Source organism: Equus quagga, chromosome 6 (genome assembly GCF_021613505.1).
Source record: "Equus quagga isolate Etosha38 chromosome 6, UCLA_HA_Equagga_1.0, whole genome shotgun sequence".
NCBI lineage: Eukaryota > Metazoa > Chordata > Mammalia > Perissodactyla > Equidae > Equus > Equus quagga.
Genome location: NC_060272.1, coordinates 71,603,747 through 71,659,838, shown reverse-complemented (window position 1 = coordinate 71,659,838; position 56,092 = coordinate 71,603,747). Strand labels below are relative to the sequence as shown.

Below are 56,092 nucleotides of genomic sequence, written 5' to 3'. Positions count from 1 at the left end.
GTGCCGTTTGTCAAGCCACACTGTAGCAGGTGTCCCACATAAAGTAGAGGCAGATGGGCACGGATGTTAGCTCAGGGCCAGTCTTCCTCAGCAAAAAGAGGAGGATTGGCAGCGGATGTTGGGTCAGGGCTAATCTTCCTCAAAAAAAAAAAAGCCTACGCAACACTGTAACACTTATACCCATACTGACACACACACCCCCACGCTTAGGAGGAACAGGCTTGAAGGATGTGCAACAAGAGTTAACGTTTCTTTCTGGTTGGGGGATTCTAAGTTATAGTCAACTTTATATTCAAAAAAATTTAAACGTAGTAACATATGCCACTTTTCTATCGGGAGAATGTCATTTTCACTTAGGAAAGTGCTAGCATATATAAGTAGAAGCAAAAAAGAAAAATTGGATTTTCACACAAAATAACTTCATTTTTGCTACAATAGTTTATATCATTCTCCCCCAATCTCTTTTTTAAGTTAGTGACAAAACCGTTTAGAAATGACACCATAACATGAACTTTATTTTAAAGCTCATAAAAGGCTTCACAATATCAGTTACAAACAGAATCAACATTTCTTCCATTTTACACCTTCACGTGACAATGTACTGTATAACGAGAGATATATTTTAATGTTTTTGTTCTGCATGCTGCTAACACATTTCACTAGCTTTTGCTTTACTCGTAGGATTTTTAATATCAAAGCAAAAAGTCCTATTTTACTGGACAGAATTAGTTTTAGAAAGCCATCATGAAGTCAGACTTAGTCTTGTTTACAAACATCCACACTCACACACATGCTGAAATGGAGAGCAAAATGCAAGAAAACTACCTTGGCAGGAACAAACACAATGATTTTAATCACAGTCCTCTTGAACAAGCAGTACTGTTTTTTTTCCCCCTCCAAAAGACAAAAGTCAATTTCATCCTCAGTGATACAAATGGTAAGACTGCACAGAAGCTTAGTATGAATTCACAATTCCACAGGAATCTGAAGTTACCAAGGCAAGTTTCCCTTTTAGGATCATAAAGACTACAGACTTAAGCTTTTTCTTTTTCCATATAATACACAAAATTTCTAAACATCCTTAAAAAAGAAAATATAAATAGTCTCAGTATGTTATGTAGAATCACATACTATGGCAAAAATATTTTATTAATTGAAGGACTAAGCCAATTTAGTGTTATCTAGTCCAAGTCCATATTAATGGAACTCTTCTCATTAGGGTAACATTCACCATTCTGATGTGGAGGTTCAGCACCAAAATTATTTTTGCCTTCTAAATCTTCTTCCTTTTTATCAGTATTTGGGCCATTTGGAGTTCTTTCCAGTTTGGGTGATTCAATTTTTGGTTTGGGTTGTGTTACGACAGGTTCACAAGTGTTATTCAACTCCTAAGAAGGAAAAACAAAACTAGTCATCAGATTAACTCAGATCCATCCAGTTCATTTTCAGTTGCTTTCCTACACAACTGAACCAATTATTTTTCCACCAGCTCCAATTACATATCTCAAAGAATTCCATTTACTCATCATATTTGCCCAAAACTACAGAATGAAGCTTGATCAAAAGAGAAGTGAATATTCTTTTATGATGTGTCAGGACTTGTTAGTATTCACATATTATTGCCTCACTTAATCCTCACGACAACATTAAAAGGTAGGAATTATGATCCCAACCTATGGAAGAGAAAATGGTTCAGAGAGGTTAAGTAACTTAACCTTAAGTTCAGAAAAACTAGCGAGCAAAGAGCTGGAATTCAAGCTTCTAGCCCACTGACTTCAAAGGCTCATGTTTCCCTAACCTTCACTGTGTTTGAATATCCTTCCAGACAGAAAGCAGTTCCTTGGTTTTCTTCCCAACTTCCCTTTAAGATTCACGCCCTCAGCCAGGCCTTCCCTGATCAAACACCAACCTGGGTCCTCTCCATTGCCCAGAATTTCCTAAGCCCTTTGGACTCGACTCTCTTTTTACGCTCAGCAGTTAACACCATCTGATATATTTCTGTACTCATTTACTGTCAAGTCTTCCTCACACTAGCAGGTGACCTCCACAGGGCTGGGGGCTTGCCGTGTACACCGAAAAGTTCAACCCCTAGAACAATGGCAGGCACATATTTGGGCCTCAACAAATCTATTTGTTAAAGTGAATGAATACATAGAAATTTAACAGAAACTTGTAAGGTCTTCTATTTTTGTGACATGAATCTGGTCTCAGTAAGGATAAGCTAAAGATCTGTAGGGAAAATGGTTATGGTTTAAGGTTGAAATGATTGCAACATGAGTCCCTAAGAAAGCACAGCAGTAACATTCGACAGGAACACTCACCTTTATTTTTGCTTTAATTTCCTGAGCACGTACAACTGGATCCTGATCAAGACTCTTTTTAGCCTGAGCATTCATGACATTATTCATCCACTCCATCACTTCATTAACAGACTTCTCAACCTTTTTCATTTCAGACTCATCAATATGGTTATATTTCTCATCCTGCATGGAAAAGGCATGGTCATTCTATAGAATTAAGTATTTAACAGTAAAATCTAATTTGACTCAATTTTCCATGAAGTCCAAATCTACCTCTGATCTCAAATATTAAAAACAAATTTTTCATTTAAGAACATTTGTTCACAATGAAGGTTCCTCAACTTAAACATTAGCTTATTAAAATCTCAGGTAATTTCCTCACTATGTACAAAAAGACTTACGTTATCCCTAAAGTCAGCAGCTATCTTGGCATAGTGCTGCAGCCTCTGTCCTAGTTCTTCAAACATTTTCGGCCGCTCCTCAGCTTCCTGAAACCGCATGTTAACTGGAGTGCCAATTTTCTAAAACAAAATGTAATAAATTAATATGTCATCATTACAGTTTAAAAGTCTATAGCCTAAAACACAGGTGCAGCTTCCTAGGTGGAGAGAAGGGCCTACCATTAATTCTTCCAACTTGTCCACATACGCTTGTTTAGCTTGGTCCTCTCCTTCTTCATAGAGCCAGTTTTCAGTCTCTGTGAGCAGTCTCAAAAAATTCTGATGATCCTATATATGAAACGTGAGGGTCAGCATCAGTGGCAATCTCACTTTACAAGTTTTCACAACAAACAGCCACCTTCCCAAGTGTTAAGCACTAAGCAGCTACTTTTATTTCTAGGAAGGCACCCTGATCAGCGGGATTCTCTTCACCGAAAAACATCAAGGAGCAATAAACAGGCTACCGTCAGCTCCGCACAGTGTTTTACACGAGGGACTGACAGTTATTCTTCTTCGGCTTCTCTGTTTTTCGCACAGAGACATTTCAGAGTTTTTTGCAAACTGCTCTTACTGACTTACAACGCTGTCTCTTAGAAGTCCAATACTGAACAATCTACACACTGAAGAGGGGTTATGGAAGAGCAATTATCTTCCTTCTCTCCAAAACAATTAGGTCTTGATTAGGAGCTTTCTACTCACTTCCACAGCTATCAAACACTGAAAAGGAAACTAGACAAGTTGACAAGGCAATCACTGAACAGCTGAGAAAATCACTCCTAACCAATTCATATAAAGTACGTATTTCTACTCTAGCCTCAGGAGGTCTAGCCTGTTTTGGGTCATCACTACTTCAGAATCTCAACCATACATAAGAAACCCAGGAAATGTCAGGTAGGGCCGAGAACTGAAATATATTACAAGGGAGCCCAAGGATCTTAGGACGAAAACAGACTGCTGGGTTTAAATTCTTTTAACTTCAGAATCTATCCCTAACACATCCTCAATTTCTACCTAGCCAATTTCTTTCCAAGCCCCAGCTTTCACAGTCGTGTGATGTGCTTCTGGGACTTACTCAGAGCCATACTGACTCTGGGAGTTTAGAAGCGGGGCTAAGGGGAATAACGGTGCCTCATAAACTTCGGAATGACTGGATGAACAAGACTTATGGCATAAAACAATGACAGACAGCAACAAAGGGACCAGAGTGATTAAAAAAAACAAAGTCTAAGGTCTCTGAAGGCAAGGATTTCCTCTCATTTAGCTTTCTAACTCCCATAACTATGATGTCGCAGACTCTGAATAAATGTGTGATAGGCTCTTTCTTCTGGAAAGTAAAAACTAAAAACTCATTGGGACAAACTAGAATAGAATAAAACTTTACACCACTAGTGAGCCTCTCTCTCCATGACTTTGCTTATACAATTTCTATGTCGTTTTCTGTTTTCAAAAAGCTCAATTTATATAATCTAATAGAGATTTAAATGTCAAACTTGATATTAAACACTTTATATAAGATTATCTGAATAAAAAAGAGCTCTGAACTTACCTGCTCACATATAAATTTTTCATATGGTCCACAAAGCTTGTCCCTGAACTCATACACATATTCCTCCACTGCATTTTTAGCATCGTTTCTTTCCTTTTCCAATTTATCCTGCATTATCATCTTACCCTGTGAGAAAACAGAAAAGGTTAATTCTAGTCTTCTGTTATCTGTAACTATATTTTAACTACTTAGACTCTGGTGTTAACAAAACCAACAACCGTACCAAAAAAATTAGTGTTAGCAGTTCTAATTTATACCTCATAAAACTCTTTCAACAAATCCTACAAAGTCCTTCATTTTCTAAGTACACATAACAGGTTGTTGTGGTTTTTTTAATATTATGTAATAAATTACATAGCTTTCACATTTCAGATTTAACGCTAGGGAAAAAAATCTAATGTTTTTATAGAATTTTGTTTTCTTTTATGTAGATATATGGTTGTCTCATATCAGGATTAATAATGGCCAATGTATAATGGTCATACCACTTTACCACCACATTTTTAAACCAAGGATAAATAAATTTACTTATAGTTCACTTATCTGTCACATACAAATAAAAGGAGTATAATTTATTGGTAAATACATTTCTAAACACAATGTTCCCATCTCAGTAAAGAAAAACTGAATCTCAAGGCTGACCCGGTGGCATAGTGGTTAAGTTCACGCACTCTGCTTCAGTGGCCTGCAGTTCACAGGTTTGGATCCCAGGTGCAGGCCTACACACCACTCATTAAGCCATGCTGTGGCAGCATCCCACATACAAATAGAGGAAGATTGGCACAGATGTTAGCTTAGAGCCAATCTTCCTCACAAAACAAACCACAAAAACCAACAACTCAATCTCAATTATTTTACATATTCTAGACTACCAAGAAGCATAAGGCATTTTCACAGAAATATTTAGTGTGCCCAGAGACAGTGCTTTGTGCAAAGACATACTGGCATTGAACTTCTTCACAAGAACGTGGGCAATCAATTTTATACCAAGCAGAACTATCTAAATGATATAAGAGCACTTTAATAAGGATGCAAAAATATAAAAAAAACTGATTTAAAAAAATTAAACTGTAAAAACCATTAGTTTTGCTTTCATCTTATCCTTAAAATTGCATAAAAATTGGTATGGGAAAGAATTATAGCCATTTATCTATTGGAAATATGAGTAATAGGGCCAGACAAATTAACATATTCTAAAACAAAAATATTTACTTCAAGTCTTACCTCTGTTTCAATATACATGTTAAGAAGGTCTTTCCCTAACTGCCAGACCAAATTGGCTTCAATCGGCAGTTCAACATTCACCACCTTTATTTTGGGTTTTTTAGCTTCTGGAGGCTGGTCAACTTTCTTTTCATTTGCCTTGGGAAGGGGGGGAAAAAAAGGAGAAAATTCTTAATCCTTGAAAAACAAAAAAAAATCTCCCTATCATACCGATGACTTAGGCAAAAATAAAATCCCTAAAATTATAAAGTTTGGAGAGTGTTTAAGATCATCTAATTCCCACCTGCTCATTTTAAATCTGGGCTGCAGTTATACTCAAACATGCAACGCTTTCCTTTGAGAGTCCAACAGGATATTTTTCTCTTTTCATACTAAACTTAAATTTAACCTCTCCTGCTAAAGCCCTTCTTCATAGGTGTTTACTTTCTAATCCCGTTAAGCAGTGTTTGTGACTGAAAAGTCAAAATATTATTATTAAAGTACCACATCTTTATAGTCTAGAATCTAATAATAACCTAAGATAGACTTTGACCAACTCTAAACATCGTTAGCGTCAACTCTATTCCTAGAATATATGAGTCTCTATGTCCCAGTATTATACTTGATTTCATTACAATTAGCAGTACATTGTTGAGTGCCTTTTAAAATGTCCTACCGAATTTGGAGATCATACATATATATATATATATAATCTCTCTCCTTATTCCTACTATCTGCCTTTGAGTCATACCATCTCTCATAAGCAACTCGGCAAGGTAAAAAGAGATGAGAATCTTAAAATAGCAAATGGAATGATGCAGCAAATGCTAACAGCTTACCACAGGTTTTTCAAAATATGTAAATACAGGGCTAAAGAAGTAAGTATCTCCTAGGGCCTTTAATTTTCTAAGCCTTCTCCATGTATTTCCATTTCTGCAGGTGTGTACTAGCACAAATGACAAAGAATACAATTTAGGAAACTCAGCTATATGACAGATTAAAAGATAACCGAGAGGTGTGTCACATGTACCGATTGGCTGGGATGGTTAAACGGGAAGAGACTAGCCCATGAGGCACAACCAGCACTGTCACTGGATAATCCGGGAAGCTATAAGGGATGTTAAAATTGTAGGCACTTTACAGAAGACACAGGGACTGAAAGAGGTTCAGTGGATTGCCTAAAATTACAAAGACAGAGATGGGACAAGAATGCGTGTTTCCCAGACTTCTATTTCAGTGTTCCTTAGAAATCACATGTCTGTGAAGGGCTGTAAGCTGTATCACTAGCAATGATCTAGTCAATCAGCCTGCAGTCCCTATTCCTTCCCTCCAGTGCACATGAGAATCCTCCAATATATTGTGCTTGCTCTGGGGACGTAAACCACAAGAAAAAAAATGAATCAGATGACACCTACACCTAGAAAAACACAGGAGTATAACATATATTTGGAAACAAATGGATGACAGTACATATGTGGCAGTTAAGTCGAGCTAAGACTATCTGGAAGTACATTAAACCACCTACTGACAAAACCGATAGACCACAAAATGGCATTTGACACGTCATGGATGAGAAACCCTCCAAGGGGGTGTGTGATAATGTTCCGAAGGGCTTGACACTAGTGGTCTCACCCACAACTGAGAACATGAGATGGTACCCAATGTCACGTTCTAGACAGGTACTGAGACTAACAGCATGAGTCAATTAGTGCTCAACACTAAATGGAGTGACACTGAAATTAAGGAGCTATTACTGCAAATAAAGCAATACTGCTACACCATCATCATATAAGTCTTTAACAGGAGAAAAAGAAGGCAGCTTTCAGAATTCAGAATCAGGACCTATAGCTCATATTAGGACATCCAGTGGATCAAACAGGGCATGGAGATTAAAAACTGGAAACTCTTACAAAGTGTGAAGTGTATTTTGATCCCAATGAACAATTCCGTAATTCGTCTGAAGGTAAAGAATTCTATCAGAATGCAAGAGAAAGCCAAAAACCGCTACTGAAAGGTTAATAATTTACATGCAACTTGCACAAAGAATGAAGTTCTGCAAAACACAGAGTGACCTGGAGTAACAACGGAAATTTCTCAGTATCCATCTGATCATCAATTTTGAGCTTGATTCAAGCAGTCATTTTTCAAGGGACACAACACAAGCATTTAATTTAGCTTCCAATACATACTGTGGAATCAGGGCAGAAGAATAATTACTTTGAAGTGAGATCTGGTTATTACAAGATCATCATAATTAAGTTATGTAAATGTGACAGGTGATTTGAGAGGAGAAAAAGGTTTACTAGACTCCTATAGCCCATGTATTTATCATCAGACCAATTCAAGTGAAAACTAACCACACAGCACTGGGATGTATCTATGTCTGCTCCTCACATTAGCAGATACCTCTGCCTCTAGAGAAGACGACAAATGCTACGCATTCGCCTCTTACTGCTTGGAGTGGCAGTTAATCAAGAGAAGCTCTCAGGTCTAAAGCAGGATATTCAATTCCCTTAGTTGAGATTGAGTACCTCTAACTGGTTTTAGTTGAAAAACACACAGAAAATTAACAGAAAAAAGTCCTACATAAAATCAGGTAACTTGGTGCTTGCTCTTGAAACTGCAGATTTAATGATATCATTAATGATCACATGATGCAACATTGTCTAATGGAATGAACTAGAAGAGTCACTCACTTTGTCAGCATCTGGGATTTTGTTTTCTTCTGAGGTAAGTTCAGGTGAAGGGGGAGACTGTGAGGTTTGTTGACCATCAGTTTGTACCTGGGGCTGTGTTCCAGCTTCACTGTTGTCTTGCTGGATATTTTTCTGAAATGAAAGCCCAGGCACAAAGGATGTAGAAAGCAGGTGTACTTGTATAAATTTAAAAGGTTATAGGGCACCAAAGACAGTACACTCAATTTCTGAAATCTTAATAGGTGAGGGGAAAAGATACTGGATACAAGCAAAATGAACACCAAATACTTGAAAACTTCTCAGAAATTTTAAACCTGTAAGAAATTCTTTGAATGACAGTTAATATAGTTAAATAAAACAAGTAGTAGCCATTTTGACTGATGCGATGACCATCAAGAACTCTCCTTTAAGAAACTTTCACCTAGCCTTGAACAGAAATTAACTCTCAAAAGTATAGGAAATAGGTTTACTCCAGGCCTTTCTCTCAGAAACAAGCTTCCAAACCTAAATTCACCAGCAGCCGTCACGCATCTTGATATTTCTCCATTTCAGTGAACTGAACAGTTATATAAAATAGCCAACGATCAGTTATTTGGAGGTTCATCATTTTAGCTAATAGATACACAAGACCCTCTCTGCCCCTACTTTCTCTTTGTGATCCAGCTATTTACAGCTCAGAAGATCTCAGGATAAAGAATATATGCTACATGTTAGTAGACCTCAACCGCCAATAAAGCAGTGCTTGCTATGATCTTTTCTCATCTTTGGGAGAAGCCTGAAACATTCTAATTAACTGTTTTCTGCCCACCCTGAAGTCTCTCGTATTTTTCTTTTAGAGCTTCAAGATTCTAAGGCAGACACTGAAGTATTTAGAAGCAAGGCACTCCTGATACACATATTCAAAAGGTACAAAGAGAGTGATATAACAGGCATTGGAAAAATGATATCTGTAGCCAAATAAGAAAGTAGATGGCACTGGTCATTTAACTCATTACATTGAAGTTTTCCTAGATGAGAACAAAAGTAAGGCTCAGATGTTAATGTTCCTTAAATGTTCTAGGAATGGTAACAGTGATAACAGAGTTCTCTGACCACAGGATACCACACTTTCTCACATCTTAACTAAAATACTATACTGCCTGCTTCATTTTAGCTATTTGTGATTTTTACCCAGAAGCAAACTATAATAACTGATCTATTTTTAAAAGTTTCTTAAAATTCTTCTCTTGACCATGTAAACTAACACACGTTAATTGAAGTCTAAATTAAAAACATGAATATACAACTTCCTATACTCTACAACTTTCTATACTCTTCCTTCCTCCCACAATATAACAAAGTATGTAAATAAAAGCAATTAAGTTCTGTAATACCAAAGCCAATTTTGCCATACAATTAAACAAAAAAAATCGGCTTTAATGTTTGGTATATATTTCACCAAATAGTTTTTGTAATACTTTTTTCTTAATCATCAGTCAACATTTGACTTCTCGATATGTGGTCTGTCTTTAAAAAAACAATGCAGAGAAACTTTACCTACTCTAATTAAATTATTTGTCAGTTCAAATAAAGGCACACAGAATTTAATCAGAATTCACCAAATTCCAGGGTGCATATTACCATCATCTAACAATTACTATTATTACCATTACCCAAAATACTAACCAAATTAAGAAAAACATATTTTAACTTTTCCTGACCCTTCCCTATAGCTTAGAATTCAGTCAACTATATACTCAAACTCCAAGGCTTATCCACAAACTTACATCAGTGTCTGGGTCTTCTGGTGGTCTCTGATTCTGACACTCCATGTCTGCTTCAACAGAAGATGCTTCATTCTCCTCCGCTGGGACTTTCTCCACCATAGATGCCGTAGAGATGGTGAAAATGCCATGGGTATTGACTCGCACTTTGACTTTCACTCTGGATTTTTCTCCATCTTTCTGTGCAGAAACATTCTGAACGACAAAGCGGCCTAGAACAAAAAGAAACTGACAATTTTAGAATTGAATCTAAATCTCTGAAAGGAAGACAAAGGCTAAGAAATACAGCTTGAAAGTACTGCTATTCAAAAATCTCCCCATTTTCTCTACCAACCGAATTAAATTTAAGTCCTTTAATGTATACTATAAACATAACCTCCTAAAATAGACTTATAAGTATATATGCTTATAATACTGGGGATTAGTCTTAATTTGCCATAAAAACCTTCAAAAGCGAGGGTACTCTTGTGACTGTTTTTATTTAACACTTATGACACAGATACTGTGTGCAAGATACTGATGACAAGTAGTCCCTGCCTCCTCCTACCCTATTTCTCCAGATGGGTGAGCACAAACTAGACATGAACATCTGTTAGCAAGTGTAAGGCAGATGTGATCAACTACATGATGCATTTTAATCCTACAGGCTCTTTCAGGGAACAGTGTTTTTCTGATTGAGTAATCAAAACATTTTTCTATGCTTAAAAAGGAGGTAAGCTAAAACCTGTATCAAAGCCTGAAATCATTATGCGTAACAGAGTAGTTCCAGAGCATTACTGAGTAGTAGTCAAGATAACTGACCCTGACCCAGAGTATCTAGGCTTGAATCCTGGCTGTGACCTGCTCCAAGTTACCTAACCTAGCTACCCTTCTGTGGATTGAGTTAATAAGTGTTTACAACGAGCACTTAAAACTATGGAGCCAAGTACTAGGTGTCAGTATTATCTCCACCAATAGTATTGTTATTCCAGAGACCACTAGAGCAAAATTAAGTTATTTTGAACCTATTATGTGAAAAGCACCATATAGGATTTAACAGCCTTATTTAAGGAGCTGTCTACACAAACACATAATAAGTTACAAATTTAATTACCAGCTTAGTGAAAGGTGTCGACCTTCAACAATTATCAAATCACTAGTTCAGGAAATAATTGCCATAAGACCCACTTAAAGAAACAGCATTTACTCTGTCTGGAACATCCAAGAAGACTCACAGGAGAGAGAGATGTAAGATGGTTCTTTAAGTACCTGCAAGCTTTTCAGTTTTGCTGATAACATGAAAAATTCAATGCCATGCTAAAGGGCTTGGCTTGGATTTTACTCTCTGCACAATGGGGACATAACGCATAGAATCCAACCTGTCAAAATTTTAAACTATATTAAACGATTTCTTAAACTAATTTCCTAATAAATTTATAAAAAATGTTAAAAAAAAAAAAGAACTCTTGCGTCAGAACATTTTTAGTTTTAAGTACTAAGCAAGCAAGCACAACCGGCCAGGTTTGACTCCTTCAAACCATTTCATTATGGAAAAGCTATGGGGCAAGGGCGAGTCCTGAAAAGATGGAGCAGTGTAGGCAAATTCCACCCACAGCCTGGGAAAGAGACGTGGCCGCTCAAGAAGAGACCTGCAGCTCTCCCAGATTTCCAGAGCCACTATGGATCAAGAGAGATGGAGTGTTAAGCCTCTCAAAGAAAAATGCACCAAAAAAGATGTACTTTCGAAAAGATAACAATACAAAGGTGCACTTGAGAAGCAGTTTCAACAGTTTCTGAGCCAGTTTTTTTTTTTTTTTTAAAGATTTTTTTTTTTCCCTTTTTTCTCCCCAAAGCCCTCCCCCGGTACATAGTTGTATATTCTTTGTTGTGGGTCCTTCTAGTTGTGGCATGTGGGACGCTGCCTCAGTGTGGTTTGATGAGCAGTGCCATGTCCGCGCCCAGGATTCGAACCAACGAAACACTGGGCCGCCTGCAGCGGAGCGCACAAACTTAACCACTCGGCCATGGGGCCAGCCCCTCTGAGCCAGCTTTTAAATTGGAAGTAACATTCTGCAAGTAACATTTCACTTTAACTAAAGTGAAGGTTAATATTAAAAGTAGATGATAATCTTTTAAGTAGCAACTACATTAGAACAGAAAAAATACTAAAGTGTTCCTAGATATAAATGCTTGGATGTAACAGCAGCACCAGCAGGTCATTTCATTTCTACAGGCCAGTTTATTCATCCATAACATGAAGAGATTTCTCCATCACCATTATTCTAAATCAAAAATGTCTTCATATGGAATTATGTTCCACTCAACATTGCTACAAACAAGAAAATGTCTACGTTTGTACACTAAGTCTTTAAAAGAGTAAATCTGCATAATTCATTGCTTACCTATTTTTGCTTCTGGATATGGGACTCCTTGAGGATCAGAATAGAAAGCTTCCAGCTCAAAAGGTCCCCTCCTCAAGAAGGTGAGAACTTTGGAGAAAGGAGCCGCGTGGTTCCGACTAAACACTTCGTGAACACTAGAGGCAAGGAAAAGGCATTCAATATTTCAAGTATGTAAGCTTGCTGTGCTACATAAAGAGAACACGAACATTCTACAATCTCGATCAATTCTATCTCACCATTTATAATACCAAAATGAGACATGTTTTGATAGGTTTGACTGTTGGAAGATCCCCGTTAATCAGATACTCTACTATAAGTCATTTGTTAATTTCTCCTCTTTATATTAAAACACAACATCTGAAAGTTATTTTCTGCCACATACCCTTCAGTATCTTCTGAATCGTTGTTCCAGATCAGAGATATTGGAAAAGGAACTGCATCTGTGACGGAAAATTCTCTAACTTTAAATGCTGGTGAGAGGATTGCACACTTTAAAAAAGAAAAAAAAAAAAAAAGAAATGATTATCCTGAGCACATGAATAATTTCACTTACTTTTTAATAGAAGACTGAATTCAAATGTGATGGGTAGGTTTAAATTCAAATTCAAAAACTGCTAACACTATACATCACCTTAAGCATAAATGATTTGTCATCTAAATACTATGCCAATCACTAGATAAAAAGACAAGTAATGGGGCCAGCCTGGTGGTGCAGCAGTTAAGTGCACATGTTCCCATTCAGCAGCCCAGGGTTCACCAGTTGGGATCCTGGGCGTGGACCTACGGACCGCTTGTCAAGCCATGCTGTGGCAGGCACCTCACGTAAAACAGAGGAAGATGGGTATCGATGTTAGCTCAGGGCCAGTCTTCCTCAGCAAAAAGAGGCAGATTGGCGGCAGACGTTAGCTCAGGGCTAATTTTCAAAAAAAGGAAAAAAAAAAAAAGACAAGTAACAATGAATCTTAGACTAGCAATTGTTAATTAAGTTTCACAGGGGCTTAGGAAAAAGTACTGGTCTTTCCAGAAATGCCTTGCTGACAGCAATTCCAATTACAAGCTGTATCACTCCTGAATGTATACAGTCGGCGCTCCACATCCCCGGGTTTCCCATCAATGGATTCAACCAACTGCAGATCAAAATTTTGAGGATATGGAAGAAGTGAATGGAACCCGTGGATACAATGGCCAACCATGTTCATTGTACTAAGCCATTTTGTATAAGGGACTTGAGTGTCCACAGATTTTGGTATCAGAGGGGTGTCCTGAAACCAATCCCCTGTGGATACCAAGGCAAGACTCAAGACTGTATACACACCCACAAACAGCTCTGTCCACACCATCTTTCAAATGTCTAAGGAGCTGGAAAAAAGTAAATCCCAAAATGCTCATATTTTCAAGTAATTTTATAAATAAAATAAGCAACAGTAAATTCAAATTTAGTGTAGATAACACCCAAATCCAGGTGCCCAAATCCCCAATCCCAATCCACCAACACACAGGTGGATTTAGACCACTCATCAAAACGACAAAATAGACCGAAAGTCAACCTCTGATTAGCAGAGGACTTGTCAAAAGAAAGGCCAAAATCAGCTCTTCTTCTAAAGAATCCATAAACTTCTACCATTTGGGGAATTAGAGTTAGTTAAGGAGGCATATTGCACTACCAAGGAAAAAGCAAAACCAAAAACCCCAAGAAACATGGTGGCTCTTGATGATAGAAAGGATTACCATCAACAATCAGTATCTACACATTCTTCCTCTTCTAAGTTTTAAAGTGTAGTCAGTCTAAATACCTTTGTCTACAGAATCTCACTTTAGATTAAAAAACTGCTAACTAGATCAAAATTCAAACATGTTAACTGGAAACTTTAGTTAAAAATACTTGGATTTATTTTACTATAATATCCTAAATACAAACTAACATTAATTTTCTTTTCTCAGTAACTTCTAGGTTTGGTGCTTTTGCTTTGCCAAACAAACTTCACACCTCTGTGCTGCGTTCTTACTTGATAAGCACGTTAAAATCAGTTGGGAGGGGTGAGTAGCTATTTTCTAAAACCTCCTGTTAACCAATGTTCTTAACCCTTCAAACATCCCCCAAATCAATTTCTTATCACACCAGTTTTGCCACTCTAATTCCCTCCTATGTGCCTTGCAACAAGTGTCACCATCACACAGCGAATTAATGCTTTAAGAGCTGTGTTTTTTTGTGATCCCCCTTAGAATCATGCCTGTTCCTAATCTCCAGTTTGAGAAACACTAGCTTGATAGTTCTTTTAACCTTCAATTTCCTGGATCTTGCAGATTTGAAGATCTTTGTCTCCCCACAGCCTCACTGATTTATTTAAAAGTTAACCCCCTTGTGATTCTAATCGGGCACAGGGCTCTGCCTGCTCTCCGACCCCACCACAATGAAGCAGAGGAGAAACAGGTGAAGGAACGAGCACCACGAGAAAGAAGGGCTGAGGAAGCAGTACCTGCAGCGCGCAGCCTCTGGCCACTGCTTCATCTGCATTGAGCGTTGTGCTAACGTCTTTTCCAAAGAATTTGGCAATTTTTTCTTTCACGGCTGGAATTCGTGTAGTGCCTCCAACTATCTCAACAGCACTCACATCATCTACTTTGAGCTGAGTTTGTTCCATCAATGAATAAAGGGGAAGCTCGATCTTCTGCAGAAGTTCAGCACAGAGTTCTTCAAATTGTGCCCTTGGCAAATAAGAGAAACACTTTACAAATCTTCGGAAAAATTATCTTAAGGCCAAAATCTTATCTTATTTCTTTCTTTAACAGAAAGTCTCATCAACCCAATGCATTTCATTTTTTTTCACACCCCCTGGATTTCACATGGGCCAAGTTTAACTGTACTATAATTTATAACGTTTTTCTTTAATAAATATACAAAACAGACGCAGAAAGGGAACAGAGAAAAAAGTCAGTATTACTGGTATTACTAAAAGAAATAATTTTTATACTAAGATTGTCATTTTACTCCTTAACGTTTTATGTGATCTCATTCTCATTACTCTAAATATTTATTTCCACTCCAAAATATTTCTGTAAAATATTTTGTGAAACCGTTATTCAATTACTAACCAAGAAAGACTAAAAACTGAAAAATACTAAAAAGACTTCATCACGAAGGCTCTCAGCAAAGCTTTTTCTAACACCCTCTTTGCAGAAGTGGCCTAGTTCTAACAGTGCTAACAGCCTTTCCAGCATGTACCACAGGATCTTGAAACGTGGGCCAAGACTCACGCCACCACAGCTAGAACTGACACCTGGGCTGTCAGCTTCAGCAAGAAGTTCCTTCCATTTAATCTGGAAGAATTCAAGACATACCTGTTCATCTTTCCCGAAACGTCTTTGTCATTCATAAAGCACTCGATGTTGAGCGGTAGGTCCGTGCTGTTGGAGCTCATTAGCTTTTTCAATTTTTCACACTCCTGATACAGACGGAGGAGCGCTCGAATTTTGGATTTTGCATCCAACTTGTACTTAGTTTTAAATTCTGCACAAAAATGTTCCACTAACTTTTCATCAAAGTTTTTTCCTCCTAAGAAAGGATCAAAAGCTGTTCCCAGTACCTAATTTAGTTAAAACAACAAATAATCTGGTTATTTTCAATCATATTTGTACCAAGAATCTTAAATATTGCTATTCAAACAACTGAAGACTAACAGACTCAAGACTTCTATTTAAATTACAACATAGAATCCAAATCAGTTAGGAGAAACGTCACTACAAAATTCAAATGCAATGCAAAATCTCTAAGGTATTTTTGCCTTTTAATGATTACACAGAAGATAATCTTAGAAAGCTTTTCTTTCCTAAGCAAGAATACTAAGAGCATGCTAAGACAATTACATCATCTTTATGGAGATCAATCTCAGGGAACAAGTCCCTGTTATTATCACTACCCAAACTCTTCATTCCAAAAAGAACACAGTCAAGCAGCTCAGTGACTTAAAGTAATGATAAATATAACACATTTAATATGTTTTGGTAACTTAGTTCCAGCTTATGATTTTACCTTCAATTTTCCCTTGTTAAAGGCACAGGCAGACACTTGAAAAGCTGAGTGTCCCATATCAACAAAAACCACTATCCGAGGTTTCTCATCCAGGCCTGGGAGATCCTGCTTATAAATTCCATAATTCAAAGCAACTATAAAAAAAAAGTATGTTTCAATTTTTTGGTTAACATTTTCTTAGGAATTTCATTATTACCAATATAATCACACGTGCAGGAAACTTTGACTATACTTCAAACAATTAACAGCGAACACATGCCTTTTATAGCTGACTTCATATTAATTTTCTTGGCATCAATTACTTTTTCTCTTTCTGATTTTAGAACAATGTTGTATCACTTTTCAATATATGAAGAGATGTGACGGAGAAAGCACACATGGTGTGAATACAATGAAATGTAACCACAAACAATATCAGACTCATTACACAGTACTTACATTTAACCACAACCTGCCAGGAGACTGCTTATCCAAAAAAATTAAGAATTTAATATGCAGCTACAGCAAATGTAGTTCCTACCAATTTTTTTTCTAGATCCAAGGCAAACAACTGATCTACCTTAAAGTATCTGTGTAGAATGCTTTGAAACTTTGAAAGCACCACACTTCTAAACATGTATACCTAAGGACACAGCTTCATCAATACTTCGTGTTTTTAAAAAACTGCTGGAAATACATGCTGAAAAAAGTCATATTTAACTTTGCCTGAATACACTCAGTTGTAACTAACTTTTTGTCTGTAATCCTAATAAACTGGTAAAAGCTCTAGGAGATGACAATCACTGCTGTGCTCACCACTACATCCACACCTAACACAACACCTCACAATGTACAGCTTAAATCAGTATTTGATAGAAGATGAATGACCAGTACCTAACTACAGATATTTGGGAAATACATGAGGAAAAATATTTTACACTAAATCAATACTTATACTTAAGGTAGTCGTAAAACCTAAAATTGTAAGGTTTTGGGAAAATTTCTTTCTTAACTATAAAAACAACGTAAGGAAATGAAAAACTAAATCCAACACAACCAATTCAGAGGGTTGAAATTTATATAAAAGAATTTCCTAATGAAAACACATTCATAAATTTGACAAAGTGCCAACTTCTCACTAAACATAATCATCTGAAGAGCTGGAACTTTTGCTTTCAAATCTAACACATGTTTTTTAGTAGGTTGCGTTTCTCTATCTAAGTGAAAAAGTCTTTAGCAATGGTACCTGGTGTGTTTTAACTCTAGCTTTGATAATATATTCACTTCTACACAAAAATAGTTTTTTTCTTACCAGCTGTCATGTCATTCATAAGTCTTAAGCAGTTCAGGCCAACAATTTGTGCAGCATCTAATACAGATCGCCTCTCAGCATCTGTGAAGAAGGAGGGGACCTACAAACAAGAAAGGAAAGAATTTTAACTTATCTGGAACACAAAATACATACAAATTCCTCACAACCACTTGTAATAAATCCACAACAGCCTGGGTAAAGGGGTGCCTAGCCAAGTCATGACACAGGAGTAGAACTTTAGACTCTGTTTCTAACAAGTTCCTTAACTTTCAGAACAGTAACTACTTTTGAAAAGACTGCCCTAAAATTATACTATGAAATTTCAACCTGAAATAAAATTTAATCAGGAGTATTTATAACACATATTGACAGCAACTTAAATCTAATAGAAAGCTTTAAATTTAAGCGGATGAAATATCATTTCCAAATAAGTCTTAAATTTCTACTGACATTTGGAAATTATAATTCTAAGTTAACATTTAATGTTAAATATAATTAAACTATAGGTAAAGACTACAGGAACTTAAATATAATACAGAGCTAATTTTAGCATACGCCATTGCCCTTTAGTTTTGCTATTCTTTGAGTTCAAAAATTAATAGACAATGTACTACCTGATAATTCAGCAGACCTGTTAAGATTACAAAAACATTTTTTTGGCAAAGCCTGTTAATTTTCCTAAGAGGAAAAAGAGCAAAAAACAGCTCAACGGATGAAGTTTCTTATGGTGCTGACTTCTGCTTCTAGCCAGACTCTTCTGATTGCTTTCTAGGACAGCATTTTAACTAGGACACTCTTCAGGAAGAACATCTAACAATACATTCATAGACTCAGTTAACTGAAAAGTACCTAAGATAAAACTCAGTACAGCGGCTTTCACATTTTTTCCCAAAGTATTTGTAGATGCTTCAGAAAGAGACCAAGGCAAGAGAAAGGTAAGTCTCTGCTCACCTTTCAAAGTAGAACACCACTTCCACCAGTGTTCCATATTAGGTTATTTAAAGAAAAAAAAAAAAAACTCTGTGGCAAAAAAAGGGAAGGAAGGATGACGAACCACTGACTTATAACTTAATTCTTTAATTTTACTAGAGATTAATATTGTTTCTCCAAACAACAGCCAGATACTCCTTTAGTAGAACACCTTTTAGAAATGTTAGCCCTTCTGCCTCTATTCTTTCATATCCAGGGTACATTGCCGTAAAGGCTTCTGATGATCTGGGCAGGCCACCCTGTTCATGTTATAATACAAAGACTCTGGGGTAGGTAAGTCCGTTATAGATGGGGTCCTGGTGCAGAGTGTAACCACAGCAGATCAAGAAGCAACCCTAGACACTTGGGAGAGCAGAATTTACAACTACCTTTTCAGTGTCGAAATAAAAGATGACTTTTGTCCTTTTTAACTACTCCTTGATCATCTATTAATTGTCCATTGAAGGCAGTGGGCTTGCCAGTGTTAAAAATCTAGACTTCGTCATTACTGGTAGGTTATACCTCAAAATTTCTAACACACTGGTTCTCAACTAAGAAATGGAATTCTGGAAAGCTCCCGTACACCAGTTGTCTAACAGTGCATTGACTAACTCCACTAGAATATCCCCTGATTCAATGAGTCAGTCTGTAAAAAGCCCCAGAGAAGATCTAATTTGCACCTCCAGTTAAGAACCTTTGCAACTTCTGACTGAAAACACCACTCAAACCTACTCTGAAAGGCTCCTGAACACTACATTAATACAATCCCGCAGAATTTTAACCTCTAGTTATAGAACAGCTTTCACACACTTGATACTTAAGAGTAACAAAGAAAGCAAATTAAAATAAAACATTGCCTTGCTGAATTCTACTTACTGAAATAACACAATCTGTTACTGGTTTTTTGAGATTGTTTTCAGCAGTTTCCTTTAACTTAGTCAACAGCATGGCTGTTATCTGCTCCACGCTAAACAGATGTTCTTCATCCATGTACATTACCTATATGGAGGAAAGAAAACGTTTTGAACACTGTAGTACTTAAAGCTACAAGCCACTATTAACTTCCAAATATTACTACATACTCTCCTCCAAAAAATCTTTATTGTTATAGCTGTTTAGGAAAGGAGGAGGAGAGGAGGCCAGCCCAGTGGCATAGTTGTTAAGTTCGTGTGCTCCACTTTGGTGGCCTGGGGTTGCAGGTTCGAATCCCAGGAACAGACCTATACACCACTCATCAAGCCATGCTGTGGTGGCATCCCACACACAAAATAGAGGAAGACTGGCACGGATGTTAGCTCAGGGCCAATCTTCCTCAGCAAAAAGAGGAGGACTGGCAACCGTTGTTAGCTCAGGGCCAAACTTCCTCACCAAAAACAGGAAAGGAGGAGGAAAGGAAAGGGAATAGGAAAAAGAAAGGGAAGCAAAGAAAAAAGGCAGAAAGAACTTTTTCCTAGAGGTGAAGAGCAGAAAAAAGCCAGGGCACCTTTTTCCCCTATCCAAGTACTCGTCAAAACATTATAGAAGGCAGTCAATTTCTACTCTAACTAAAGAGATGAATCACTGGAATAAATATTATTTCGTGTAGATCTTAAGACAGGAATGCCTCTGCTAGCTTAAAAAAGCTGTCTGGTTGTATTACACTTTTGGTCTCCAAACAACTGAACTGTATTGGAACAGACTTGTTTCAGATATGACAACACAATTTAGATTTTTTCAAACACCACTAAATAAATCTAAATTTTACAATTGCCAAGAAATTACAAGAAACACAAATGAAGTTACAGCAGTATATACCATTTGAATAATTTTCAAAGACAATTTAAACATATACCTACAGTTTAAAAGAAGCTAGACAAAAACAAGAATAAAAAGACCATCTGGTCCAATTAAGAAATTTGAGTTAAACATTTATTAACAATTAAATACTTTTTGCTATGATGAATTAGTTTCCTATTAAAGAATCTAAGGTTGCTCAATTATATTACCTTTATCCCAACTCCACCATTTTTCATCGGAACCAAATCATAACTTAAGTCTTCCTTCTCCTTTTGAATGAAGGGGTCATTGAATGCTCGCCCATGAAACCTCTTGAAGTTAGACACTGTATTGTTTGCATGGGTGATTTGCTGCAAAAGAAATGATAGCTTTTAAATTTTTTTCTGATTTCAATACCTATCAGTACTTACAGCAATTTTATAGACACTTGTACAACTCAAACCATAAGGATATGGGTAACTTTCCTCGGAGCCCTGCGTTTCCCCATCAATGAACAGACTTTATTCTTTCTCCATTTCCTACAGAAATGCCAGAAGGTAGGCAGTGAGTAGAAACAGGCAATACTGTCACTACAAATTTTAACACATTTCAAAATCTTCAAGACAGTGAAACTATCTCTAAAGCTGTGAACAAACCATGAAGAACTGCATGACTTTATTTCATTCCTTTTCCTCACTAAACTTGTAAATTTTACACCTAATGAATGAATGAATGAATAAGGAGATCTGGAAGTACTACAGTCAGATTCGTTTTTTTTTTAAAAAATGTTCATTGTTATAGTCTAATAAATTGCTAAGTGGTCAGGATAAACACTTTGTGCCACAAAATACATGGACTGCTTTTCCTACCAATAGTAGGGAAAGTTAATTATCTATACCAAAAAGCAGAAAAGGCAAAGTTAATTCAAAAAGCTTCTAAATGATATAACGCTTTCAACTGCATGTACATATTTTTGATGATTAGGCTCTGATTAAAAAGTCCCACTTTATAAAGCAACCCAAGTGCCCATCGACTGATGAGTGGATAAAGACGTGGTATATATACACAATGGAATACTACCCAGCCATAAAAAGACAATATTGAGGGTTGGCCCTGGAGCCAAATGGTTAAAGTTCCACACGCTCTGCCGTGATGGCCCAGGTTTGCGGGTTCAGATCGTGGGCGTGGACCTACTCCACTCATCAGCCATGCTGTGGAGGTATCCCACATACAAAAGGGAGGAAGGCTGGCACAGATATTAGCTCAGGGCAAATCTTCCTCACCAAAAAAAAAGACAAAATCATCCCATTTGCAACATGGATCGATCTTGAGGGTATTATGTTAAGTGAAAATAAGCCAGATAGAGAAAGACAAACATCATATGATTTCACTCATATGTGGAAGATTAACACACAGACTAAGAGAAGAGCTCAGTGGTTACCACAGGGGAAGGGGGTTGGGGGTGGGCAAAAGGGGTATAGGGGCACATTTACATGGTGACTAACAAATAGAATGTACAACTGAAATTTCACAATGTTATAAACTATTATGACCTCAATAAAAAAGAAAAAAAAATCTCACTCCATAGCCTATTTCATTTAAAGATGTCAGTAGTGGGAACCTTATTTAAAATACAGAAATAAATCAAAGATTATAAACTAAGACTTTTAAAGTTACAAGCTTGAAGATACCAAAACAGTTTATCATTTACTTTTTTCTCTCATCTACTTCTTTTAGAGGGAAGAATACAGCTTGGCAGTACTAGTTTCAAACAATATGGAATTTAAGAATGTTAATATTCTAAAATTCCTTGTGATTCTAAAACTGAGATGTAGTCTATCTGGTAATCTACAGGCTAGATCTGAGCCTCAACTTATTCTCCTCACATAACTACAAAAATGCAACAGAAGCTTCTTAGGTCTGGGATATCAGTGTTCTCAGTGGCCACATTTAAAAGGGAGATTACTCCTTCACTGAGGTGCCTCTCTCCTCGTGAGAATGACACTGAGTCTGTATACCTGTTTCTCTTCTGTTTTTTTCCTCTTTTGTCTATCTCTTCGATCTAGCTATAATATCGCATTCCAGAGTTATTTCTTTTTTAGCAATACTATTTTCTGTATTTAAAATAATTTTTCCAGTCTCTTTTTTAAAGCCTTTCAAAAGGGATTTCATATTTCATATTTTTTTACTTTTTTCTCCCCACTCCCAAGAGTTCAACAGCTACAATGTGAGCCCTAAATTTTAGGGAGTGACATATTTAAACACTCTAGTCACTTTACATAGTAACAGGTGAAACTAATTTTAATAACTTACTTAGCCTAATATATCTAAAACACTATCATATGAGCACATACTCAATATAAAATACTCATGAGATACCTTATTTCATTTTAAGTCTTCAAAATCTCATGTGTATTTTATACTTACTTCACATTTCGATTCAACCTAGGCACAATTCAAGTGCTTGATAGCCACATGTAGCTAATGGCACAGGACTAGACAAACATCTTAACTGTGAAGTAACCTGAAAACACTTAAACACAGAATTTCTAAAAGAAATCTTCAACTCTTAAATGAGTGTCGTGAGAAACTTCACATGAAAGAACTTCAAGTGTTTTTACTTATAGTTTTTAAAAATTAGATAAATTAAAAAGTGGCAAAATTATTAACAATTAACGTTGGCAGATTAGAAAGTTAAAGTAGATCTTAAACAAGAGGAAGGAAACAGAAGGAAAAGAATAACCATCTTGGAGTTCACAAAGAACACTTGGTATTACACTTCTAAAACTCGAAAACAGATTGGTTTAGATATTTCATACTCTTGTATGTCCTTCAGATTTTACTTTTAAAACCTCCTCCTTAAAAGGTGATCAGAATTCTTGTAAAGGACATACCTGATTTTTGGCTGCAACTCCAATTGTTCTGTTTTTTGATCCAAATGATATGACCGATCTGGAATACAAACCACATGTTTCAAAAATGTTAAACAGCACAAACGTGAACATTTTTAACTGACAAGAGAAAAATTCTAATATAAACTTCCTACCCATGGTTGTGGGTGCAGGCACAAATGTAGCACAATTTTGGAGTCTGAAGTTTTGGTCAGATACTCCAAGGGTGTTCATTTTAACTGCTACTCTGAGAATCCAATCTAGCTGGCAGTCCCACCCCCCTAAAAGTCTGCTCATGGCTCAGGGGTCATGTTCTAAAACCTCAAGTACCAATATCATTCTTCAGGTCCCCAATTATTAATAAGTGGACGTTAACTCTGAAAATGCTTTGAACAGTTAAATGGTATTATAAACATGATTAACAAAAAGTACGGTGTAACTCTACTTCTCGGTTACCAACTCCGTATAAATCTAAATATCATCGTCATACTACTGCTGTCCTAATATACCGGCTGCCTCTGTAAGATAAGAAGTTCTTCTATAAACCCAAAGAAGTGGGCCTAAGTTATGCTGCTGCAGTTAAAAGCACAAAAGAGGGTCCCACATGGAAGACTCCACTTGAGAAAGCCAAGTAAAATGACGGAGAACAAGTACTGAGTATAAATGTTGAGGGGAAGGAGTGAATAATCAGTTACATTAAGTCAGCTTTGAAGAGATGAGAAGTGACTCGTAACTGTGAGACGGCCTTGTCAACAATACAAAAGGAAAAGCAGCACAAAAGAGACAAGCATAGGAAAAATCTCATAGGAGGAGGTAAGTGACTCAGGTTTTAGATTAGAGGGCAGGTAGGAGTAATGGCAAATGAGATGAACAAAATGGGAACATACCGAGCGCATTAAATACCAGGCTGAATCACGTTTAAATTTGCTATAATAGAGACGTCTTAGACCTAGACGATCAGAGCAGGTGCTAAACAGCCTCCTAAAAGCCCGAGAAGTATTCAGGCAAAGGCCAGAACTTTAAGAGACCTTCCAAAAACAGAGTATCATTCTAAGCTCTGAGTAACTATATACTCGCAGAATGAACTTACTCATTTTCCAGGGGGAGAATCAAATTAACTACACTACACAGAAATTAATAGAGGCCAACGCAATTGAGACAAACATCTATTCATCAAAAATATTAAAGGGAACTCCAATGCTGCCCTCAGTTTACGTTTTAGAGCCATACCTGTTGTCTTTAGTTCCACAGTGGTCACCATAGCTGCATACAATTTTTTCCTACTCTCCTTTTAACAGTTTTTCTCTCTTTTATTGGATCAAAGAGAACAAAGATGTAAACTGCACCTAGGCATGAAAGCCTGAGATACAGTCTTCTTTCTTACCATACTCTATACAGACCCCTTTCCACAAGCTTCCTAAGAACAGACTGCAGATTTACACAGAGGTAAACGGACGGGATGCTCAGGGAATAAGAGTCTTCCCAATGCTACCGGTACTGTCAAATACTTGCTTATTTCCTGATTTTCCGTTCACTTTCATAAATGTTCATCTACACTAAAACAGTGATATAAGCCCAGTCATTTTACCTTTGGGCTCAATGTTTCATTCTATGCTTTTTATCTTGGGTTTAAGTCATCCAGAAATAAATTAACACCTACATTAATTTCCTTGAGAAGCGGTTGTTTTCATCAATGCACATTCAGGTATGTTTACGATTTTCAGAAAATAAATCCCCCCAAAAAGTTGCTTTTAAAATAAAATGTTAGCCTTTCTCCACCCGACGCTGTAGTAAAATATAACATTTAACTCAGTGACAACACCCATCCTCTTGAGTACTAGCACAAAAGTACGCAGTTTTAATTTTCTCTCCTTTATTCAAACTGTGCAAAATTAATAAAGAAATTAGAGCACGATTCCTCCTGCATGGCTCTCATAAAATGAGCAACAAGGATGTTTACATTTTTCACAAATGATCCCGGGCACAAAAGCCAACAACGTTAGCAACCAGGAGAATTAGTAAGAGGAAGATCCATCTACGAAAGGACTGATTCTGTGGTTGCTAACAACAGTCCGCCTGCTCAGTGGACAAGCAGCAGCACACAAGCTCTGGAAGCTTCCAGTTCATTTCGAGAATCACAATGCGGAAGAACAAGCTCGGCAGCCCCGGCTCTGCGGTGCGCAGATATGCTCGGAGGGAGGGGGACAAGCTGGGGGCGGCTCAGCCAGCTTAGAGAAGCCGGGTGGGGAAACGGGGGCGGCCGAGTTAGGAGCTAGCTGAAGCTTGCCAAGAAAAGGGGGCGAAGTCGCGGGCTTGGCCACAGCCGGGTCCCCAGTAGGAAGGACGCCCAAAGTGACGACCCTGGCAGACTCGTCTCAGACTTCTCTTGGCCCCGTGCATCCCGGAGACATCCCCTCTCCGGTTTGGGGCAGCAAGCCCCCGCCCCTACTCCTGGGCAAGCGTCCTGCCCCGCCGGGCGGCGGTACCCAGACCCCCCGGAGGTGCGCACCGCTCCCAGCATCGCCCTCCATTCGCCCGGAGCTCCGGAGCCAGCCCGCAAGCCGGGGGTCCCCACGCTCCGCAGCCCCACCGGCTTTCTCTGCTCGCTCCGGAACCTCCCCCAGGGCCCCCACTTACGGGGTGCACCGGTCGCTGAACTCGTTGGCGATGGTCTCGATGCCCCCGGCCCGGGCCACCGCGATGTAGCAGCTCTGCGAGCCCACGTCCAGCCCCACCACCGACATGGCCGGCTCTCGGTCCGCTCCGCCTCGGGTCTGGTCTGCGTCCTCCGGGCGCCCGTCCGCTCCTCCGGCCACGCGCGGCTCCCGCGGGGTCCGACCGCTCCTCTGTCACTCGGACGGACACACGGACAGTCGGCCGGTCTGGCGCCTCCGGCTTCCCGGGGACAGTGGCGACTTGCAGCGGAGGAACCAAGGGAGAAAGCGGCGCGGTGTCGGCGCGCGCTCCGCGGCTCGGAGGACTGCCTGGATGTGCAGCCGCTCGCTCACCGGCGGCGCAGGACTACCGACCCAGAAGGGGAGGTCCCAATTCCTCAGCCTTATGTATCGCACTGATCAGAACTTTCCAGAATCTGCGGCATTTACTCACCGGCGCCTCCACCGGCCCCTCCACGTGCCACTTCCGCTTCCTTCTTCTCGAGCCTTCTCGAAAGATTCTACCCAATGGGTGGCTGGTCCCTCTGGGGACGGCCGCCGTTGCCATGGTGGCAGGAAAGCCGCTCTGGCGCTATTGGCTCAAGCAGTCCAGGCTGACCCGCCTACGGCCCCGCCCGCCCCAGCCAGAGGCTCCTTGGTGTCCTAATAAAATGGGCAACGAAGAATGACTCGAAAAATCGTAATCTTTATACTTTACTAGTGGCCGATGGTGTCCAACCCTTAAACTCTAAAGAAAGATCGAGCAGGCGGAGACAGAGACAGACCCCACTAGCGCACATATCCAAGACCCCCGGTCGCTGAGGAGGCCGAGCAGCGGGCAGGAGAGCATACTGGGAACCGTAGTCCTCTGGGAGGCCGTGTGCGCCGTGCATGCTGGGATGTGTAGTCCCGGCCGCAGTGCGGGCTGGGACCCGGCTTTGTCTTGGGGACTTGCGGGAGAGGCCGGGTTCCCGCGAGCGTTGTCGCGCGCGTTTTCTAGAGGTGGCGTTATTATCTTTCTTTGCTTGTTTTGTATTCGCCTGTATTATTGTCTAGATTACCCCACTACTGGTGAATTATGAATTAGGAGAAGGAATTTCCGTTTAAACCGCTAATGGTAAACAGAGTTTGTGTTAAATGGTCTTGTATTCATCGACAGGATATTATGTTGTGGAATAAAATGTCTGAGGATTTTTTTTTTAAGAAAGTGACTTTTAGAGGTGACGTCATGTGGAAAGCTCTCTATGGTCCTGTTTTCTGCTTATTTTTGATAGGTCTGTCTCGAGCCGACCTCCTACCTCCTGGCCGTAAATCATGAGATAAGTTCTGCTGCTTGTTTGATCGGAAGCAGCTTTTGTTTCTTTCCCTGAAGGGCGATGTCCCGATTAACCTATTTTCAGTAAAGGGACAAGCATAAAAAGAAGAAAAGGTGGAACTCTGCCGCTGTTAGCAGGGCTTTTGTGCCCTCTGTGTCCTTTCTAAGTTTGCCCGATGTCTCCCTGCTCACTCTCCCTTGGGCACGTGGAAATTCAAGCACGGTGCAAACGGAGGTAACTGGAAAACTTAGGAATCGTGACCCAAAGTTAACAAAAATCTAACTCCTCAAGACCATAGCAATTCTTAGGGGATTCACACAGAGACAAGGCTGGAAGGTAAATTGTGTGCGCTTTTTTTTTGTGATGGTTGGCCGGGCCCAGCGACAAGCTATTTAACCTTCAAATGCTTCAGTTAACTCGCCTGTAACATGGACACGATAATTGCAGCTATCTAAAGGTGATCGTATTCTTAAATTTGAAAACATAGTCAGCTATAGTTACTTTTGTTTTGCCTTAACAAAAACTTCTTCCCCTCCCTACCCCCAGCTTTTTTGTATATCAAAACCCTATATTAAAATCCGTGGAATCATAGCATTTTTGCACAGAAATAGAACTTTGAGATTTTTTTTGGTCTGCTTCTCACGTTTTATACGAGGAAACTTGTGCAGAAAGGAATAGTTCTTGGTCTTTGAAGCCAGATAGATTTGGATCAGGTTCAAATCCTGATGCAATAGTAATATAGTTTATAGCACAGCTTGTAAGAGCACCAGGCATCCTCGAGTTAGACTTAATGGGCTTGATCTTGGCTATACATATATACTTCTTATTAATTTGCCAGCTGTGTGACCTTGAGATAATTACTAAGGCTTCCTGTGTTCCACTTCATAGGGTGTATGTAATGATTGAAAATGTATGTAAAGGCACTAAACATATGTCATTGTTATGTGATATCTGTGTAATCTTCAAATTCTTCTTTGGGCCTCAGTTTCCTCATCTGTAAAATGGAGTTAATACATATCTTGCTGGGAGTTTGGAAGGATTAGATATAAATAAAACATCTAGTATGGTAGTAAACATTCAATAAATTGTAGTGATATCATTCAAGAAAAAGCCAGTACCAGAACTTCTATCTCAAGTCAAACTGCTGTGGATGCTGAGTTGTACATTTTTGAAGCCCGCTTTTATTCAGTCAGTCCACCTTAACTATTTATTGGAACAGGTGAGTGAGTAGGGGGTCATATGAACTACCGCATTTATCTAATTAGAATCCGTATCATTTTTAGTACTTTATTACATTTTATTACTTTATTTTGATTATTACATTTTTAATACAGACACAGTTTCTCACAGTACTTCTCTTGGTGTCAGAAATTTTAAAATGAAATTAAGGACTATCCTAAGTCTTCTAGAAGCTGCCATTGCAATTGTTGGGTTTTTCCCTATACTTGTTTAGAGTCCTCAAAATTGGAAGCCAAGACAGCTTCCAAAGAACAACAGTAATAAAACAAAGATGCAAAAATAAGAAAAGCCCAAACAAAAATGCTATTCAAGGGGCTGGCCCTGTGGCATAGTGGTTAAATTCACATGCTCCGCCTCAGCGGTCTGGAGTTCACAGGTTTGGACCCTGGCACAGACCTACATACTGCTCCTCAAGCCATGCTGTGGCAACGCCCCACAAACAAAATAGAGAAAGATGGGCAGAGGTACTAGCTCCAGGACAATCTTCCTGAAGCAAAAAGAGGAAGATTGGCAACAGATGTTAGCTCAGGGCCAATCTTCCTCACCAAAAAAAAAGTGCCATTCAAAGAGATAATGTGCAATAGATGTAAAAAGCTGTGGCAGGCTCCCTTGGAAAGAAGAGATGGGCAAAAGAGTGGACATGTAGATAGAATAATAAACATGAAAATGCTCACGACCTTCAACTTCTGGTGTCAGTCAGTATTTTTGTGGCCTTCTCTGTATTCAGCATGGTGCTGGGTGCTAGAAGTTACAGAAGGGGTATAAAAATTCTTCTAAATCAAGGTGTATTTTGTATACCTTCTCTATAATGCCAGTACATCTGAATGCTAAAATATCTGAAATCTTGTCCATGTGAGCCTCTTTCAAAATTTGCTTTCTAAAGGATTTTTTTTCTTTTTGTATATTAACTTGAAATTTATTCTTTAAAAGTTAATCCGTTCTGATTTAAAAATCTGTTTTGTCCAGGTTTTAAGTTATCTTAGAAAGAATGATCACCTAAAAATAGGAATGCATGGAAAAATCCTGAAGGAAACAAAGACTATATGTTTTTCCTTTTAACCTAAAAAGGGTCATCATAGTTTATAACAAACGTGATTATCAAAAACTCAAATTATAAGATAATGTTCATATCCACCCCTCCAGGCTCACTGTGAACCCCTTCCCCTGGAGCACCCTGACCTCCTTTGGCACGCCAAGGCTTTTGTGCTTGTTCTCTCTGCCTAGAAAGCTCTTCCTTGGGCTCTTGGCTAGGCCAGTTGCTTCTCATCCTTCAAGGCTCAGTTTAAATCTCATCTCCCGAAGAGGAAGTTTCTGGATGCCAAACAGGGAGCACATCACCCTCCGTAAAGATATACCCAGGGTTGTTTCACTTATCAAGGAGTAGCTGGTGCCAGACCGAAGGCCAAGGGTCATCACTGTTTGACTTAAGCCAATCAGCACATTCCATTCCCTTTGGCCACGTAATTGGTTCAGGGGTAGGCACATGGCCTATGCAGCCCAAACAAAGAGAGGTGACTCTCAGCGCTGTCACTTAGAATGCTGGGATGTGAGTTACATCTCTTGCCTTCCCCCTCCTCCCACCTCCTTCTGCTTCCTCGGGGACACTGTCCTTATGAGACCAAGAATGCACAGCATGCTTGCTACTATCCTGAAGAGAAAGCCGGCATTCAGAGTTGAAGAGAAGTTGGAGCCCAGGGCTTAAGCCAATGCTGAGACCCATCCTACCTCCAGATTTAAGTTATGTGAACCTTACATTTCCTTACTGCTTAAGCCAGCTTGAACTGGGAGTTTAATTGCTGCCAAAAACATTCTGATTTCCTTGGAAAGGTAAGTCTTCCTTGACCATATTGTCTAAAGCACTTCCCAGTTACTCTCTAACGTTACCCATTTATTTCCTTTACAATATATACCGCAATCTGCAATTAGCTCATTTATTTATTTACTTACTTACTTATTTCCTCTCTGGGAATTGTATGGCTCAGGAAGGCGGTGACCTTGTTTTTCTTCTTCACCATGCCTTGCAGATGCTCAATAAATATTTGGTGAATGATTAAATAATAAAACTGTATCATAAACTTCTTGGGAAAAAGAGACATTTATCAGCTTTCCTCTAATGCAGGGTTTCTCAACTTTGGCCCTGTTGACACATTAGGTCAGATAATTCTTGTGTGGAGGTTGTCCTGTGTACGGTAGGATGTTTAGCAGCACCCAAGGTCTTTACCAACTAGATGCCAGAAGCAGCAAAAGAAAAAAAAAAAAAGTCCTTGATTGAGAACGACTGCTGTAATATCTGTAAGATTTTATTTAAGCTTAATGGGCATAAAAAGGGCATAGTCTTAGGACATGTTTTGGAAAGAAGTTAGAGTAATGTTTGATTTCTGAACCACGGAGGCTAAGAGCTGGGAAGAAAGATAACCTAGCTATGAATGAGTCAGACAACTCCAGCCTATGTTCAATCCAACAAGTGAGGAGGGATGGCGTGTCTCTCATCTAGCTACAGGACATGCCTACTATGGTGGATATGTGTCCTGCCCATCCCAAGGAGTTAATTTTAACTGTGGTTGCGAAGTCTTTTTATGATTATAAATTATTTCCTCCAGATATGTATATAGAACTAACCACTTTTCTTTGCATTAGTTTCCTTATTTATGAACTATTAATTAGAATGCATACACAGATATTGAAAATTACTGATTCTTACATTTATGGTTACCTTAACCATTCTATTATAGTAGAAAAAAGAAAGAAATTTAGTATTTGGATAACTAGGATCACTGTTGCCCTACATAATATTCTGATTTTTCACCCTAAAAACTAAATTCGTATGCCAGAAGTAGATTCCTCTTTTCTTTGTTTCTTCAGCACATGTGAGGAAAAGGAAAGGGAGGGAGAGTTAGTCTCCTGTGACTTCTCTGTTCTGAACTGTAATGGGGTAAATTCGAAGTCCTTGTGCATAAAGATGAGTCATTTCAGTACAGACTGTTTGAATTTGCCACGTTGAAAGGAAGCACCTTCATTTTAGTGGGGAAACAGCCACCAAAGTGTCGGTGTATTTTTTATGAGTCAGATGGATTGTGAAACCAGAATGTATCTGAGCTCCAGAAATGTTAGCATTATTATGGATGCCATCGTTGGGTGGCACTTTAAGTTCTTGGAACGAAGGATGTATTTAGTTACCCAAATGAATTAATAATCCACTGAGGAGGGTGAGAGTGGTATAATAAGTAAGATTTTCAGGATTTATTTTTATTGGGCGAGTCAGACTGTTCTTACCTCATTTGTGCCAAGTGAAATGAAATCCCTCCTTCTAAACACTTCGAGAGAGCTGTCTACCTGCTTGCAACGTCAAATCTTGGCAGGGACGGATATAATCACAAAGGCTCAGTTGTCTAGTGGTGGGAAACTAGATAATGTGGAAAAGAGAGACATGAGAACTAAGAGTCATGCAAATTAAAGTTACTTTATTTAATTCCCCAACATAAAGGAGAAACAGCGGAAAGGGTATTTCTTGCCAATTCTGAATGATGAGGCACTCCAAAATAATTGCACATGCCTTCCAAATGCTTTCTACATCAGCAAACATAAGGTTTAAGGTATGTTAGGAGAAAGGAGTAAAGCATTGGAGAAGATGTGTCCCTTCGACCTCCTGGAGAGGGAAAAACACAATTACCGTTAGGAAGCTGATAATGCTGACTAATGGCCCTGAAACCAGCTATGTATTTAAATTGTGAAATGTTAAGTCTGTTTTTCCTGAGGAAGTTTATAAATTATTTTCATTAAAAAAAAGCTTCACCCAGGGGCTGGCCCCGTGGCCGAGTGGTTAAGTTCGCGCGCTCCGCTGCAGGCGGCCCAGTGTTTCGTTAGTTCGAATCCTGGGCGCGGACATGGCACTGCTCATCAGACCACGCTGAGGCAGCGTCCCACATACCACAACTAGAAGAACCCACAACGAAGAATAAACAACTATGTACCGGGGGGGCTTTGGGGAGAAAAAGGAAAAAATAAAAAATCTTTAAAAATAAAATTATTAAAAAAAAAAAAAGCTTCACCCAGAGAAGTCCGTAAAACAATTTCCATGTCTAGTTCTTTGTTTTTAAGTTGTGCTGGCTTAAATAGAAACCAAGGCAGAACACTGCCAGAAGGCCAAACTGCAGAACTGGTCCAAACCACAGAGGTCCAAGATGGCGATGGGGTGCTATGCACAAAAACTGCCATGCACAAAAGGAAAGGTGTGCAAAAGGTGCCGTGCGCGAGAAGGGAAGATCTGTGCATGCCCCAGATGCCCCCGCCCCCAGCGATGACGTGGAGACCCCGCCCCTTTCACATCCCGTTAAGAACCCTGCTCACCTTCCCTGCAGAGAGGTGTTTTAGAGCACGAGTTTTGCCTCCTCCGTTTGTTGATCGACGAGTAACGTTTCTGCTCTGCTTTTCCAAACCTGGTCTCTTCTATTGGCGCGAGCGGCTCCTGGCAAAAGGACTCACATGCCGGTCACCAATCCCTGAGGGCTCGGTAACAAAAATACGTAAATATGTTGTTGCATTTTATTTTATACTTGCAAAGGCTCTCTTCTGAGGAGTTCACCATTTATCAACCTTTTTTTGTTTTTGAGAGTATAAATTCTTCCTTTTTGTCTCTGAAGGGAGAGAACAGGGTCAGCCCAGGACAAAAAGTCAGGAAAGTCTATCTGTAGCTCCTGACCTCTGCCTTTCTCTTCCTGTCTCCATCCTCCTCATTTGCTACTGGTTGTGTCTCCTAAATGTCCCAGAATGCAAGTCCCTGACCACCTCTGCTAAGGTTCCTACACACTGTGCACATATTCTGTTCCTATCTGATTCCTCATTGGCTTTCCAAGGGCTGAGAGGCCTAACCAGTGGAAGGCAACCCCAGTCCTGCCGCACATCATCAGCCGCAAGGAAGTGAAAAAATGCCCCTCTCTCCTAGAGCAAACCTCTGGCCATGCGCTGGCCTTGCTTGGTCTTCCAATGGCATTGATGCTTCTTAAAGAGGAGCAAGTGTATTCTAGCCTTATTACTCTTGGCAGAGATGAAAGAAAAGGACTTTGTTTCTTGATAGTACAGCCCCACCCTTACTACTGTAACCTATGACATGTCCTTGAGGATCACATTTGTCCTTGAATAGAATCAGATCTCTTCCCTGGGCAGAGTAAAGTGTGTTCATGAGTAAAGAAATGTAGGGGTGCTCGGCAGGAGTGGTGGGGAGGGAAACTAGTATTGAGGAACCCTGGGCTGTTTTCAAGAAGGATTTCAAGTACCTGTTGACTTTTTTCAATAGCAGTGGGTCTCTAGGAAATTAATCATGATAAAATAAAACCAATATCATCAAACCTTTGTGCTTTTAAATATGTCCTTACAGACTTTGTTTTCAGTGGCATTGAGTCGATTTCGATTCCTAGTTATCCCGTGTACAGCAGGGCAGAACCTTGCCCAATCTTTTGGGCCATCCTCTCACCTTCAAGTGCTATATCAGACAATGCTCTGCTGCCATTCACAGGGTTTTCTGGAAGTGGGTGCCAGGTCTTTCTTCCTAGTCTGTCTGAGTCTGGAAGCTCGGCTGAAAGCTGTCTACATGGGTGACCTGCTGGCGTTTGAAATCCCAGTGGCATAGCTTTCAGCATTACAGCAACATGCAGCCACCACAGTATGACAACTGACAGATGAGTGGTGTGGTTCCCTGACCAGGTAACAAACTCGGGCCTCGGTGATGAGAGCATGGAATCTTTTTTTTTTTTTTTGAGGAAGATTAGCCCTGAGCTAACATCTGCTGCCAATCCTTCTCTTTTTGCTGAGGAAGACTGGCCCTGAGCTAACATCCGTGCCCATCTTCCTCTACTTTTTTATATGTGGGATCCCTGCCACAGCATGGCTTGCCAAGTGGTGCCATGTCTGTACCTGGGATCCAAACCAGTGAACCCCGGGCCACCGAAGTGGAATGTGCAAACTTAACTGCTGCGCCACCGGCCTGTCCCAAGAGCATGGAATCTTGCCCACTAGACCACTGGGGCTGGCTGTTCTTACAGATTACAGAAGGGAAATGCCTATTAACCTTCAGCTTGAAATAGTTTTTTTGTGTTTTGGGGGGGTTTTTCTTTCAGTTATTTTATTGAGATCATAATGGTTTATAACTGTGTAATTTCGGCTGTACATTACTATTTATCAGTTTCTGTATAGACTGCATCGTGATCACCACCGGTAGTCTAATTTTTATCCATCATCATACCTATGTGCCCCTTTACCCCTTTCACCCACCCCCAACCCCCCTTCCCCTCTGGTAACCACTAATCTGTTCTCTTTATCCATGTGTTTGTTTATCTTCCACATATGAGTGAAATCATGCAGTATTTTTTCTTAACTAGTCGACTCTGCACTTTGCTTATACAGGGTAGCCCTTGGCTTCATCTACAGTGGATGAGCACCTTCTGTGTGCAAGGCCTTCGCCTCATCCTGGGGATAAGATAAGGAAGAGCCCATGTTCTTGCCCTCAGGGAACTGAAGGGGAAGCAGCTCTTAGAACCACAGCAGGGTTCAGGGCCTGGCCAGCCGGGCTGTGGATTCAGTGTTGCTGTAAGAATTAGAAGACCATGCACTAGACTCTGTGTCTGGAGTCAGATGGATGTGGGGGTAAATCCTGGCATCTGCAACCTCTCGGGCAAATTACCTAACCTCTGGGAAATCTTAAAGGTGAAAAGGAAATCCTACTGCATCGTGGTATTATGGAGACCGATTAATTAAATGATACGACATAAGCAAAGTGCCTACCACAAAAAGGGAGCACAATAAGCAGCAGTTATTGTTCTTGCCTTGATTACATAATCTGTCGACTAGGACAACTCCAATTAACTTCATCCCCCTCATCATCCTCTCCCAGTAAGACAACATGAAACTGTTTTCTTATCCTCATCTTTCACAGTGTCCTGCTCGTATTACATGATTGTGTAGATAATCAACACTGTGCAGACTTCAGAATGTTAGATGGATCTGTGCTGATATCTTCGCAGGTAATCCAAAATCAGAGGATTGAATTTTAGCAGGGAAGCTGAAATGCCTCCTTTCTGGGGCTGGCCTGTGGCCGAGTGGTTAAGTTTGTGCGCTCGGCTTTGGCAGCCCAGGGTTTTGCCTGTTCGGATCCTGGGCACGGATGTGGCACAGCTCATCAGGCCATGCTGAGGCGGCGTCCCACATGCCACAACTAGAAGGACCCACAACTAAAAATATACAACTATGTACCGGGGGGCTTTGGGAAGAAAAAGGAAAAATAAAATATTTTTTCTTTAAAAGAAAAAAAAAAGCCTCCTTTCTGTTGTGAGAGATTCTTAAGAATATTCTGAATACCGCAGGTTTTAACTTTGTCACTGTCCTGGAAAGATTAGCTTTATTTTCTTTACCTTTATTTCTATTACATTGTTCTTAAGGCCCTTTCCCTAATGTTATTTTATAACACATTATATTTCTGATTAGTGGATCACTACAGTGATATTAGTACATTTTCCAAAGGAATAATACAGTATCATGCGCTAAATGGACTAGTCAGCCACGTTTATTTGTTCAGCACTGAAGGTTTCCCCAAATCTAGTCATTCATCCATTCATCCAACAAATATTTGTGGGATTCCTCCCATGGAAGGCCATTCTGTAAAAGTGTTACAGTTGATTCAAAGATGATTATCGACAAAAAAATGCCTACCTGCTGGGGCAAGGGATATAGAGAGGTGCAAGTGGAAGGCTACAGAGAGGTATAGGGGAAGCCAAGCGCTTAGGGACCAGAGGTAGCCGTGCTCAAATGTCAACTCTCTCACTGTAACTCTGTGACTCCAGGAGGTAGCTTAAACTCTCTGAGCCTCAGCATTTTCATCTTCAGAATGTGGATCCACCATCATTCACTCAACAAACATGTCCACTTTGTACTAGTTACGTCTCCAGCTCATTTACTTATACTCTCTTGTTAAATTCTTACCACAGTGTTATAAGGTATCAAGTCAGTAGGTCCTGAACAAATGCTATTTTATCTTCTCCTGTCCTTTTAATTCACATATTGATTTAATAAACTTTGGGCCAAGCCGTGTGCTGGGAAGCACTTGGTTTAAAGAAAAAAGAGATAAAGACCACACCTCAAGCTTCTAAGTCTAGCAGGGAACACAAGCCATAAACAGATAATTATCCAGTGTAGTCATTATAATGATAATGCTACGCAGAGAACTCTATTGGAAACAGAAGTGGGACACCTAGCCCAGCCTGGGCCGAGGGGGGATAAGGAGTTGACACCTGAGCTGAGGTGAGAAGGATGGAGGGCACTCCATATTTCTGCCGGGGTATGGAAATACACAGGAGATGAACCTGTAAGGACACCTGAAAGGACCAGCAGGTTAGTGTTTCCAAAGTGCAAAGATCTAAACAAGGAATGAGCAACAATTATGTAAAAATGTAAGCCCAACAGAGTGGCACATACTAAAGATATGTTTGCAGTTTGTCTCTGAGCAGTAAAAGGTTGGCAAGGATCCAAAGACTTGTTAACTTTTGCAATAGCCATGGCTTTCCAGGAAGTGGATCATCATAAAATAAAAACAATATGGCCAAACCTTTGTTTTTTTAAATATGTCCTTACAAACTGCAAAATGAAAATGCCTATCGGCTTGAATTGTTTTTAAATTCTGCAGTTTCCTCATTCAGTGTAATCTGGATGAGCCCAATTCACATGGCCAGGGCTTTTAAAAGCATGATGGAGTCTGGGCTGGTTCGCACAGTTGGTTGGCAAAACTTCTAATAATATCAACATGGTTCTTTGTGTCCTGCCTGCTTCTGGAAGAGGGTGACGCGCTGCCCCTGACTCAGGCCACTCGCTCTACCACTGACCCAAACCCAGTGGCCACTCCAAACAGGACCAGTGAGGGGATCTGACCGGGTTTCTGCAGGCACAGCACCACCACAGCTGGGAGAGCAGGCGGTCCCTGAAAAAGAAGCCTGTCAAAGCATTTGTGGGCTAAGAGTAAACCCAAGTATACTCTTATAGAGTATATAGAGGAGTCGAAGTGTAAATGAATTGCAGAAATGAGAATGCTTATGCAGAGTAGGAATCCTAGAAATGTGAATTTATTCTCTTTGCCACCCAGGGGAGCCAGAGACTCATGAAAATATCCAAAGCTGCCAAAGTTAAGAGCCAGGGCGTAGCAGAAAAGCAGTGTTTTAGTTTGGGCTTTTGCAGTTGCAGGCAACAAAAGACCAACTAAGCAATAAAACAAAACAAAAAAAGAGAATTCATTGATTCCCATAACTTGGCAGTTTTGGAGTGCATCTGGTTTATGCTCAGCCATATCTGGGGGCTCAAATGGGCTCATTGGGACTTGCTCTGTCTTTATCCGTCTCTCAGCTGAGCTCTGCTCTGTGTTGCCTTCCTTCTGTCATGGGCCTTCCTCACATGGGGGCAAAGTCAGGCCCTGCAGCTCCAGGTTGTTGTAGCACTTACAACTGGGAAGAGGAGAGGGCGTGGGCATCAGCAACGCGCGTTTTCCAGATAACCTCCCAAGGTCCCTCTGAAATAGGTTCATCCTCATTTTACAAATGAGAGTAAGGCTCAGCTGGATTAAGTAATTTCCTGAAGGGCAATGGGTAAGTGGTGAAGCCAGGTCAAGTCCTTGCTTGATTACAAGGGGAGGGAGAGTGAAGAGGCACGGCGTAGGTGGCGTTGGCTGGCAACTGGGAGTGACAAAGGTAGTGGGTGTGGGCAGAGGCACCAGAAGAAAACAGAACAAAGTGCCTTTTAGTACTCCTTCTCTTTCTTCAGGCACATCCTAAGCCACAAAATGCCTAACAGGTAAGTTCCTGAAGAATGGAACAGAATTTCCATTCTCTTAGAGGCGCAGGTTAATATCTGGGGCTGGGCAACTTGTGGGGATGGTCTGGGGTGAGGCTTCAGGAGTATAGGCGGGGATGGTACTCCTGTCTGATCTCACACGGAGCAGGTCCTGAGCCTCGCGGGGGAAGGGGCCCCGAGGGTCTGGAGCTGCTCTCAGCTAATGAGGCTGAGTTCCTAGAGGCTCTCCTACCACCTGGGGCCTTCAGCCTTCAGATCCTCCGTTTCCCTGTTGGTTGAGACCAAGCTGCTACATCTTGCCAGAGGGGCTGCCTTGAGTCTGGTAGGGGTGGGAAGAGCCCACAGAGATGAATCTCAAAGCCAGCTGGGGCAGAGGAGGGGACAGACCGGAAGAACTGAAAGCACTGCATTTAGAGTGACTATAAACTGTGAACTAGAGGCCTCTAGAAAGCAAGCGTTTGTAACAAGAAAAGTTGACCTTCCAGTTTCTCCCTGAATTGAGGATACTGTTCAGGAGTACACTACATGATGGGAAATGAGGTGATGTCCGGAGCATATGTGACCCGGAGACAGATGAAAGCTGGAGCCAGAGGAAGCCAGGCCTTGTGCTTGAAAATTGAATCAATCCGTGACTCGACTCCAGTTATTGTAGGATCGCAGCGCAGGCCCTATGGTAATTGGTTTTATGCTATTTGGATTTCTTAGCTTTCTTTTAATTTTACCTAAGGATTTAAAAGTACTGTTTTCTGTTTTAGTTGTGCTAAAAAAAGAAAGAAAGAAAAAGGACACACACTAAAAAGAGATTTCTGTGAGCTGTGTCAGGGTTGATAATATTTGGATGCACCCAGGGTCCCTGGTCCTGTCCTGCCATGGCCACCTCCTTGAGTTTCTGGAGAGAACAAAGTCAGGCCAAGGGCGCCCCATTTCTGTGAGGCTTTCACCTCGCCTCCAGGGTAGAAATCTATTGATGGGGAAGGAGATTCCTTTGCTTAGGCTAGCAGCAGACTTGAGGGGCCTCCCGAACTTTTTCCTCCTTGGATCCACCATTTACCACTCTGATATTCATTCAACAAACATTCATTGAGTGTCTACAACATACCAGACACTGTTCTAGGCACTTGTTCTTCAGCAGTAGACAATACAGACAAGAATCCTTGCCTTCATGGAGCTGACATTCTAATAGAGAGAGACCAACACAAACCACAGAAAGGACACTTGTGGTAAGCACTATGGAGAAGGCTAAAGCAGAGTAAGGAGGGAACAGGTGGTACAGGGAAGTGTGTGTATGTGTGTGCGTGTGTGCACTCCTACTTTAAATAGGGTGGTGAACAGTGAGCAGAGATCTGAAGAAAGTGAGGGAGTGACGTAAAAGTATCTGGGGGAAAAAATTCTGAGCAGAGGGAAAACCCCATGCAAAGGCCCTGGGGTAGAAGCATGGTTGGCATGTGCAGCGAGTGACAAGGAAGCTAATGTGCCCTGAATGGAGTGGCAAAGGCAAGAGTGATAGGAGAGGGGGTCAGAGGGGTAGTTGGGGTCATCTGAGATCATCTAAGGCCTTATAGGCCACAGTAAGGTCTTTTGTTTGCCTCTGAGGGAAATGTGAAGCTATTGGGGAGCTCTGAGTGGAGGAGAGATGTGATATTCAAGACAGTCAAAGTGTCATTCTAGGTGCCACATGGAGTGTGGACCAGCGTTGTCTCACAGAAATACAATGTGAGCCATAAACGTGAGTCATACACATAATTTAAAAAGTTTTCTGGTAGCCACATTAAAAAGTAAAAAGAAACAGGTGGAAATAATTTTAATATATTTAATTTAACCTAATATATCTAAATTATTAATAGTACATGTAATCAATTTTAAAATCTTTAGTGAGATAGTTTATACATTTTTTTGATACTAAATCTTCGAAATTTATCATGTATTTTACTTTTACAGCACCTCTTAATTCAGAATAGTCATATTTCAAGTGCTTAATAGCCCTATGTGGCTTGTGGTTACCATACTGTGTAGCCAGGTCTATGCTACTGGGGGCAAGGGTGGAAACAGACATTCTTGCACCGGTGCAGGTGAGAGAGAACAGGGAGGAAAGATGAGACTAAAGGCAAGAGCACACCAAGGATGAGCAATCCAGGGAAAGAACAGATTCTTCTTGAGGCACAGGGTAGAACTTGCTGAATCACTCACCCCGGGGCCTTGGAGGGAGAAGGAAGAACCATACTGGGTACAACTCGAGGTCCAACAAATGACAACCATATTGGAAGAGAAGAATCCAAAAGCAGACTTCCTGCTCTGGCTTAGCATCACACTCCACCACCCAGGAAAGCTCCACCATCTCTTGATCCCCAAATTATCATGTAGACTGTGAACGTCCTTATTGTTACTCTTGCATGTGGTGTGACCCGGGAGGGGAGCAGGGGGAAGCCCTATTTTCCCCTTGAGACCAAAATTTCCTGATGTGTGTTCTTGGCTTATTAATTTCAGTGCATTTGATAAGGCTGAGTCAACCATATGTCTTTCTTTCTTTTTTTTTTTTTGAATAGTTTTTGTTAAGTTTTTTTTCTTTCTTTCTTTTTTTTTTTTCCAGGGAAAGATTCACCCTGAGCTAACATCTATTGCCAATCTTGCTCTTTTTTTTTTCCTCTCCAAAGCCCCAGTGCATGGTTGTATATCCTAGTTGTAAGTCATTCTGGTTCTTCTATGTGAGCCGCAGCCACAGCATGGCAACTGACAGATGGGTGGTGTGGTCCCGCCACTGGGAAGCAAACCCGGGCTGCCAAAGTGGTGAGAGCTCCAAACCTTAACCACTAGGCCATCATGACTGGCTCAATCATATTTCTATTGCTTTCCATAGAGAAGTTTAGGGGAGAATCCTGGGTGCCCCTTCTAGCACCACATTATGACTTTCCTGGGCCTTAGGTACTTTTGTCTTCATGAGGCAATTCCTCCATAAAAAAAAATTATGCTTTACTACTGCAATGGTAAAAAGATGAATATATTCACATTATATATTAAAACATTTTCTTTGACATAAAAGTTATTTTTTTCTTCTGATTTTAAAAGAACATAAAACATTATCAGGGGCCTCTAAAAGAATTGTGGGCCCCAGACACTATGCCTGCTGTGCCTAATGGAGAAGGTGACCCTGGCTTCTTCACAGAATTATCCTCCCCATCCTTTCTACCCCCTCCCCCTCCAAGAATCTGTAATGTGGGCATTTGAGCCCCTCAAGGCCTTTATAATGTGGCTCCCAGAGCCCTTGAAGCTGGATCAGGACAAGACATTAATTGTTATACCCAGGTCATACTCTACAATAGGCTGAGAAGTCATCAATAATCTATTTCCATGCCCAGCTAAGTTTGCCTGGCAGGTTTACAGAGGGAGTGTCAGGTACGAACCCAGCCCAGACAATGCAATGCTACTATATAAAACAACTCAAATTTTGCATCAATGTATAAAATTTTAACCCTTTCATTTTTTCCCACAGAGAAGTTAAAGTTGGAGAGACGTACAAAAGATGTACGTTTTTCATTTTTCCCTATTCTTCACAATCTGGCCAGAGGAGTCACAGGTGCTTGGCGGATTCCGAATTCTTTATTCAGTTGCTCAGCCTGGGCCACCTTCAACTGGTGTACGTCCCTCAGTACCTTCTGTGGTTGTCACTGGGCGGGTCACCTGTGCTTTGGTTCTTCTCCTTCCAGAAACATTGTGGGATAGTGCTTTCCCTTTAAGTTTGGGCATGGCCATGTGATCTACTTTGTCAACAGAATGAGAATAGAAGTGTCATGTGTCAAGTGTGTTGATGAAGGTCTTTAAGACAGAGTGTGCAAATTACCATGTTCTCTTTCCCTGTTGTGGGTCCACTGTGTTGCAGATGATAGGGTGGAGGCCTGGGTCTCTGAGTGAGGACACCATAGAGCAGAGCCCCCTAACGTGGACATGTATTTTGAACAAAAATAAGCTTATTTTTTTTTCAGTTATTTGACAATGAAGCAAAACCGAGGCTAGAACACTTCCATAGTTGTATTTCTCCATTTCCAGGTCTCCGTTGTATCTCACTTTTCTAAAGTTCTCTGGGGTCGATATAAAACATTAGAATGTAACAGCATTCATTAGATTGTAATATGGTTTAACCATATTCGGTGTCCTGCTTTTGGTGACTGTTCTAGAAAGGTTGATGCATCCCTTCCCTCATGTGTAGCCATGCAGCTTACTCTGCGCAATGAAATGTGACCAAAAATTATGGATAGTTTGCTGTATCTTTTTCCCCTTCTGCTACAGCAACTCCCAATGTCCCAGACAAAGGCTGCTCTGTTATCTTGGGTCCTAGAATCAAAATGACGTGGAGCAGAACTATGGCTGACTCTTGAGAGGCATGTAGTGTGTGAGAGAAGTACATCTTTATTATGTGAGCCTCTGAGAGCTTTGGGTTCATTTGTTATGGCAGCATGGTGCAGCCTAACCTGACAGATACATAACCTCAAATCCACAAAATTTAGAAAACACCAGCAAATCACAGAACTGAATATTACCATCACTGGGGAAGAGGAATTTTGAGAAGTTCTCATCATGTTAGTCCTTCTTCCCCATAGTGGATGGATACTTTTAACCCATATTTATCCTTATCGTCAGTTCCACTTTCTTAGTGCTTCCATAGAAGGAGAACTTGCTGGTCTGACTGAATGGAATTCAAGACACGCTCTGGCCTGCACTTTGCTAGTGAGCTGTGTCACTGGACTTAAAGGTCAGGACTGACAAGAGGCACTTCCTTTTTTACATTCTGCCTCCACAGGCCCTTGCTCCTGAGGGAACATGTCTTTCCTGCCCGTTTGATTGTCTGGGCAAGTGGACTTGCCCTGCTCTACAGACCCAGCCACGTTAGATTTGGAAGGGAAGGAGTAGGAAGAAAGAGGCTTCACTTAAGCCTCCTGGCCTCTGCCGTATTCAGCCGTATACATCCAGCTTAGCTATAGCCCAGCGAGAGGGGTTATGTGCAAGTGGTACTTCTTTGGGTGTAGGCCATTTAGGAATAAATGCCCAGAGGGAAGGATGAATGAGTGGTCTATTACCCCCAACACCAACTCAAACCCTAAACGACTCTTTATACAGCATACAATCTACTATCAATTTCCTTATCTGTAGCATTCCCCAAACAAAAGCAGCATTCCTAACAGCTTGTCCATATTTTGAGAACAAAATAAAGAATAAGTGTTCAGTCAAGACTCTTTATAGAAACAATTTCAAATTACCTTTTTTAAAAAAAGAGTGTGTTTTGGGGGTTATTGGAAGGAGCTGGGAAATGAAGCTATAGAACATTCCACAAGGGGGCCAGCCCAGTGATTGAGTGGTTAAGTTCGCGCGCTCCGCTGCAGGCGGCCCAGGGTTTCGTCGGTTTGAATCCTGGGAGTGGACATGGCACTGCTAACGGAACCACGCTGAGGCGGCGTCCCACATGCCACAACTAGAAGGACCCACAACTAAGAATACACAACTATGGACCTGGGGGTTTGGGGGAGAAAAAGGAAAAAAATAAAATCTTTAAAAAAAAAAAAAGAACATTACGTAGAGTCAAGATGCACTCACGGAGCCACCTCCTCCTCAGGCAGAAGCACATGGGCTGTCTTTATAGAACTCACAAACTTAGTTATTAACACATTAATATGTTGTTGCCTACGAAGCTCGGCCATCAGCAGTATAATTTAAACAATTAGAGTGAACATTGTAGAGGACAACAAGGTACCAGTATTTTTTAAAAATCCCATTTTTTAACAAGTATTTCATAGTCAGATAATTCTCATAAGAAAAAGCACTGAGCCTTAAATGCCCAAACTTGAACAGAATTTTCAGAAATGGCAATCGTGACTATTTAAATTATATTCCTATTGTTTTTTTCCTTTGATTCAAGACTTGCAAGAATAACTGGGCTTTTGGCTTGTTTGGGGAGACGTTCACATTTGCAAATTAATGACCCCGTCCTAGCTGAGATGGTGGCGTCCAAGAACTTCATTTCAAGAACAAACCCAGATCTGGAATTTTTAACAGCCCCAGACCTGGGATTGGATTGACGTTCATTTGTGCCCTAAGACACAAACCCAAGACTGAGAGAAGAGAAAACCTAAGTGAGCACGAGTGTGGGGACAGTTTAAGTGAAGGAAAGCATTTCACTGGACTTTCAAGCTGCAGGTGATCAGATAAGTCGGTCAACACACCAGTTTCTACTATCTGTCATCACTGAGAGATTAGGGGAACTTGAAACTGTCTGTACGAAAAACAATTTATAATGTTATATAGGTTAATTCAACAGATATCTATATGCAGCTACTTTGTGTAAGGCATTATGTGGATACAAAGGCAAATTAGACAGGGTATCGAAACAGAATTATAATAGAATGCCATAGATGCTAGGAAGGTGATAGAGTTATGTACAAAAGGTGAGCACCCTGGGCTGGGGGTGGGGACAAGAAAACATTAGAACTTGTCTTTATATTTTTTATCTCATACTTTAAATTTTTTTATTTTTGTGTGTTTTTAGATAAACATAATTGGTACAGTGGCGCACATATAACTTCTAAATAGGTATAGGTAGCTATGGGGCATAATCAATCATTTAGAGGGCACTGCTGGAGGAGAACAGAAACAGGAATATTTGATCCAAGGTGTGGAGGATACAGGACAACCTCCCTGAACAACCAATATTCCATCTGAATCTGAAAGGAAGCCTGTGATTTTACCAGGCAGAAAAGCGGGGGGACCATGTTGGTCAGAAGGAAAACAGTGCAGTTTTTTCTCACATGTGTGAAAGAATATATGACAGTTTTACAAAACGTAGTGTGGCCAGAGAGAGCCCTGCATCCATGGTGGGACATGCGAGGAAAGAGAGAGGTGGAACTGATGGCGGGAAGGAAGATACCAGAGTGTGAACTTAGTATGCCAAGTTCAAGAACCCATGTTGTACCCCATATGAAGGAGAGAGGGGGAGGAAACAGAAAGACACAGTGGTCTTCTGGATAAGCAGACCCTTCCATTGCCCCCTTGGATCAATCTGTGGGATTCTCTTCTTGGTTATGTTGCTAAGAGTGGGTCTGCCTCTGTTGGAGGAAGGAGGAATGAGAATCAAAACACTCTCCTGCCTCACCTAAAATATAAAATGTAGCCCCCAGCAAGAGAAGGCCTCAGATTTTTTAAAAATTGGACTATAATGAGGCCTCCAGCTGTCTATAACCAAATCCATATTGTTGGTTAGCACAATATTGATCTCAGACATGTGGTTAAATAAGCATTATCTTTGAACTCACTCTCTATTCCACTCCTAATAACATTCTTTCCCTTTATTAAATATGTCTAAAATCTCAAATAGCCAAATCATCAAGTCAAACGCCTTCTTGAATAATCTGCAGTACTGGACATTGTCAGCAACTTTTTTATACTAGTCATGGGTCTTAGTTGCAAGCAACAGAAATCAGTCTGGCTGATTTTAAAAGGAACAGAAACGTACTGGGTAGCTCAAACAATCTGGGGGGCTTGGGGCCTAGATGTCGGGGAGGGACAGGGAACCAGGCCTAGAGGCCAGGAATAAGTCCCCATATCATGTTGGAGATTGATCCACTGAATCTGCTGCTTACATTGTTGGTGGCACCAACACTGACTGTACCTGTCACTGCTGCCACTGTTCACTGCAGAGGGTGCTCTGGAGCATCGCTAGTTTCTTGTTCAGAGCCTGAGGCCTGAGCATCTGGCTGGCACTCTGTCTAGGTTATACCCCTGCTTCCTAGCTGAAAGGGAGGCTGGGAAAGTGATCAGGCTCCGCCTTAGACGATGAGGAATTCCCCAAATGTACCAGAGGGGCTCAGATTCTAGAGAGTCAAAGGAGAGCTAAAAGTCCACTTTCTGTCTCCTGGAATGACCCTGTCTTATCTCCCTGACACTGCCTAGTCTGGTTCCCTCCTACCTCTCAGATCGCTGTGCCTCTTGCTTCTCTTCCTCCCTTTGGCCCTTAAATGAGGACAGCCCATGTGGTATCATAAAAATGTATTTGGTCTTTTTCCTTGGTTCCTGGCACAGAGCTCCTAAAATCCTTGGGATTTCCTGAGTGATAAGTGTGATAGGTGTTTCTTTTGTTCTAATGAGGTGACTCTTGGTGGGCTCCTAGATAGCTTCAGGATGGGGACGGTTGCCAGAAAGGTGAAGCCTTGACTAGAAGCTTGGAGCTTTCAACATCATCCCCCTGATCCCCAACCTCCAGAGAGGGGAGAGATGGAGGCTGGAGCCTGGAGATTGAGTTAATCGCTAATGGCCAATTATTTAATCAATCATTTCCACGTAACGAAACCTCCATAAAACCCCCTAAATAATGAGATTTGGAGAGCTTCCAAGTTGTCAAATACATCTGCATGCCACGAGGGTGGTGAACCCCGACTCCATGGGGACAGAAGCTCCTGTGCTTGGGAGCTTTCTTGACCCTCACCATATGTAGCTCTTTATCTGGTTGTTCATTTGTATCCTATATAATAAACTGGTAAATGTAAGCGAGGTGTCTTTCTGAGTTCTGTGAGCTGTTCTAGTAAATTATGGAACCCGTAGAGAAGGCTGTGGGAACCCTCAATTTATAGCCTGTCGTTCGGAAGTATGAGTGACCCCAGGCTTGCCACTGGCATCTGAAGTGGGGGCAGTCTGTAGGACTGATCTGACACTAATTTGGAGTAGATAGCGTCAGAATTGAATTGAATTGTTGTACACCCAGCTGGTGTCAGAGAGTTGGAGAAGTGTTGTTGGAAAAGACACCAAGTATTTGGTGTCAAGAAGGAAAAAAATCTAGTAGCCCCCAGATGGTGCCCCCAACTTGCCGTTCTGCCAAGAGCCACTCTCCCTCTTCTCTTAGTGACTGTAATGAATTTTTTTCCCATTCTTTTGTGGATCACTTCAAATCTGTATTTCAATCTCTGACTATTCTCTAACCTCCAGTCCTCATGTCTACCTGCTTACCGAACGTTTGTATTTAGGTGGCCTACCCTCACCTCAAATGCAATTTGTCTAATACAGAAAATTTTAAATTAATATGTTCTTCTCTCTCACTTCTCTAACAACGATGGTTAACCACTCAGATTCCAGACTTCAGAATCATTTTTAACGCCTTCTGGTTAATCTTAAATCTTTTTGATCTATCCTTCAACATAACTCTTGCATTCACTTTCTTTTTCTAATTCTGCAGCCACAACTCTCCTTCAGCTCCTTATTGACCTATGCCTGGACTGTTGCAACAGTCTTCAACCCGCATCACTGCCATCCATCTATACTCACCCCAGTGTGTCTTGGACTCTGCCACCAGTGTCTTCTTAATGGACTTCTTTGATGAGTGTCAGCCTGTCAACAACACAATGGTTCCCTACTGACTGTCAGAGAAAGGACATCCTTGTAAGCCTGCCATTCAAGGCCTCAACCATCTTGCCTCAACTTCCTTACTCTGTTCTAACATTATATATTTTATGATTTAACCTCAAACATTTAAACAGACTAAGGGATGTTACCTTGTGGGGATCACAGAAAGAATATGCTGATTCCAATCATTCGGAAGTCCTTTAAATTCTATGCCTGCGGTGCTCCTCCTTGCAATCTCTTCTCTTCCATTACCGCTACCCCACTTTAGTTTCTCTATTCTCAGTCAACCCCCAAGTTCTTCAATGAGTCACAGCAGCTTCCCTGAGCAGAGGCATAACATGCATCTAAAATTTGGTGTTTGCTTCTTTCCTCTCTTTTCTCTGTGTCCCTCCAAAAGCGGCTGTCGGTGTACAAAGCAGGGAAACACAAAAACAGGACTTGCCTACTTGACAAAGAACACGACAATTTAATTTAAGCAAGATATTCCAACATCCACTTAAAGCTGGTAGAATGCTATCTCCGAAAATTGTATTTTCATTTGTGTAAGACATTATCATGCCACAGCTATTTTATTGTTATTGAAGTTGGGAAATTACAAAGGAGATACATTTTTAGAAAAAAAGAGACATAAATCACGTGTTGGTTCTAGTTTCTTCAATTAAAATAAGCAATGTCTATATCTCTAAGCCTAACATTTCTCTGATCAATTAATAAGACGTCCTCAGGGCCCCGTGGCCTCTTTTCCCAAAGGCCTGGCCAGCTGTACTCTCTCCTACCAGGGACCTGAGCCCTGACCAGGGCCTGCACTCCACTCCCGGACTTGCTACTGTCCTCTCTAGACACCTCTCCTGTCTTCTTACTCATGATGTCGTCTTTGTGTGTTAGCAATACAGTTTCCCACATGATTAACTGTAGCCACACTGGTCTATTTGCCTTCCGCAAAAATCTCTTCCTTCACAGACTTTGTTTTCCTTCGTTTTTTCACCCCTGTTCCATTTCTACTACTTCGGGTCCTTCCCTCATTTCATGACCTCTCTCCCAATCTCACCTTCTCCCTGAACCCATTCTTGATTTTCCAAGCCAGAGTTTTCTTTCTCCCAAGAACACTCAAGACTCTTCGATTCATCTGGACTTCTCCTCTAACTGTCCTGTTCAGTGAATATTGTGTGGTGACTTGGTAAACAGTGAAGAGCTGTACAAAGATAAGGTGACATGTTTGTAGTTTCCTCTTTTCTTTGCAGATATTTTGTGAGTTCTTGTAGGGCAGAGGCTAAGTTCTCAACCTTATTCATGCCCCTTAGCATAGAGCACAGATCTCTTCAGAGCAGAGGACAGGGTGTTTCAGGATGGAGGCGCAGAGGAAGGGTAGATGGGCTCAGCAGTATCCAGCCTTCCCCTATCTGGGCTAGGGGGACTGTACCTTCCCCGTCCTGCAATGAAACCCGAGCAGAGATGACTTGTGTCCCTGTCGCTGGAAGCATTTGACGGATGGTGCTTGGCTCTCTACCACGCTCTTCCCCTCCAACAATGATTGTGGAGGAGAACCTGAGCTGAGATGGCAGCCAGAATGCAGATCACTGACAATGGAGAACAGCTGGCCTGGAGGGTCGCCCGGGCCAGCAACAGACTTGGCATGACCCAGAAAGCCTTTGTAAGTTTAAGCCACTGAAATTTTCGGGTTGTTTGTTCCCATAGCGTAACTTTGCCCATCTAACTGACACTTATTATTATCTTAAATCCCTAATGATTAGGGTTTAATTAGATGACTGAGAGGCAAAGTGGGATTCTTGGAAATTTGGCACTTCAAATATAATAAATCTAAAACTAAACAGGGAGTAATTCAGGGTAAGAGAAAGGGTTTTGGAATCAGATTGACCAGGGTTTGAGTACTGGCTCCCACAATTTACAAGTTATATGTCCTAAACTGGCAGTCTTCAAAATTCTTGGTCTCAGAACCCCTTTACACTCTTAAAACTTCTTGAAGAGCCCTCTGTGCTGTGGTTTCCACCGCAGGGGTAGTTTGTTGCCCCTGCCTTGATCAGTGCTAATGCAAGCACACTTTTACCCATGGTGGCTTTTGCACCATTGGTGGAAATTCAACACAGAAAAAAGCAGGTATTTTAGTATTGTTATAAAAATTGTTTTGACTTTGTGAACTTGGGCATCCTGAAAGAGTCTCAGGGACCCCTAGGAGGATCATGGACCACACTGTAAGAATTGCTGTCCTTAGGCAAGGTACTTAACCTCTCTGAAATAGGAATAAGGCTGTTTGGAGAATTACATGAAATATTATTTAACAAGAAATAATGCATGTAAAACACTCAGTGTAGTGTCTGGTATATAATAAATGTTTATTAAATGTTAGCGATTACTGTTCATTATTGATACTGTGTAGGTATAGCTATTTATAATAGTAGTAAAGATAATAATGTTTCATTTTTCTCCACAAACTCATTCCTCTGGCAAATCTCCATTCTAGTTAATTGTTCCATCTGTCTCCTGAGGTCTCTCTCTTGGCTCCAGCCAATATCCACTCACTCATAAGTACTATTGATCAATCTCTGTCATGCCTTCACAGTGGTCCCTTCTCTGCTATTCCTGCTGCTGTGACTGTAGTTAAAGAACGTGATTTCAGGGGCCGGCCCAGTGGCGTAGCGGTTAAGTTTGTGCGCTCTGCTTCAGCGGCCCTGGGTTGACTGGTTTGGATCTTGGGCATGGACCTACACATCGTTTATCAAGCCATGCTGTGGTGGCATCCCACACAGAAGAACTAGAAGCACTTCAACTATGATCTGGGGCTGGGGTGAAAAAGAAGAAAAAAAAGAGGAAGATTGGCAACAGATGTCAGCTGAGGGCCAATCTTTCTCACCAAAAAGTATACAAAAAAAAAAAAAAAGCTGCTAGAATATTTGAGAAAAACCAAACATGATTTCATGGAAAGAAACTGCCATTTAAGCAGCTCTAGCTGTTGGTGTTTGACTTGCCTGAGGTACAGTTTACTAATCTGTAAATTAGTCATAAGAACAGTCTTTTCATACTTTTTTTGAGGGTTAAATGAAACAGTATATTGGAAAGAAACAGGCAGAGTGCCTATCTATAGCATGTGCTCAGCACATGTTAGTTTCCTTTCTTTTTTCTTTTCTCATGGTTTTTTTTTTTAAACCCACTTTCTTGTCTTCCATCCCTTTTCCAATCCATCCAGAATTAATTTGCTCACAACATAGCTCCTTCATTAAATCAGAACCCAACACACATCAGCTGTGTACTGGGCCCTCTGACGGGGTTGCAGACTTAGGACACAAGACAGGCCTTGGCAGCTACAGTCTCCTAGTGGAGATTTTTGTCACCACCTGCTGAAATGTCTTTCCCATCTCTCCACTGCCCTCACTGCCACACTCAGTGGAAGGTCAGTCTCCTAGGTATGGCATTCAAGGTCCTCCTCAAAGTGGCCCAAACTGGCCAGACTGAACTCCTTATCAGTCTCTGAATGCACAGCTCCTGGCTTCCATGTCACTGCTTGCCCGGCTCTCCTTCTCTATTTGCCGAGAGTCTGTGTGCTCCTTAACCCCCAGTTCAACTGCCCCGGGCGTGAGGCCTTCTCGAGGCCCCCACGTGGAGGCGCTTTCCTTCTCCCTGCACTGCTGTCATACTTCGTTAAAACGCTTCTTCAAGTACTTGCCATCTTCCACCCGGGCTCGTGGCTATTTATGTACATCTTGTTCCTCTCAACTACACTGTGATTGTCCCAGGAAAATGCATCTCTCTTCTCAACCTCAGCAGGCCGCGTGAGGGCCTCACACCTGCAGTTACTCTGTGACATGTTTGTTGATGGATAAATGAAAGTTTTTTACTCATTTTGTTTAGCTTGTTAACTAGGATCCTACATCTGAAAGCAGCTGTTGTAAAATGAAAAACTACTTATTAGCAATAGCACCAAAAACACCAACACATTTCGTGTAGGCTGCTGGACAGTCATGGCCCACGCCTTTTATTCCTAATAAAAGTCAAATGTAGACACCTCCTGGTGCTCCTGTTGATACGCCTGTTAGTAGCAACTCCTGATCTTTCCTGAGAACTGGAGGATACGTAATTCTAGGAAGGAGAACAAAACAGCCCAGTGGATAATCTATTTGTGATCAGAAGTTTCTAGGAGATAGCTCTTTTTTACAGAGAAGACTTTATACCACTCTATGTCTTCAAAAGGACAGAAAATCGAATGGCAAAGGCTTCTGTTAGTCTGTAAGACCCCGTGGTTAAGTCTCTTTGGGTAAAACTCTTGGTTGGAGTCTGATTTACTGGAACGATTTCACCTATAATTTTTGAATAGCTTTGGAAGCACGGTGAGACCAGCTCCTCTAGGGTGTTGGAGAGACCGCCTTGTTTCTGTCCTCGGCGTTCTTCCTGAGCACCTGCTGCAGCGGGAGGCAGTGGCCCTGAATCTACTCTGAGCGATGAAGGCTTTTGCTGTCTCTTTTCCTCCCGTTTCACTCTTCTCCCATGGGGGATAAAGACTCTCTTGCTTCCCTAAAGGTTAAAGCATCAAGTGAAGTGAATGGCTGCTCTCCTGTTACCAGGTGTGCCCTGATTCCAGGGGTGTGGGGTGTCGTTAGCAGACATTTAAATCGTAGGTCTCGTGATCACAATGACCTTATATCCTAGAGACCCAGTTTTAGACATTCTAGTCTGCTGGCAGACCCTAGCCCTAGTTTCAGGTTTGGAAAGTAATCCCTAAGGGCATTCATAATTCATAAGACCATTTCTCTGTGTGCAAAGAGAATGGCCTTCTTTTCTTTCTTTTTTTGCTGAGGAAGACTGTCACTGAGCAAACACCTGTGCTAATCTTCCTCTATTTAGTATGTGGGTTGCTGCCACAGCATGGCCGCCATGGAGTGGTGTAGGTCTGCACCTGGGAACTGGGCCTGGGCCACTGAAGTGAAGTGCGCCAGAGGTAACCACTGGCCATGGGGTAGCCCCAAGAATGGCCCTCTTGAAACCATGTGAGAGGGCCTCGAGACAATGCAGAGTGGAATTGTCCCTTGGCTTCTGCTGGTCAGGAATAGGATGCCCAGGAAGCCTCTTCTAGGTCACTGAGGGAGGCAGCAGGCTGGGGGGGTGGAGAAGCCTGTGCCACCTCACCGCCGCTCCTCATCTGCCACACTCTGTGGGCTGCTGTGCCTTGTGCATGCTGCCTTGGCCTGGGGTGTCTTTCCTCTTTTTCTCAGCCCAGGAACCTCCTGTTTCTCCTTTAAGACCCTGCACAAAAGTCACTTCCCCCTTTCTGACCAACTCCCATGGTCATGATAGAGTTTGTTTTCACCTATGTTCCAAAGTGTTCCCATCTCCCTGTGCTAGATAGCATTTATCCCATGGCAGTAAAATTACTTCTGAACGTTTTTGTCTCCCTAACTGGACAGTGAACTCTTGCGCCCAGTGCCACGTTTTATGCTTCTCTGTGTCTGCCCCAAAGCCTAGCAGTGGGCGTGTCAGCTAGCAGGCGTTCACTATCAGGGGAATGAACGAATGCAGTCTAGCCTTTTGGGCGGAACGTATAGTTATTGTAAGATCAGAAACCATCTGTTTGGAACTTATTCATTCGATTATTTGGCTATCTATGGTTTTATGCATATGTCTTGATGTTCTCCTTTAGTCTTTAGAAAAGTCTTTTAAAATTTACCAGCTTGTTTTAATCATGTTGCAATAATTCATAATGCACCAGAAGAGGTGACTCCTTGCTCCACGCCTGCCCCAGGGGAGGGCACACGTGCAGGGGCCAGGACGAGAGTGGCATCTGGACGTAAGGTGAGTGAACCCTAGGAAGAGAGAGCTATGGCTTGCTCTTTCTTCATATCACAGTCTTAGAGTTTATGAGATTTATTTTTTTGTATTGAAAGCTGTCCCCTTAGTTGGTGTTTCAGATGGCAAAAGTGGCACTGAGGCAAGCAGCGCCTCGCCAGGAATTAGTGAGCATCCTCATGAGTGCGCTTTGTTCCAGGAAAATCTCAACCTGTGATTGGGAGGGAGAACTCCCAGCAAGTCCATTTATCATATGATAGAGTAAGTGAAAGGTAATCCTCTTTAAAATGTGAGTTATGGAGCTTTGTAATGTGCCATTTATCTCTGTGTCCTGTGGAAAGAAAGGAGGCCAGGGCAGGTTTACTACTGAAACACAGTGTGCTCTGCCGTCTTTAGGGCTCCACTTCCCACACCTGTTCCAGCACACACTACTGCTCTAACATGAGGAATTTTGATGAAAACATTGATTAAGCTCCTAGAGTTGCTTGCTACCCAATGTGCAGTAGGTATCCAAACACATATCTGGTAAGCAAGCTGCTAATTACGAGGCTGCTGTGTCTATTTAAACACACCTTGGTTTAATGTTTCATATTTAATATATGTGAGGAATATTTTCTTGGAAGAAAGCTAAACAGCTTTGGAAATTGGAAACCTTCTACAATTCTTAACCAGGCAGGGAAGTTTTAGAAGGAAGTTAAAAGGGATCAACGCAGTCAACCATAAACTTGAAAAACCTCACTGAAAATGAAAGAAAGGAGTTTTATGTTTCTCTTCCCTCCCATAGAAGAGGGATTGACATGTAGCCACGAACCCTGGCTGAATGGAACAAAATGGCACTGTTTGCATTCACGACAAATGGATAACACACAAAATATTTAGTTTCCAGTTTTAGGAAGTCAGTATAAACCAGGGAGAGAAAGCCCACTGTCTCCAGACTTCCTTTTTAAAAAATTTGCAGCAGCTGTTGCAAGGACAAATGACAATACTGTCCTAATACATTTGAGGCTAAACCCCTAGTGGCATTCACACTTACAGGGTTCAGGCCAACAAACACTTCTTCAGCACCTGCTTCTGTCTCCCCCACATCTTACTTGTATTCCCAGGGCCTGGCACTGGTCTCCACTGAGTATTTAGTGAGTGGGTGAATGTTCCATGTCCAGGTGGAAGATACTCATATTAGTAGGGTGCTTAGCACAGTTCCAGGCACATAGTGGGCACCACAACATATGAGGACGTATGCATGACAACATGGATGTGACCTCAAGAGGTCATGGTTTAACGTCCGGTAAGCAAGGAGCACTTGGTCCTGTTGACTTCCTGTGGAGACAGAAATGAGTCAGGGCTTGGAGCAGGCACAAGGGAGTGCGGACCATGAGAGGCGGTTTCTACTTCTTCATTTGCCATGACTTTCCTCTTCCGTTTACCACACAAGGGGGCTGGCCCTCACCAGGGCCACCACCCTTCCTGGCTGGGCAGGGAGCCCTTGACAGTCCCATGGGGACAAGAGGGACTCTCTGCACGAGGTTTCTGCACATCACTCCACTTTGCTGTGTTCCAACTTGATTTTATCAGGTGTTTTGAATAAAATCACACCCTCCCTCTTCCATTATGGTGGACACTTAAAATTACATTTACACAAACTTCTATTAAAATCCAAGCCTAAGTATTGGGCCAAATTCCACTAAAAAAGAGGATATTAAGTAAATTAGTTGAGCTGATCAAAAACACCTTCATCAAAATAGAACATTGGTGCCAACAATACTGAGTCGAATTATTGATTTTTTTTTTTATAGCACATGGTAGAGCAGCAGGGAAGAAGAGTGACTTTCCTTCCCTTCCTCTGTACCCCGCCTTCACTTTTGGGGGTAAGAAGGGGAACTACTGACCTATTGCTGGGGATCCAGGACAGGGAGGTGACAGAGTAAGGTGGGACAGCATGAAGGTAGAGGATGGGGCCTAGGAAAGGGAGAGGAAGGGAAAGGAGTGGAGACTAGCGGCCGCAGGGAGCAGAGGTCAGACGCCTGGCAGGAGGGCGCTGTCCTCATGAAGGAGTGGCTAGCCCTACCCTCACCCGGTGGCGGGGCCCGGCCCCAGCCGCGAGCCGCGAGCCACGAGCCGGGCGGGCGCCGGCCGAGCGCACAGGGCCGCTCCCGCTTTCGGCCGCCAGAGGGCGCGGCGCGGGCCGGCGCGGCGGAGCGCGGGAGGGAGGAGGGGAGCCGGCGGAGGAGGGTCAGCCGCGGCGGCAGGGGCGGCAGCGGCGCAGCTCCGCTCCCGCGCGTCCCCCGTCCCCGCGCCCAGGCAGGGCGCGCCGTCCCTGTCGCCGGGATGCGGCTGCCTGCCTGTCGCGGCCGCCGCCTCGCGCTCTCGGCACTGCTCTCGCTCCTCACCTGCTCCCTGGGTAAGTAGCGGGCGGCCCGGGCGCGCACGGGAGAGGCGTGGGCTTCCCGGGTGCAGCCTCCCGCGCCCCGCGCCCCAGCCTGGAGGGAAGCGCCGGGCCGCCCTGCCCTGCCCCGCGGGCGCCCGCGTCCCGCCGTCCCGTCCCCGCCGCGCCGGCAGCAGCGCCCTCTTGCGGCGCCCCGGGGGCACCCGGCTCCTCGGGACCCCGGGGCGCGGAGCCCGGCCCCC

The 56,092-nt window shown here is 41.6% G+C and overlaps 2 protein-coding genes across 4 annotated transcripts in view; one reads left to right on the top strand and one right to left on the bottom strand.

The window, feature by feature from the left end:
• Window positions 1-494: 494 nt before the first annotated feature.
• On the bottom strand, window positions 495-26,390 carry HSPH1 (heat shock protein family H (Hsp110) member 1). 2 transcript variants are annotated; one of them, XM_046664333.1, is made up of 18 exons: window positions 25,903-26,389; window positions 23,269-23,326; window positions 20,605-20,745; window positions 19,496-19,618; window positions 17,651-17,750; window positions 16,360-16,493; window positions 15,669-15,913; window positions 14,807-15,035; window positions 12,712-12,818; window positions 12,330-12,463; window positions 9,952-10,160; window positions 8,186-8,317; window positions 5,511-5,648; window positions 4,287-4,412; window positions 2,921-3,028; window positions 2,702-2,821; window positions 2,322-2,483; window positions 495-1,388 (listed from the first exon to the last, which is right to left on the bottom strand). In XM_046664333.1, the coding sequence occupies exons 1-18, from the start codon at window positions 26,007-26,009 to the stop codon at window positions 1,182-1,184; spliced, it is 2,580 nt and encodes an 859-aa protein (XP_046520289.1). In that variant the 5' UTR covers window positions 26,010-26,389; the 3' UTR covers window positions 495-1,181. The 2 variants fall into 2 exon arrangements, with proteins under 2 accessions (XP_046520289.1, XP_046520290.1); XM_046664334.1 differs by lacking the exon at window positions 8,186-8,317 and having other exon boundaries at window positions 25,903-26,390.
• A 29,301-nt stretch (window positions 26,391-55,691) lies between these two features.
• B3GLCT (beta 3-glucosyltransferase) overlaps window positions 55,692-56,092 on the top strand; it is a 95,983-nt gene continuing 95,582 nt past the window's right edge. For both annotated transcript variants that reach the window (XM_046664853.1, XM_046664852.1), the window contains exon 1: window positions 55,692-55,865. In XM_046664853.1, the coding sequence (XP_046520809.1) occupies window positions 55,793-55,865 (73 nt within the window). In that variant the 5' untranslated portion in view covers window positions 55,692-55,792. The remainder of the gene's footprint in view (window positions 55,866-56,092) is intronic.

Coding starts and splice junctions, on each gene's coding strand:
- HSPH1 (XM_046664333.1), bottom strand. CDS start 26,009: ATGTCGGTGGTGGGGCTGGACGTGGGCTCGCAGAGCTGCTACATCGCG. Junction 23,327..25,902: donor TTCAGCGACCGGTGCACCCC/GTAAGTGGGGGC, acceptor TTTGTATTCCAG/ATCGGTCATATCATTTGGAT. Junction 2,822..2,920: donor ACAAGTTGGAAGAATTAATG/GTAGGCCCTTCT, acceptor ATTTTGTTTTAG/AAAATTGGCACTCCAGTTAA.